The sequence below is a fragment of the Apium graveolens genome, chromosome 9 (genome assembly GCF_009905375.1).
Source record: "Apium graveolens cultivar Ventura chromosome 9, ASM990537v1, whole genome shotgun sequence".
Classification (NCBI taxonomy): Eukaryota; Viridiplantae; Streptophyta; class Magnoliopsida; order Apiales; family Apiaceae; genus Apium; species Apium graveolens.
In genome coordinates, this window is record NC_133655.1 from 139,422,691 (window position 1) to 139,494,779 (window position 72,089).

The following is a 72,089-nucleotide window of genomic DNA, read 5'->3' on the forward strand; positions in this document are numbered from 1 at the left end:
AAATCTGAAATATTTTCATGTATTTGGATGCAAGTGTTTTGTTCTCAAGACTCATCCTGAACAGCTATCAAAGTTTGATCTAAAAGCTGATGAAGGAATCTTTGTTGGATATCCACTTTCCACAAAAGCCTTCAGAGTCTATAATTTGAGAACAAAAGTGGTCATGGAATCTATCAATGTCTCTTTTGATGACAAGAAGATCACTGGTCTTAAAGATTTCGTTGACCATGATCAGCTGAGATTTGAAAATGAAGACTCATATTCTGATACTGAAAAACCTGACAGTCTAAGTCCTGATACTACAAACTCTGACGGATTAAACTCTGATGTTATTGAAACTGTGGTGACTACGTTAAAGGAAGATGCACCTATGCAGGGGGAGCATACTCAAGATCCTACCACATCTCAAGAAACATCAGAACAGGCATCTGGCTCTTCAAGTTCTGATTCGTCAAGTTCTGATAAGCCAAGTTCTGATAGTGCTGAAAATCTAAATACTGAAGAATCCAACTCAGAGAGCATAGTTTCAGGGGGAGCATCAGAAAATGAAAATGAAGATAGCATGGATCATGGGGGAGCATCCAGTTCTAGAGAAAACATTCCATCTGCAAGGAAGTGGACAAAATCACATACACCTGATTTGATAATTGGAAATCCTGATGCAGGTGTCAGAACTAGAACATGTACTTCAAATGAGTGTCTATACAATTCTTTTCTCTCTCAGACTGAGCCAAAGAAAGTAGAAGAAGCTCTTCAAGATGCTGATTGGGTGCAAGCAATGCAGGAAGAGTTGAATGAATTTGAAAGAAACAAAGTCTGGACCCTAGTACCAAGACCAAAGAATAGATCTGTTGTTGGTACAAAGTGGGTATTCAGAAACAAAACTGACAGTGATGGCATAATTACAAGGAATAAGGCAAGGCTGGTTGCAAAAGGATATTCTCAACAGGAGGGAATTGATTATGATGAAACATTTGCACCAGTTGCTAGGTTAGAAGCCATAAGGATATTTTTGGCTTATGCTGCTCACAAAAAGTTTACTGTCTTTCAAATGGATGTGAAAAGTGCTTTTCTCAATGAAGAATTGGAGGAAGAGGTATATGTTGAACAACCTCCAGGTTTTGTAGATACCAAACATTCAGATTATGTCTACAGGCTTGATAAAGCACTTTATGGACTTAAGCAAGCTCCTAGAGCATGGTATGAGACTTTAGCTCAGTTTCTTCTAGAAAGTGGATTCAACAGAGGGATAATAGACAAAACACTGTTCTACCTCAACCATGGAAAAGACTTACTTCTGGTCCAGATTTATGTTGATGATATCATTTTTGGATCTACAAATAACAAACTTTGCAAGAAGTTTGCCAAACTAATGCAGTCAAGATATCAGATGAGTATGATGGGGGAACTTAGCTATTTTCTGGGCCTTCAAGTCAAGCAGAATGAGGAAGGCACTTTTATTTGTCAAACCAAGTACACCAGAAACTTGCTAAAGAAATTTGGAATGCAAGATTGTTCAAGTGCATCCACTCCAATGGCCACTGCAACAAAACTGGATAAGGATACCGATAAATCAGTAGATATTACTGACTACAGAGGTATGATTGGCTCTCTACTCTATCTAACTGCTAGTAGACCTGATATCATGTATGCTACCTGTCTTTGTGCAAGATTTCAAGCAGATCCAAGAGAACCTCACTTAACAGCTGTAAAAAGAATCTTTAAGTATCTTAAAGGAACAGCTGCTCTGGGATTATGGTATCCTAGAGAATCAGATTTTAAACTAATAGGTTACTCAGATGCAGATTTTGCAGGTTGCAAAATTGACAGGAAAAACACAAGTGGAAGCTGCCAATTTCTTAGAGGCAGATTGGTTTCTTGGTACAGCAAGAAACAAAAGTCAATTTCCACATCAACTGCAGAAGCAGAGTATATTGCTGCAGGAAGCTATTGTGCACAGATTCTTTGGATGAAGAATCAGTTACTGGATTATGGGTTAACATATTTCAAAATCCCTATTTACTGTGATAATCAAAGTGCTATTGCTATGACAGGTAATCCAGTTCAACACTCAATGACAAAGCACATCAGCATCAGGTACCACTTCATCAGGGAACATGTGGATGAAGGTACAGTGGAATTGCATTTTGTTCCCACAGATCAACAGTTGGCAGATATCTTCACAAAACCATTATGTGAAGCTACTTTTACAAGATTGGTAAATGAACTTGGAATGGTTTCAGGTTCTTTCTTTAATCTGCTTAGACTTGTTCTGTGTTATCAGACTTTATGCTCAGTATTTACAGAATTAATCTCATTGTGTATTCTGTGCTTAATTGATAAATGTCTTTAAGTACTGACTGTTGTCTGATATATGTTTCTAAACTCTGATAAGTGATATGTTTGTTCTAGTACCTATTCAATCCTATGAGGATAAATGTGCTAGATACTGACCTAGTAATCTTCAATAAACAAATGATTCCATGGAAGAAGTAATTATTTCAGTGGAAATCTTATGACACTAGCAAATTCTGATAACTGAGCTTAGTTAAGTTTACTTTGTATATCTTATTACTAAGTCACAAATTAGAATAATGCTACTCATCTGTTAAGTTCTGATACTAGTAAAACTGCTGAATGTACTAAGTGCTGATAGACCTCTCTTATTAAAAAAAAAGGATCAAAGAATAAAATCAGGTACTCCTTTGAGATCTAGAGTAAAAATGTGAAAGGGACGACCCAAGTGCATTGCTGGTATTAAGTAAATATGCATTAGAAAAGCAAAATATTTTCTTGGTGACTTTTCACACTCTATGATTACTGGAGAAATACTCTGATAATAGCATAAATTCTGATAAACAGTCGTGACTCACTTACACTGAGAAGCCACTGTAAAATAGAATTTCAAAAGATGCATAAAATTAGCACAAAACAGTTGAGGTGGACTCAAGCATGAACTCATTCATCAGTAGGTTTCAGGGTAATGACAGCTCTTTAGCAAAATTTTAATTATGCCTTATTTCTAAGATGTACTGAAGTGAATCAGACTTTACTCTTTGTCAGTTATTTAGCTTAATGCACACACTAATCACTCCATCTGAATGATGAAAATTTCTGTGATGGTCTATGTTATTTTAGATAAACAGTCATTGTGTCATTTTTGCACATATTCTGAGGACAAGTTCTAGTTACACGTTCTGATGATTAAGTTCTGACGTTCTTAACTAAGAACTTGTATGAGGATTTACTAAGATAAGCATTCCTTTTTCGAGTTAAGAAATTATGTTCTGATGACTGTTAAGTTCTGGTATAGGTCTAAGTTCTGATTTCTCAGTCTAATCCTTTACTTGGCTTATCTTTGAATGAAATTTAATAACAGTCTCAGTTTGTACTCGCATATGTTGAAGTGGAAGATTAATAGTCACTATGATTAGGATTAATGGTTTTGTACTTGAACAGTCCACTGTTTCTTGTGTCTTGTGCGGTCTAGACCATGATTCCTCTTTCCAATGACTGTTATTCTTTTTCAAAGTCTAGGGAGACGAGGTAGAATTAATTCTACCTGTCAGTATTAAATATCTTTGCGTCTCTTGGCATTCTTTTGCTTATATAAACAACCACTTCACATCAGTCTTTCCATCACATTCTTCTTACACACTTATCCTCCTTCTTCTGTCAAAAACACAATGGTTCGATACAACATGTTTTTGAACACACAAACCTTCACAATGGAGCTCAGTTGTGCCGACTGGCAGCAGGAGTGGCATGTAACAGCCATTCCTGAGGAGATCTGGGATTATGTCCCACAGGAGGTGCTAACTCACCTCCTATTCTTCTATATGGACTACCATCGCCATCTGGAGCGATTGGAGGAGGAAAGGCGGAAAGCTATCCGTCAGCAAGAGTGAATCATACGACTCGCCATCTTGTTCGTCAAAGATAGGAAGAGGAAGATGACTTAATCTCGTCTTCTTCCTGTTCTTCTTCATCCTCAGCTTTGTCAGGCTTCTTAGCTAGGACTAAAGCTGTTGACGTTAGGATTAGAAGCTTAGGGAAAATCTTGTATTGATGTAATTTCTATTACATATATGTATTGACTTGATATATTAATGAAAACTGTTTTAACTTCAAGATTTTGTCTCTGAGTTATTTTATCTTGTGTTGTTAAATCCTGCTTGATATTCTGATGACCATTTAAATTTTGTCTTTATTTAAGTTATGATTCTTTGTCAGCACTTATTCATCGAAATTATCTCGGTCATTTTTAACATGATTCATTTTCAGAATATTAATGTTGCAGTGAAAAATATTTTAATCAGTGCTAACGGTTTAAATTTTGAATTAAAACTGTGTCTCTTGATAAATGGAACGGTTTTTCCTTGAAACAAGGCAACTGGGTAAGTAATCATTCCTGTTTTCTCGAGCCCAGTAACTATCCGTTATTACTGCATGTCTGACAGGTGTCCAATGGTAACATTTTTTTTAGAGTATAAGAACAACAGAGAGAAAATTTCTTTAATCTTTTATTTTCTTTATACTTTATCTCTCTTCTTACTTTTACTCTCTTTCTCATTCTTTCTCACGTTGGTTTTTCATACAGACATTATCTCAAACATCTAACAGACATACTTGAATCTCAATATTTTTTCACATGGCACCAAAGGATTTAATCATTGATGGAGCAAAGTTTGTTCCAAACAACTATGCTGCAATTCTTGATCATGCTGAAGCTCCATCTAAATTGCACTTTGTGCAAGATCTTCTTGCACATAGTGAGGTTGGGTACGCCTTAACTCAGCCTGAATTATTTTTAAGTCAACAAGTTCTGCGGTTCTGGAGGACTGGAGTTTTTGATGATGGTGGTAAACGAGGAACTCCCAGTATTATCTTCCAAGTGGGTGATTCATCCTATGTAGTCACTCCTGGTACAGTACGAAGAGCATTACATCTTCCAGAAGATTGTACCTTCTCTATACCAGAGGAATCAGAACTTCGGGGGTTAATGACTGATTTGGGATATGAAAAGAGTCTGACGAAACTTGGACAGTTGAAACGGGCTAATATCAGAAGAGAATGGAGTTTCTTCTTCGATTGCATCACCAAGGCTTTTGGCAACAAGTGTTCAAATTTTGATGCCATCCCAATTCTAAGTCAGCACATCGGGTATGCTATTATCCATCAAACTCATTTTGATTTTGCAACTGGAATAATTGGTTTTATTGGGGATAGGATGACAGAGGATCGAGATGTTGTTTATTTTGCTAGATTCTGTCAACTTATTTATACGTATTGTACTGCTGAACCCCAGTTAGTCAGCACTCAAACCCCACCTTTTAAGGTTGCAAAAAGGTACTTTAACTACCTGATAAATGCTGACACAAAGAAATCAATGGTGAGACAATTACAGATTCCTCAGTCTGTGAAACAGATTCTGGTAAATGCTGATCCCGCTACTTACAAATCTGTTTACTCAAATGTTCAACCAACTCACCATAACCAAAATCCATCAACCTCAGTACCTACCTCTCATTCTACTCAACCTACCCTCAGAACTTATCTCAAATCCTATCTCTCCACTTCACAGACTGCTCAACCTTCTTCTTCAGCACCTACTGTGAAACCTACATCCTCTAAGCCAAAGAGAACAAAGACTGTTCCTCAAACACCTCAAAAGAGGAGGAGCATTACTTTGAGAGATGAATCAGATTCTGAGGATCAGATTCCCTCTTCAGAACCTGTGGTAAATGAAGCTGAGAAGGCAACTTCTCAGAAGGATTCTGCAATTGGGGGTTCTAGGCTTCTCAAGAGGCTTAGACGTATGACGGTTCCTGAAACTCCCAAGGAATCCAAATCAACAAGGAAGTACAAGAAACAGATGGCACAAAGGCCAGTTTCAGATGATGAGGAGGAAGTAGCTAAGGAAGGGGATCAGGAATCTCTGATCTCACAAGACAAGGAATTTGCTCCAGTTACTTCTTCTCCATCAACTCCATCTCAGGAATCTGTATCTGACAAGGCTACTTCACCTTCTGTGTCTCTTGTTGATCCAGGCACAAGTGCTGAAATTGATATTCAGAACCTGGTTGTGCCTGAAATACTTTTCTTAGAAGCTCCAACAGCAAATAATCCTTCCACAACACCTGTTACTGATGCTGTTCAAACTCCTGAGTTATCACTAACACCTTCTCTGCATCAAGATGCTGATGATCAGATTTTAGGTGAGCATCAGGATATGGCTGTTGATCAGAACTTAGTATCAGATCAGCAATTAGAGGATGCTGAAGCCTCCATTGCTACTCACACTGTTGTCTTATCAGAAGATACTGATTCTCTAAGTTCTGATGCTGCAAATGTTGGAGATACTGGTGAGGCTGCTACAACTGTAGATGCTGATGAAGCAGGTCCTTCAGGACATACTCCTCCACTGACTCTTCCTAAGTCTGAACTGGTAAAGGAGTTTGTTATCAGGGATGCACCAGTACCTTGGAGTGAAACTCCTGCAGGTCAGGAGTGGACTAAGGAATGGAACTCAGTTTCATGTGTTCCAAATGCTTTACATCTTGCTGAGCACTTGACTAAAGCTGATGAAATGTTACATTCTGATGATTTTAAAACCCAGCTTAGAGACACTGCATTGAGTACTAAACATCTACAAGGTCTTCATTCCAACACTCATGCAGAGCTACACAAGATTCAGGAGAACTTTATTAAACAGGAACAAGTTTGGAAAATTGATAAGAAAAAGTTCTTCCAACCTACCATTGACAGGGTTGCTTATATTGAGAAAACTCAAGAGAAGCAACAAGCTCAGATTGATCAAATTCTGACAAATCAAGCTTCTCAGCAATCGCAACTTACTGAAATCCAGACCTCAGTGGAACTACTTATCTCTCTTTTATTACCTGCTGATGCCAAAAAGGGGGAGAAGGTAATTAAGTCCAAATGCAAAACCAACAAGACACTGCAAGGAAAGGATGATGGAAAAGATGACCAAGGAAACTCTGGAATGGGTTGTGGTCATAGTCAAGGTAGAAGGTTTACATCAAGACAAGCTAGTCACAGAACAAGTTCTGATACTGGGAAAAGAATAAGTTCTGCTGCTGGTAAAAGGATAAGTTCTGATGAACTTCTAGATCTTGATGAGGAAATGTCAAGACAGTTATTTCTTCAAGAAAATCCAGGGATGGACTTGGAAAGTTTAAAGGAAGAAGAAGCCAGACTTAAATCAGAGAAAGTCACATCTAAATCTGAAGCTTCTGGTAAAAAGTTACTTCCAAAACCTAAAGGCATTGTGATCAAAGAAAGGATACATACTGAAGAAACTTTGGCTAGATCACAACCACAGATAGATCCAAGATCCAAGGGTAAAGAAAAGGTTGGTGAACCTATCAAGCCTTATGTACCTCCTGAGGAAGAAGAAATTACTGATGGAAAAGATGATCTTGCTCTGACTTCAAGAAAAGTTCTTAAAACAACCTCTGACATGGCTCAAGTTGTTCAGAGTCAAGAAATTGTAAGTTCTGATATTCAGAAGAAGCAAGTAACCTCTGACAGTGCTCAAGTTAACTTGATATCAGAAATAGATCTAAAACACTCCTACCAGGATTCACTAAAGCAAAACAGACTCAATCTTTGAAGACTACTCCAAGTGGTTTTGAAGCAAGAGTAGTTACTGGAAAGGAAGCTAGAGATAAAACTGGATTGGGAAGTGCTGATGAAAGAAGAGTACACAACACTACCGATGATCCAACTTCCTTGAGTGAACCAGGTATTGGAGCAACTCCTGAGAGATTGAATCAACTAGAATCTGTACAGATGGTTTACCATACCTACTTGAAAGAATACATCATGTTGTATTTCATGACAGATGGTAGGGTTTATCATATAAGACAAAATGCCATTCCTTTGAAGTATTTTGAAGAATTGGAGCATGTACTTTTCTTACTTCAAGTGGATGACAGAATAACAGAGACTGCTGCAAACTACTTAAAAGAACAGATTCAGAGACAGAAAAGGCTTTATTCTGTTAAGTCTGACAGCAGATATGTTCCAAAGTACAGAGATCACAATGGGGATATTGTTGATATGAAGCCTAATACTGCACAGATCAGAACGTATCTTGGTATTAAGGGACTTGAATTCAATCTTGAATCTGACAAAGCTTATGTCATAAGACTAGACCAGGAATTAAGGAAAGCAAAGATTAATGATCTCAGAGCTGCAATCTTTCAAACTGGTGAAGATACTGCAGAGCTTAAAGGTGTTAAAAGGAGAATGATTGATGAACTAAGATATGCTGAGAAATGTTTGTTGAAGAACTATCTCAGAACAACTCCTGACATCAGAGAGATCAGAAGTTGATGAAGCCAAGTCGAAGATCTACAACTGCTTAAATTCTGATATTTATGCAGATTGAAGTTGTTATCAGAAGTTGAAATTGGTAAAACTTTAAGGACTGTAAGTTGTAGTTATCTAGTCTATTTCTCATGCATTTGTACTTAATGTTTTTGACATCATCAAATATCTGTTTAACTTGTATATTTTGTTAATTTACAAGTTGGGGGAGATTGTTAGATATATTTGATAATGTCATGGCTAATATGTTTTATGTTTAGCTTTCAGATCTTGTGTGAACAGGATAGATCAGTACTTAACTGTTGATCAGTACTTATACTGGAAGTCAGGACTTAAGGATATCAGTACTTATATTATCAGGAGATAATCATCAGAAGATAGATATCAGAACTTAAGTGCTGAAGGACAATCAGATAAGGACAGTAGCTGATTAAAGGAAAGAAGATAGAGATAAAACATAAGAAGAGATATGCATGAAGAAGGAATTCCGTGAAGAATGGAATACTTGGAATAAAAGATATCTGATTGATATATTTTAGGAAGCAGAATTATATTCCATATCAATTAGCGATTATCTTGTAACTGTGTAGTATATAAACACAGGCATAGGGTTTACACTATAAGTGTTATCATTATCGAAGTTATTATTCTTTATAACCCTAGCAGCTCTCGTGATATTTGTTCATCACTGAGAGGTAACAGTTCCATATTGTAACAGAGTTTATTGTTTCAATAAAGTTTGTTTTCTGTTACTCAAGTTCTTTAAGTTCGATTTGAGTGTACTATACACTGTATTCACCCCCTCTACAGTGTGTGTGTGACCTAACAGATTGCTTAACACAAATTCATGCATGTTAACAAGAGTAACTCAAAGTTATAATGGAAAATAAGATTAATACATAAAATTGACACAATTACAACTTTTATACATTAGGAGATTTACAGAGTTTAAATAGTTACAAGCATCAGGCAAAGACTGTTTTTGCTTCTACTTCTTCTCTAATGAGATCCTTTAAGTAAACAAGAATTTCATGTTCTTCTATGATAGGTGTCCCACTTAGAGCTTCTACAAGTATGAGTATGTTAGTCTTTGGATAATTATCTGGTAAATCAATCATAAATCTTGTGAATTGGCCAGTTTTAATGTTTAGAAACTTTACATCCTTAGAGATTCTCTCATTTCTTTTGCCTTGAGTTCTTCTGATTTTTTCATGTACATTTCAATCTCCTCATCATATTTCCTTATCCTCTCCTCATATTCAGCTTCATTCCTTGCTCTTCTTTCCTCTCTTACAATTAACCATTCAGCCAAAACAGATCTCCATGATCTTGTAGCAGTATCCTTATCCTACAATAAACTTATCACTCTCTTGATTTCTGTGGGAGAGAGAGAGTCTATTAAGCTGTAGCCTAGAAATGTGAAGGACCCGTCTTCATAGTAAATTCTCACTTTCCTTAGAGTTACAATCCCGATTCTTACTATTTCTTCAGCTAGTTGTTGAAAATAATCTTCATCTGAGATGCACCAATTTAAAGGTAGAAAATCATTTTGCTTGAAACAATTCCAGATGGCCCTTTCAGTGACTTCTAATTTTTCTGTAGGCTAGGCTTTCTTAGGTTTCCTCCCAACAGACTTGTAATTGATTTTAAGTGATGGCTTGACAGAAGGTAGGTTTGTGATTTTCTTGAGAGATATTTGGCTTGAGGTGATTGGTAATTATAGAAAGGTGTTTGCAGTTTTATTGCATAGGAATTTGGGCTTAGAGGTTTGAGGTGGTTTGATGTTTGAGATTGTTGACTTTGAAGGTTGAGCCTGAGTTGTTTGGATTTTTAAGGTTTGTTGTTGTGGTTCTGAGCCATCTTCTTTCTTCTTGCTTCTCCTCTCACTCCCTTTCTTCTTATCCTCATCATTCTTCTCTTCTTGCTTCTTATCCTTTCTTCCAGTTGCTTTAGAAGATTAGCTTGGATTTGATCCAGAAGGTTTTTGTTTGTCATCCTTCTACTCATCATCATCCTTGTCATTTCTTAGATTGTATTGAGTGTTTGGCAACACGGTGTCAACATTTACAAGATATTTATCTAAGAACTTTATCATCTCAACATCCTCATGCTTCTTGTTCCTTTTGTACTTTAGATCAGACTGCAAAGTCATGATCAACCTCATATTTGATCTGACACGGTGTTTAGGAACAAGGAGATGTCTGGCTTGATTGGTTGTAGGACATACATAGACTACTCCTTTTTTTGGATATAGATAAACTTCTAGAAAAGCTGCTATATGTGCCTTCTTGAGCTCATAGAGAAGTTGAGTGTCTTCTGGAATAACTGGATTCACTGTGTTAATCATTACATCCAGTTCAGATGCTCTTAAAGTTTGAAGATTTGTAAGAGTCACCTGAAGACACCTGTCCACACCACCATCATTAATGTTCAGAACAATCCTTTTCTCCAAGAAGTCATCAATTTTCACAACCGCTGTCCTGATGAAGTTAATGTTCTTGGTCAAAGCTTTCTTGTAGGTCACATAATTGTTTTGAATAGACATTATTAGAAGTTCACTGAACTCCTGATCTTGATTGGGTCCTTCTGCAGCCTTTTGAAGTCTTTCTTTTCCAACATCAGTTTGAGCACTTCAGCTTTGACCAACCTGAATAGGCGCTTTAGATTTAGATTTAACATCCCTGGATTGTTGAATCCTAGCCTCAATCGCCCCTTAGTCTTGGTGACAGGCATGAGTAGGGGAGTTGGTAATTCTGGCCTTATTTGTTCAGGTAGAGAGGGAAATGGTATGTTGAGCTTCCCCATGATGGCCCCCAAAGCAATAGAATTCTGTATTTGGAGATGCTTGTGAGAGTCCACCAGGGTCTGAATATCTAACTGTTGACTTTTGACTAGAGAAGTCAAGGCTTGAACTTGAGCATTGATAGAGACATTGGAGGTCTATAAGGCAGAAACTTGTTGTTGAAGAGATTGGATCTGAAGATTTGTAGAGGTTGAAATAGGTTGATGTGAACTTGCAGAAGTTGAGGAGCCAAAAGTTGCTTCCACATCTTATTTAATGTTATCTATAAGCAATGCAGAAAGCTCATACCTTGATTGGTGAAGCAGGTCCAGCTTGATCTTGACATTATTTGAATTAGTGATTTGTTGTTGGACCGCTTTATGAAGAGCAATGAAGGATTATTTGAGATTTTTTACCTCCTTTTCAATAGTAGTCAGATTCATCCTTGCCATTTGATCAGCAAAATGTTTGAATTTAGAAGTGATCTTGACTTGTGATGGTATGATCTCATCCATCTTCTCTTTCACCAGTTTCCTGATTTTGTCTTCATGGCCAACCATCTTGAGTTCTAGTGCTTTTCCAAAGAGATAGAAAGCTTTGAGTTGAGCCTTGGAAACCTCATTAATGGCATCATAAACTTCACCAGGAGTTAGTGCTTTAGCATTGCTGTCCAAAATTGTCAAATAATCTTCCCTGAACTTAGCTAAAACACCCTCCATCTCCAGATTGTAGTCCTTGTTCAACCAAGCATCATAGTTGTCATCCTGTTTAGCTTCATTAAAAAAAATTCTTGTTGTTCTTGGACATCTGTTTGATAGGAGATCATAATAGATTGATAGTCCTGGTTAGACATATCAGAAGTCAGCAACTGTTGAGAAATTTGGGCAAGTCCTGCAAGCTGATCCACCCTGAACTCTTCATGATTTGATTGAGGTGCAGCTTCTTGGAGCCAGTTGGAGACAAGATGTGGTTGTTGAGGTTATAAGGTGGAGGGTTGTGGTGTTGGATCAGAACCACCTGTGACTGAAGTCACAGTTTGACTCACAGATTGCTCTATGGTTATGACAAGTTATTATTTCATACTAGATGTGGGAACCTCCAATTGAATTGGAGGGGATTTGACTAGGATACTGTCATGTGCACCAGTCTCAAACCCTTGTGCTTCTTGCAAAGCACTGTCACATGAATGTGATAAACTTGCCTCTCCCATAGCAGGGTCATTGGCAATTGTACTCCCAGCTTCAATTGTCAAGGCAATCTCAGTCAGGGTTTTGAGGGGAGTTGTTCCTGGAATAGGAACCTCCAATTGAATTGAAAAGGATTTAGATAGCTCCCCCTCAGGAGTACTAACCTCAAACCTAACAGCCTGTGAAGGCTGATTTACACATGAAGGTGCATTTGTAACATTCATGGGGTCTTCAGTAAAAACTAATGAATCCCCCATGGTTTTAATGGTGTCATTAAGATCTACCCCAGCTAGTAGTCTCTCACAATCTGATTGTGGTGTCTGGGTGGTGAGCAAGGTTTCTTGAGCCAAGTTACTTGATTTAGCTTGCACTTGAGGAATGGATTCAAGTGTTGTATGTAAAGAAGAAATTTGTGAGATTGAGAGTTGTTGTTCAGAAGTGAGTGTTGGCAGCTCCCCCTGAATGGATGATGGAGCTTCAATAGATGTGCTCTCACTGTGTGCGCCATCCTTATTTCTCCTACCATATACTTGAATTTGTTCAAGTGTTGGATGTGCAAACTCTGTACAGGGTGCATTGGGGAGAATGCTCTTTTCAATAGAAACACCCTGTTGAGAGGTTGTTTCTAGAGTCTGTTTAGGCTCCATTTTTACAACTGCATCCTTTTGGGAGGATACAGAGGTGGTTTGAGTGGTCAGCTCAGATTATTTACTCTTTTTTGTTCTCTTGACCAATGGTGACTCAGCTTCTGTTTGTTCCTCACCACTCTCATTCATAATAGTTAAAGTTATCTCATTTCTCTTCTTTTTACTCACCTCATCCTTTTGAGAAGATGAGGTGGTTGGTTTCCTAGCTGCTAATGGTTGAGAAGTAATGGTTTCAGCTTGGGAAGGTCCCTGTTGATTTTCTTGTATTTGTGCTTCCACAGGTGCAGGAACCATAGTTGTACTAGCTTGTACATTTGATCTCATGTCAGGCAACGGGTAAGGGTAAGTCCTAAACCTCGCCATCATAAATGGAGTGATTTTCAGACTTACATTTACCTTGTTATTTGTAGTAAGTGAACCAAATATTATTTTGTGCACTTGCTTACAATTGCTTATTTTAGTGCTATCTATACCATTCAACAAATGTATATCTGTTACTTTATGATTTAAAGTAGACATTCTAAATCTCGAAAAGAATATTTCCTTACCTCTAGCAGACTGGGGCATTGTTAGCCTGGTTGCAAGTTCTTCCAGGATCAATAGACCAACATTCAAGTGTCTGTTGTGGGCTATTGAGTACACCAGCTGCTGCACCATACTTGAAATGTTATCATACCCTGTCTTCCTGCATGTGAAGGTCCTCACTACATAATCAAATATAAAGGACCATTTCTTCCTTAAGTTTGTTATGTTCAACCTTGACAGGTTGATTCTTCCACCATAGTTGATGAAATCCATGAACTCAGTCAGTTCATCCTGGGTTGGCACCTCCACTAAGTTTGCAGTTGGTAGACCCAAAGCTATATTCACATCTTGTTCATTGAACTCTATCTGTTGGCCTCCAATTGTGCAAGTTACCACCAAAGATACAGAGTTGTCATTCATAACAGTCCTTACCACAATTGTTGTCCAAAACTCATACAGAACATCCAAGTACATGACTGGGTTAGCAGTTAAAACTCCTGCAATGTAAGATTCATACTAGAATTCCACAAACCCATTGAAACTGTCAGGGGCTTGGTTAGCATCAATTAAAGCTAGGTAATTTTTGTTTAGCTAGGTAATTGCATCTGCAGCTTTTGTTTCTTTGACAGGTGTCTTGGAACCTTAGTTGCCCATGAGCTTCTCTTCAGCTTTGGAAGATTGAGTTGCTTCTGCATTTTTCTTCTCATTGTCTTCATCAGCAATTTCTTGCTTTATAATCAACTCTTCTTCACTGAAGTTAACTTCACATGCCTTGAACATAGGTGAAACAACCTTTTTCAGCATAGCTGGAACATTTTCATTTTCTGTTGTTTTTCCTTTGTAACCTATATCTTTCTTCTTGTTGTTCAAGGCATCATAGTCAAGACCAACAACAATATTTGCACATGGCTTGTTCTTCTCATGGTATTGTCCAACCAACTTAGATGCATTCTTGAAGGACTTTAACTTGACTTCATTTTTTTCCAGCTTCTCCCTTAGCACTGCTTCAATTTCACTTGCACACTTGAGCTTGTTCTTTAGATATGCATTTTCTTGTTTCACAGCTTCAAGCTCTACCAATAACAACTCAGTTTCTTGTTTCTCATTTTCAAGTTTCTCATTTATTTATTTTAGTCTTCTAACCTCTTCATTAGCAGCAACCATACTTGTATGAATGTGAAAATGCTCATCTTTTCTACAGTTTCCTTATATTGACTCACATTTAAATCAATGGTGGTAAGAGTTGGTACATGTGATTTTGATGAGGATGACTCTCCTTGCTCCAAGGCCATTAGTGCATAATTTCCAACTTCCTCATCTTCATCATTATCAGAATCATCCCAGTTATTTCCCTCTACAATATAAGCTCTGCTTTGTTGTTTCTTCAGAAGAGCTTCATACTTTGCTTCCAGTTCAAGATAAGCTTTGTATTTCTTTGCTTTCTTGGGTTTCATGCATTCTTTAGCAAAATGGCCTAGCTCATCACAGTTATAGCACCTTATCTTTGATCTGTCAACAGATCCATCTTTGTAACCATTTTTGCTATCGGATGTGTACTTCCCCTTTCCTTTCCAGCTGCTGTCTTTGTTGAATGATTGTCCTTTACCCTTGAAGAATCTTGGCTTCTTTACTTTAATGTTAGAGAACTTTCTTGCCAGATAGGCCATTTACTGATCAAGCTCATCAAGTTCATCCAGGGTGTATAACTCATCTTCTTCCAATTCCAATATGACTTGTTCCTGTGAATCATTGTTTCTTTGCTCACTTGCTGAGGCAACTGGAGTCTAGGATCTTGGCTCATCATTAGAGGTCTGGCTTTCATTGACAATTAGAGCACTTGAACCATCTACAACATGCCTTTGACCAACTCTTAATGATTTCCTTTGAATCATCTCTAATTCACATGTGTTTAAGATTCCATATAGAACTTCCAGAGTTATTCTGCTTAAGTCTCTCCCTTCTCTGATTGCTGAAATTTTCTGTTCCAAATGGTCAGGGAGTTTAAGCAAAAACTCCAAGTTCACTTCTTCAGCTTCATAGTATTTGTCATGCAGCTGCAAGTCATTTATCAGCTTGTTGAACCTTTCAAACACATCAGTGATACTTTCTTTTGGCTTAGCCATGAAACCCTCATACTATGAAATCAGTATCCTCTTTTGATTAGATCTAACTTCCTTAGTTCCTTCATAGAGTATTTCAATCTTTTCCCAGATCTGTTTAGCAGTGTCACAGTTGATAATGTTATTGTACATTACATTATCAAGTGACTCTATCAATATTAACTGCAAGCCACTATCCAGGGAAACTTTTTCTTTCTCAGGCTCAGTGTACTTAGAAGGATCTTTGGGAGCATAATGAGCTGGGATGACCATGTCTCCATCTGTAGATTCCTCAACTCTAACCACAGGAGTGAAAGGCCCATTTTTAAGAATCTGAATATTTAATGGATTGGCCATCCTGATAAATAGCAACATTTTCTTTTTTCATAGAGTGTAGTTAGTTTTATCAAAAGTAGGAATTTTGATGCTACTGATTTTCTGTGTATTCATTCTTCCAAGATCTTGAATCTGTTTGATTTCAGATTTTGCTCTGATACCACTTATTAGATAATGAATTACACACAGGGGGGGTGAATGTGTTTTTGTGTTTTTATGCTTTTATTGAAGTTTTATAGTTGTGAACAAAGTAAATTAAATCTTGCAGTGAGATATGTTAATAGTGACATTAAACAAGCAATAACAGTGAACACATATCTTTCAAAACTCACTAAATTTTATATTAAAATTAAGAATGTTTTGCTACAAAATTTCTAGGCTCTTTGTTGTTAAAGAGCTTAGCTTCTTCCTTGAGAGAATACAAGATTTTTCTTATCTGAATTGTTACTTCTAACAAAGAACCAGTGTTAACTTTATATGATAGTTAACTACCGGTTTACACAGTGTATAATAAGAGATGTTATTCACTTTAGTAAACTGTCACTAATCATTCCATTTTAGGAAAAGCATATCTTCCATGGCTTAGCATATCTTTGCATATTGTGTTAAATTTAATCTTCCTTTGTCAGTTAATCTTCACCCTTGATCTTGCACGCCTCAAGCTGCCTTTTGTAGACTTGTCAATCCAACTGAGTGGATTATTTGTTGATTGTTAATTTTGGATATTGAACTGGTCTGCATTTTGTACTTTGAGTTTTACCTCGATATCTCTAGTTTGATATATAGAGAACTTGACATCTCGATAAGTATATTGGCTTATCGTGATCTCTCATTACTCTATAGTTGCTTTAACTTATAGAGGTCTCCGAGTTCTCTATAATAGAATTTAGCTTGTCGAGATCTCTTCACTTCATGTCTTCACTTTGGCTTATAGATATCTCTGAGTTCTCTAATGACTAATTGACTTGTCGATAACTCAGAGTTCTCTAGTGATATTTGACTTGTCAATATCTCAGAGTTCTCTAGTGATATTTGGCTTGTCGATATCTTAGAGTTCTCTAGTGATATTTGACTTGTCGATAACTCAGAGTTCTCTAGTGAAATTTGACTTGTCGATAACTCTGAGTTCTCTAGTGAAGAAATGACTTGTCGATATCTTCAACCTTCATGTATTCAATTTGGCTTGTCGATATCTCTGAGTTCTCTAGTAGCTTTCCTAACTTCTCTATAAGTCATTATGGAGTTCTCGAATGACTTCTCTATAACACTAAATCTGTGACTTGTAGAAATCTTGACTTTGAACATTTTTCTCAAAACAGATTTATTCAACTCCAAACTTCTTCATAATTCTTCTGAGGCATGATCTTCTTCCAGATAGAAATCTTAGGCTTGATATTGTTTGAAGAAAAAGACTCTGGTCTGCTCTTTGACACTTTTACAGACTTTAAATATTACAATACAAAATGCAAACTAAGATTATAATACAACTTACTAAGGATTGTCAATTTGACTTAGTCTTGTTATTGTACATGCATGTCTTGCACAACATCTATTTAATATATCTGATGTTTGTGTTTAATATAAAACTAGCATAATAACCCGTGCGAGGCACAGGTCATTTTCTAGATTTTTTTTGTACATCATACAATTATATAAGTAAAATTCTTGATCGTTTTCTTATTGATAAATATTGTATGACGTCTAAAATATATCAAATACAAGTTCAGTATCTATCAATGTGTATGATTTTAATTTAAAACAATAATAACGTTTATAACATTTTTAATATATCTCATTAATCATAATACGTATTTTCTTGGTTGTGTCGTGTAAATGAATACAAGAAGGGTAGTCAATGTACGTGTAAAAAAAAGATTGAAGTTAATCCATCAAATATTGTCAAAATGTTTATAAAAAGAAACTAAAATTAACATATATTTATATTGCAGAGTCGGGTAAATTTTTTGAGTTTTGGTCAAATAAACCTGGAGTAATGAGATATTTTATTACTAAAACCATTACTAATTTACAATTACCTTACTTAATTTAAAAGGATTAGTAATGCATAATTAAGTGGTCAGCAATCGTAATATTCAACAAAGTAGAATTTACACTACAATTAATATAAGTTTATTTTTAAAGAAAAATGTTATTTTTTTAGTTCAACGTTTGTTGATTTAATATCATTTCTAATGTCTTAATTCATTAACTAAAGTTGATCTCGGCTGTATACTTAACTTTTAATCTTCTATATTATACAAAGTTAATTTTATAAGATGTCAGATAATTATCAATTCATAAATTAAAATTGACATAATCTATTTAGTTTTTAACACATTGAAAAAAACTTAGATTTAATTGATCATTCTTATATTCAGAATATAAAAGAATTTTGTTATTTTCTTCTATTATAAATATCAATAACTCTGAAATACGTCTTTAAAATTGAATCTTTTAATATTGGTAAAGATAAAGTCACATGTGTGTGTATGTATGTAAATTATTATTTATTATATTTTCGAGTAAATTATGTTAGTCTCATTTATTTGTATGTTAGATATCTTGGTCATGTATATATATAATTGTTATTCAGTAAATTACTCAAATAACATGTATTTATGATTATTTAAATTTTTTAATTATATAATAAATAAATTACAATTATTTATACATTATAGTCGAAATAACACTAACAATCAAACAATATCTATTTTTACTCAACAGAGCATTAGTCATGGATGTGACATAAAAATAATTCATATATCGTAAAGACTAACTACTGAGAAGTTTTTTTCAAGAATCCTCGGATAAATTTGTACTAATATCATCATTCAAATCATTTTGAAGTTTCTTTCATTTATGATTATAATATTTCTTTTTATAGTAACTTGATAACATTGTATATTATTTTTCTAAAATTAAATATTTTCAATTTGATGATTTTTTTTAAATAGTAGTTGAACTTGTTAATCTTTTCAAAATATCGACTAATATTAATTTTTTATTTAGATATCATAACATGGATTAAATCATATAGTACAATACATTATAGTTTTAACCTTTTTTCAAATAATTCAAAAATAGTTGTACAATATTTTCCAACACTAAATATTTTTTTTGTAAATTTATTATTGTTAATTTTAAATATATTTTTTCCCAAATTATTGAATTTAATAATATTTCAAGTTTCATATATATATATATGAGTTAAGTTTTATTGAGTTCTTGTTTGTAGTTGAGTACGGGAGTCCGTATATATTCTGTAAGTAAAATATTATATATTTTTTTGTAAAACGTATTAAATGTGAATCATGTTCTGAAAAATATTACTATTTTAATAAATATCTTGCAAATATTATATATTTGACAAGTTGAACATTGCAGAACATATGATTTATATAACATGATCAGTTTGAAGAACATTCGTATTCACGTTGTAGAACACGTAAATATTCAACTTGCTGAACATTAAAGATATAACATCATAACATACGTTTATATCATGTAGTTTATTGTTTTAGTTTTTAAATTATTAGAAACATAAAACCTGAACCATTAGATTGAATTGTAATACAAAGTTAGGATTTTGAACTCCAGAACTCCACAAAAAATAGGGACTTTATGTATATGATTACTTATAATAACCATATCAAATTGAATACTATATAATTTAGGATTTATCTTACAAATATTTGAATATAAATATATCTTTAATTAAATAATGCAATAAATAAACTTATTTTTATGAAGAATCATCAAATGTCTTACCATATTTCAAATAACATGTTAATAAAAAAATATTAATTTTACTTTATAGTTCTAATTTAATTTTTCCAAAGAGAATGAAAAAAATAGGATTTTAGGAGCACCTCTTTATAAATTCACCATCATTGAATAATATTTTAAACCTATTTTTTTAAGTGAACCATTAATAAAAAAATCGATTTAATATATTTTCGTAGTTTTAACGGAGCTTGTGACATCTCATGTCAAATTATGAATATATTTAAATATTGGGTCAAATTCCAGATGTAATAATGTAAAACCAGTCAGTTAGTAATTTTGATACATAATATCAATTGACTTGATCGTATAAAAATCTCAAAAATATTAATTTTTATTAATATAAGATATTATAAAATTTATCCTTATTGGTAAGATATTCTCGTCGAGATTGTAATTTAAATCTATTAAACCCTAGATAGTTATGATGTATTTTAGGTTGGGTCATGTAGTCAAATTTCTAGTATTTTTTTTAAAATGGGTAAAATTCTGATTTTAAAGCTAGTAATTTTAATACATATTATCAATTGACTTGATTTTATAAAGACTTCAAATATATTAATTTTTACCAACATAAGATATCACAAAATTTTTCTTTGTTGATAAGATTTTCTAGTCGAACTCGTAATTTAAATTAAACCTAGGTAATGCGTGGTATTTACGGGCGGGTCATTTAGTCAAATTTTGAGTATTTTTTAAAAATGGGGCAAGTTCTAATTTTGAATTCGAAATAAATCGAATTATATATATTATTTATATAAGTGTATATCTTTTCAACATATAAAAAAATTAATTATATGTACAATTTATTTTTTTATTAAAAAATATATATTAAAAATGTATGAGACATACTTTTCAAATTAAAAATTGTTTAATAAATAAGGGAATGATCCATTTATGTACTATGCTTAACTTTAAATCTCAAATTCAATTGTTCAAAACTAATTCTACAAATATTTTAGTAATCATATTTAAAGTTAAATAAATTGTCGCTATTTACAAGAGTCACATATTACTTATGATAAAAAACTTAAATAATAATGTGGTGTAGTGGTAAGTTGATGTACTTGTGAATGTAAAGACTTGGGTTCAATTCTTAAAAATCTTTTTTATTTAAATTTAAAGTACAAGGATAAATTAGTCATTTCATTTAAATTTAAAGTACAGGGATAAATTAGTTATTTCAATGAGACTTTTTAATCTCATGTATAGGGATAAATTAGTCAATTCAGTGATATTTTTTAATCTCATGTATATTATTACCATGTTCTCTCTATATTATATATAGAAGAGATAAATGAATGAACTCAATATATATAAAATAAAATGTTAATTAAAAACATATTTTAAATCTAAGTTACATAACCTCAACTCTATTATACCCTTGGAAATAAGTTATCACTTACTTTAGTATTACTAGGCTACTACCTCGTACTACAAAATAAGATTTACAGAAATTGCCAAAGCCTAGGTCGTTCTCTACTAATGCTAATCTAGTAGTAAAATTTAGTACTTTTTTTCTCTTGATTTTTACAAATAACATTTTGTGTCGAACACAATCCTAGTACAAGTTTTGACAACTATCAACTTTAAGCACTTCTGCCTTCTAATCAAAACTGATATAGTAAAAGCATAATTCCCAAGATCTCAATTCTGCTATTGGCATATATATCAAATTTCTTTTATATCTCTGTTTGCCGTTACCTTCTTGCAATTTTGCATACTAGGATACAAAATGTACACTTTAAGGCACTTATCCAATGCTTCCATTTAAGGGTAATCTGGTATAATTAACCTTGCATTTCAAGAATTATTGAAATTAGAGAATGAGAAGACTAGGAGATTATGAGAGATTTTGCTAAATTAAGAGAAATGGAGTGCCTTAATTTAGGTAGTCCATTACTAGTAAATACAAAAACAAGGGATTTACTTCATAATTTGGCCTATTAGTGTCCTTAGTTGACCCTTCATTAGAACATAAAGATTATATGACAGACACAAGACTTTGTAAAGAACACCATTGTCTGTACTAAATTGTGTTGTTCTAATAGGCTACCTTTTTTAATGGCATTAGTACCTGTTGATACGCAACAAAATGTTGAAACTCCAGTAGCTAAGGTGGTTGAAGGGCAACAAACTAAAGTTGATGTAGTTGAGGAGAAGAATAAAACAGCTAGACATCCTCGATGGACTAGGCAAGAGACTCTGATTCTGATAGAAGGGAAGAAGGCTGCAGAAAACCGAGATAGGAAGGGGCGTCGATCGAGTTCAGTTTTTGGTTCCGACCAACTTGAACCAAAGTGGGACTCGGTCTCATCGTACTGCAAGAAGCATGGAGTGAATAGAGGACCTGTTCAGTGTAGGAAAAGATGGAGCAATCTTGTTGGTGACTTTAAGAAAATAAAAGCATGGGAGTCACAGGAATTGGATTCTTATTGGGTGATGAGGAATGATATAAGAAAAGACAAGAAATTGCCTGGTTACTTTGATAACGAGGTCTACGATGTTTTGGATGGGAAGGCATATACGGCAGCAGCATACCAATTGGCACTGGTGACTATAACTGCAGACGCAAAGAACAATGATGAGGCAGAAGCAGTGGTAGCAGAGGAAGCGGAAGAGGTGGAGGAAAACGCTGAGCCGGTGTTTGATAGTGCTCGGCATGCAACAGCAGAGGATGGCCTATTTTCAGAGTCTGAAGAGTTGGGACAGATGGAGACTGATGGGAGCCCTGGAAAGGAAAGACTTTCTGCGGATGATCAAGCAAAGAGAATTCCTTCTCCCAAACCTATATCAGGTACCCCTTTTCACCTTCATTTATATATTTTTAGGTAAATGACATTAAGAGGGAAAACAACAACATGCATTGAATAAGTTTAAACATGGTAAAAGTTAGCGCAAGAACAGAACACTTGATGTACATCACACTGATCACTAAAGTAACATTAAAGTTTTAGCAGAAGCAAGTTTTCTTTGAGCATACCGTAAATCTAATATGACAAGAATAAGGACATGAAATTAATTAAGAAACATTGGTGCACAGTATAAAATGAGCTCATACTTAGCATTTATCACCCAAAGAGCTGCAACTTGCAACTAGCACTATGTGAAATGTAGACTGTATCTTATAACAAAACATTGCTACAGTATAAGTGTATAACGGTCAGCCAACAACTGGCCTAAATGCTACATTGTAACTATATGGGGCTTGTCTTATGTTGATTATCATCATACAAATCTTGAGTGTGTGTGTTTGTGGGACTTGAACCGAAGGTTGCATAACATTTTCTGGATCATAAAATGGAAATTCATGTAACTATATGGCATGTGAAATAGATGCTTTCCTAACTACGTTTTGTTGTTCAAAATCCTTCAATCTTATAATGCTATTATTTTTGCACTGATAAGCAGAGAGAAAATATGGACCAGTCAGTCAGCCCTACTACATTCAAGGTAACAGTAACTTGCTTCCATATATTACTATTGATTTTTGGTCTTGCCCTTCAGCAAGAAATTTTGAAAAATTATGGATTTCCCTCCTTGTACAACTTAGAGATTAACCTACATGCTGTACTACAATAACCAAATTACTAAACAATGTCAGTAAATCGAACAAGAACCATAATGATCATTCATATTCTGATATTCGATGGAGGCTTAAAGCCTATGCACTGGTTATGTTTCAAATGAAAAGATCCGAATTTTTCCACCAGAGGGATCGTATTAAATAATTGTAATACTCAGGCACTACAAAAGAACAGCAGCCAGGCTCATGTCATTGGAAGGAATTCCATTCTCCAGAGGGGTGCAAGCGGAGAAGAATGTCAGGGGTTGAGGCTTGTGATAGCAATCTGGAAGATCGACTGGTTAAAGTTTTAGAAAGAAATGCTAGCACTTTTAATGCACACCTAGAGGCCCAAAATGTGAATAATCAGTTGGACAGGGAGCAGCAGAGGTGCCACAACGAAAACCTGGTTGCAGCTCTTGATAAGATTGCAGGTGCTTTGACGAAAATTGCAGATAAGTTATGAATTTAGGCAAGATGCAACTGGATGATATGGCCTAAAAGTCTTTCAATGTCTGGCCTGGTCTAGAGAATATTCAGAATATATGCTTCCGCTAGTCATTATTCTCTATGATTCCAGAGGGCTCTCTTCTACTTGTGATCTTTGTTATTTCTTTTAGCACCAAGTGTTTAGCACACAACAGAGTTTTTTCCTCCTTGTGATGCATTCTCAAATTGTGGGATAAGTCTGCATGGAATTGAGTCAAGAATTTCGTAGCCGCACAACATCAAATAACTATGTCATGGTTTTATTTCTAAGAAATGCAACCTTTTAAATATTTTTCTTGGATTTTTAGAACCTTGTTCTTGAAAATTTCAAACAACTTGTATAAATTTATCAATATTTTTATTACTAATAAATATGAAGACTAACGTAATAATTAGATAAATATCGTAATACCTCCTAATTGTGGGTAATATGCACCTCTTAACTTTGGTCAAAATTCAAAATTGTATACTTGTTTTGATAGATTGCAGATCACATCACTTATCTTTAAAATTCATTTCACGTTGCATCCAACTTATATTTTTCCGTAAAATATGACTGTTAACATTTATCAACAGTGATATTTTAATACTTACATAATTAAAAAACAGTTATACATCTTAATCGATTTACCCAACATCAATCACCCTAATTACCTATAGATTAAGAGCAAAATTATAGATAAATAGGTATATTTATCTATGTATTTGAACCATGACTTTTATTTAATGTTTGTCAATGTATGATTATATAAAGCTCTATTTTATTTACGGTGAACATGTTCTTAGTTTTTGCATTTTGTGGTCGATCATTTAATAACACATAGACTAGACTATCATCGTTCTTTGCAAAATCAAGACATTTATTCCAATAATCACTGATAATACAAAAATTTAATACTTGCACAATTCGAAAATTCAATATTACATTTCTGCAATTTCATTACTCTAACATAATACATATAATTCAAGTAGAACCAAGTCACAATGAGTAAGATCAAAGCTCGACCACAATGAAAGTATCTAGATCTTCGATTATTTACCTCCATTTCCGAATACACCTCATTTTGTTGTGACATCTCCACTTACTGCGATAACTCCATGTTCATAACTTCTAAAACATTAATTTGTTTAAGTAATCCCGGAATAATGGCTTAAACACGATTACGTAGTAGGGGTTCCACCCACTTCAAAAAAATTACAGACATAACATATTCGACGACCATGATTTGCATTCGTCCAAGCTATTCTTTCAATCGCCCATTTCCATGGACGACAATTACACCTCTCCATCATGATTATTCAAGAAAAAAGTTAAAATTTGGTGAAAAAGACAACTATCGGGGCTAAAAACTGATTAAACATGCCCACAATATGTATATACACATTTTTTACCGTTCAAACTCTAATATACCAACTTTAAATAATGGTCATATTTCACGAAAAATTATAAAATGGGTGAAATATGAAACGAGTTTCAAATATAAGAGATGCAATATATAATTTATCAAAATAAGTATACAATTTTAAATTTTGGCCAAAATTAAGGAGCGCAAACTGCAATTTTCTCAAATTTATATTACCTAAATTTCAACAAAACAATATTAATATTTTATAATTTATAGTAGAGAAAAAACCCTATGCACGTATTTACGAGAGTACCTAGTGTAATTTTTATGGCACAATTATTTTTTTTAAAATAAATTATATATTTATGACAATACTTCTCGTGTATTTATATTAAAAAAAATTGTACTCACCTAAATTAGGCAACATACTTAGAAGTATCGAGCCTTTTATAGTATAGTTAAGTATTACATAAGAAGTTTTGGTAGGGTTTCAAGAAACCAGTTTTTTGGGTTAATAAATTCATAATTTTACGTGAGAGGGATTTATTACAATTTGAACTATATGTAATTTAGTATTTAATAAATTCTTTTTTATTTTTAAAACATATATTATATATTATATATATTCTTTTATTTTACTAAACTCCATAAAATAGTGCTAGGTAATTCTAATCTATTTTTAAAATTTTTACCGAATGACGTGATGTGACCTTTTTCACATTTTAATTTGTGAACATAGGTACGCATGTTTAAATTTGTGAATGCATATATTTTTTAAATATATATTTGTTTTAGTTAATTAATAATAGGTTTGGAGTTGCCAAAGGGCATAATAGAAAACTTTTAGTCATGCCTAAAATGATATGTATCGAAGGTTTTTATACTTTTTAATCGTAATGATGTGAAAATTAAGTCAAAATATTATTGTTAAAAAAGTTTCGTACTAATTGATTTTTATAATAATTCTATTTTTTTATATAATGTTAATGGTAGAGATTAAAATGATTATTTTTTATTATAAAATAATAGATTCAAATAACAAAATTATTTAAAAATTAGTATACTTACTTATTTCTACATGATATTTACATCCGTAAAATTGAATTTTAATTTAATATTTAAATATTGTGAATTTGAGGTGCATTAATAGAAAAATATTATAGTGTGCTCTTTATATTTTCTTTTCCCTTAATTTAATATTTAATAATAATTGTGTTGCGAGTTTCTTTAAAGAAATAATTATGATGTTGCGATTTATTCAATTCTGTGCTTAATGGAATAGACAGACACCTCAAAACCCCCCCAAATACAATCAAAACCTGCAGGGCGAATCTAATAAATCGATCAAGGTATGAGATTATTTTAATTTCATCTACTGCAACTATCTATATATACATACATGTTTGTGTTTGTTGTCGTATGCTTATATTCTTCGCAAAACTTCATTTTCTTTACTTTTGTTTGATTACTCTTGTATTTTATTATGTGGTTGATTAAGTCTTTTTTTTCTGAATAATTGATCAAGTCGTTTCTAATTATTAAATACTTGAAGTTGTGATAGGTATACTGAATTAAAAATGCCTTTGAAAAAATGTGTGTTGCTTTTTTTGGCCAATGACCAAAAATACCTTTTTTTTAAAAGTGTAACAATAATACCACTTTTTTAAGTATATGGCCAAAAATACCCATCTAATACGCATTTGTAAAATGGGTAACTCTAATACGCATTTGAGAACTGGGTATTAGGTAAAAAAATTAAAAAAAAATGAAAAAAACAAAAACAAAACAAAAGACGCATTTCTGAAATGTGTATCACCAAAAGTCAAAGGGAGTTATATATTTTTTTTTCTTTTTTTTAAACATTTTTTATACAAATTACTCGTTTGTTAAATGCGTATTAGTGATACCCAACTTAGAAATGCTTATTAGAGTGGTATTTTTGGCCATATACTTGAAAAAGTGGTATTCTTGTCACAGACTTTAAAAAAAGTGTTATTTTTGTTATTTTTTCCTTTTTTTCCAATTTAATAAAGTAATAGGAATCATGTATTGAACATATTGCTTCAAACCTGAAAGCAATGTACTTGGGAATGATCTGATACGTGTTTGCAAGTTATAAAATGCTTGCTGTGAACCAAAATAAACCAGTTTAAACATATCGAGTGTTCCCGCAAGTAGAGTAGGGTCTTGGAGTTTCCTTTGCTCTCAAAGTCTTTGACACTTTACAGTATTTTCTGTTGAATTTTGATATATTTTAGGGTCTCGATAGTGCTGCCAGAATGGAACAAGTTAATCAGTTTAATCCTAGTAGTACCCTCAATGACAACAAGCAAGTGTCTACTTCTCGGAACAATGATGGATATAAGCAATTGGGATTTGAAGAGAAGAAGGCTGCAGTTAATGAAGAAATGAGGCGACTTAACCAACTACCTTCGACTAGCACATATGTTGTACATCGTTCACGTGTACTTGGAAAAATTATGCAGCTTCTGTCCGTTCAGGTACTCTATTTGCTAGTAAATACTAAGTTTATAATAGCTAGTTCTAGTATTTATTATGCTCATTCTGACTGGCTAATACTTGCTTTTATTCTTCAAATGTTTCGGATATATGTCAAAAACCCGAAATCATGTTTCGAGTATTGTAATATAAATAAATTTGCAAAATTTAGAATGTTTCGAGTACTGAATGTTCACTACTTTGCTGTCCGGTTTGCCTGAGTAAGATCATTACTTGTAATTCAGTGATAATTCCAAAAAATAAACACACAAGTACATGACATGGGTACAAATCCCTTACTTTACTACCACTTGATGTCTTGATCTATCACCAGGGACAGGACTAGGGTGTCCAGAGGTCCCCCTCAGATTTGGATTTAGGTTATATGGTACTTTTTGTCAAAGATGTGTCTAGGTCGGATGGATAGTCGGAATCTGGGATAAAAGTTTGACAAAGGTTTAGATGTTCCTGCTTTAATGTTTTTAGTAAAAGCTTAAAGCGTGGTTACTAGGATTTATACTTGGGCAGGTCAAAGGATGAGTTTTGCTAATGGTCAGTAAGCACTTTGGTATTGCAACTTGTTTACTTCTTTTTTAAAATCCTTGTTCCCAAGTTATGTTTTTAGCTTCTTTTTTTCAAATTATTAGATTATTGTGATATAATTTTTTATATACTACTTATCATTAGTATTTTTATTAGCTAAATTATTGAGTTAATCTGTTTTGATCTGTGATTAAATCTTTAACGTATCCTTTACTCACGACCACCTGACTAGTGGGTAACCCCCCATCCATTAGGCCATGAGCATTTTTAAGCTATAATCGGAGGTTAGTAGTGCTGTCGCGGACATATTTTTATTATTTTGTATGCGCAAAATGAAATTGCACAGTGATGAGATTTGGACCCTGATTCACCTAATTAGGATGCGGACATTTTATTCATTAGAAACAAGTGCTTTTTAGGCATCTTCTGAAGGCTACACATACATATTCTACTATTATGAGTACACCTATAAAAAAGCTTCCCAGCGGTGGGTCAAGCTTAAGACATGACTTGTCTATGGGGAGGAGGATCAGAATCTGTAGATGAAACATTTTGGATGTATACATAATTGAAGAGTTCACGAGGGTGATTTAAGTGCAACGAAGTTCACTCTCAAGTGTGTGTAAGGGTCAGCGTTTGCAAGTGTCCCCGTCCCCCACCCCGAGCAAAGCCATCCCTTATACTTTCAATACTTGTAATTTTTAGCAGCAGAAGTATCAATTACTTGTGGTATTTGAGGAAACTGATTCCTGAACACCTTGCCAGATTTTTAATGAATTGAAAATTATATGCAAGTTGTCTGTGCTTATATTTTAATACCTGAGAAATCATGTTTAAAATGTTTAATGGTTTGCATATTAAATCCTCGTTAATTATTATTTACTTTCGCCAGAGAACAACATCTCAAGATGAGGAACTGGAGCTACTTTTTGCTGGGCTTTCACTTTGAGCCACAATTCGAACTGTCAAGTCTGCCGTTGTGGAGCTTCCCTCTTGGATCAGTACATGTTCTTTAAGTCAGTGTTGTAAAAGGCTGCAGTTACTTTTGATATTGTAATGTTCACTTGGATATGTTCTATGATGTTTATATATTTTGTTGTTTAATGAAATGTAGATAAAAGTTTTTTTTGGATGCTTTGACATGTTTTATGTTTTGCTTAACCACCTTTGATTTAACGTGATTAGCTTATAATTAGTTCTGTAATCAGGAAAAACGGAAACTACACAATTCTATGTAGTAATCAATTTATATAAACTATCATCTAATTCATGTAATACTTACTGTGCAAGCGTGGGGAAACCTATTTATATATGTAAAGAAAATGAATATATTGATAAAGAGTATGGTACATTTCTTGAGGACAAATTAGTCTATCCTGGAGAACAAGCACTTGATTCACCCAGTTTAAGGATAACTTCAAATTTTTATGAGGTATAAATTATAATTGGTGCAATATGTATTAATTAAAAGATGATATTGTCCATGATTTACTTTTCACATTTCTTTTGATTATTTAAATGTAATTCAAAAGTAAATAGAAAAAATGTAAAAGCTTGATATGTATTTGAGAAAAATTAGAACTCTAGATTAGTTTCCCACCAAACACATTTCTAAACACTTGTTTTACTCGCTTAAATTATTGCAATACTGTATGAGGAAAATATATTATAGTTCTTATAATCTTTTTGGGGAGGATAATTATTAGAGAATATTATAGAAACAAATATATTGTTCAAAACTGTTGGAACAATGTTTAAAACTGTTGCTGCTTGGTCTTACAGAAAAACAGAAATGTTTGTCTACGCTGCTCATTCATACATCAAAAGGGAAGTACTGTACTAATGTTTGTTCATACAAAAAGTTGAAATATTGAGTTAATATTGTTTTCACAAATTTATAAATTATAACAACATTTATAAAGTATAAACCATTTCCATCCTAGCTAATGGTGGCCAATGGCGGGCGTGGGAAACCAACTTTAAATTGGGGCATTATTTTTACATATTGGATTTAGATTTTGTCCTGTAAGTTGTACATTTTACTTTCTACACATGACTTAGGAGAAAAAAAAGCTCCTCATATTTTAAATTTTGTGACCAACGCAAAATGTTGTGCAAAACGTGCAGTAGAAGTCACGAAACAATTATCTAAAACAATCATATAGCCCAGAAGTGTTTCGTGATTTGTGTGTTCAAAACCAAACTGATTGTAAGCTCAAATTAGTAGTCTGGAAATTTGAAAAGTAATCCAATACACAACATTCTTCAATTGTGGACACATTGTATCCAGACACCCTCCACTACACGTCTACACTATGTCTAAGATAGCTCAGTTCATGTCAGATTTATTTCTAGTGTCCTTTACATTAGCTGTCAAAGGAAGCTAATGCAAAGTAACACAAATTAAACAAAGAAAGAAAACAAAGGCCGCTGAATCGGCAAAATTCCGATGTACTTTTAAAACTAAGGCTACTGAGTACAGAGTACAATGTCAAGGACCGGATTCATTTACGGAAAGGAGGCGGTAACACATTTGGCTCCAAATGCCAAGAATTTTCAGGTATGCCGTATCGTCCGATTCCCGGAACTCTGAAAGCAGGAATTTGGTGAGAGAAGCTAAGTATATCGGTCTTTAAAACTACACGAGACATGTCAAACCCATCACGTTGAGTCCTCTGGAAGAAAGTAAGACAACCCTTTACCTCGCCCAATTTAACTACCACCATTCTTTCATCTGTAGAAAAATCTGACAGAACCTCTACAATCCAACACTTGTAATTTTCATAATCACCAGGGCCCCACTTGCAACTCCAATTTTGATACATAGCCCAAACCTCACCCTTCATCGGGTAAATCTTGTATAAAGGCCTCATTGTGCTCATTTGACACCTAACTTGATGGGACAATTGTGATATATTCAAATTTACATTGGTTTCTTTGGCTTGAAATGTCCCACAGACAACGGGCACCATCACCTTCTTCAAATTAAAATCGTAACTACAGTCAAGCTGAGGTTCTAAGAATGTAACACTTACTTCATCCTCTGAGACCACACTATTTAATCGAGCATATCTACGCGGCATCAGATCTTCCCCATAATATGCAGCCCAGACTTGACCTGTAGAAAAGTCATTTACGGACCATTTGGGTCCGAGTGTGGTGCATTGTGAGCTTCGCATCACAGGAGGAAGCGGTTGCATAGGCTTTTTAAAATCAGAGTTTTCAATATTTCCTTCCCTTATCATCAACTGACAAGCATTATCTTGTATCTTATTGTACGACAGGGCCAACTCGTCAAGCTCAATCATGCCACTAACAACTCCATCGATCTCTCCACCAGTAAATTTAAATGCCGGCACCTTGTGAGATAACATGTATAGATTTCTTGGGGATATGTCAAATATCAATGGATTCCCATCTTCGCTTTCTCTGTGAAAGATGTTCTTAAAGCCATCCACTTTCGACAAACAAGCAGCTTCACCTCCTAAAATTTTTGAAAAATCTGAAAGGATCTCAATAAACTTAAATTTGCATCCCCTGAACTTTTCAGGATTATACGACCAGTCATCAAGGTCCCAGTCTTCATAAAGTGCCCATACTTCACCCATTTTCGGGTAAATTTCAAATTGTTCTTCTGTCACTCCCGGAACCCACGAACACATACAGGAAAATACAAGTGGATTGCTTATTATCTGTTCACTCGAATCCAGATCCAGGCAGAAAGATCCACAAGCAACAGGCAAACCTGCATCGCACCATCTTCTTTCATGTAAGGTAATAGGAACTGGTTTTAACCAAGTAAAACGAACCTCAGATTTTGAAATGGCATTAATTTGTGCATATAGATAGTTTTGATCGTTTTCCAAGTGATAATAAACAGCCCATATTTGCCCTATTTTAAAGCTCTCCACAGTTTTATTGACCTCAAAGTTGAAGAAGTCTTGATCCGGTTTTTTATATACAACATCCTTCTTAGACCAAGAAGAATTGCTTGTCCTAGGTGGTGGCCCAAGTGAGGAGTTCAGATCATCAATTGACAAGTCCATGTCTTCCCTTGTATTCCCTTCAGAGTTCAAATCAGAGGAAACTACACTGGAGTCTTGAGAACTAACCACAGCATATTGTTTATTACTATAACCAGTAGCTTCAAGCATATGTCCCAAATCGTCAGCCCTCTCTTCCTGCGCATGCATTGATACACCTGCTGCATTTTGCACAGTGCAACCTTGAGCAGAAGAATGTACTAAAGGAATTTGAGCATTAACGCCTGCCTCGTCATGCAAACATGGTTCTGATGGTGAGGGGTTAACAAATGATTCAAGCTCATCCCAACTACATGCTCGCTTTGAGTCAAATATTAAACGCTTTACCCTGTCAGAAAGCACGGAGTACGCCTCATCCACGAACTTAAGAGCCAGCGCAGCACCAGAGAACTTGCCCTTGATAGGTTGCAGCAGATTTAGGAGTTTATCATACTGCTGTTTCAAATCAATGGACGAGGCTGCGGGCATAATATTAAGAACCCAATAATAATCAGTTTCATATCCCGGAACTCTATTTTTAGAAGCCGAGAGTATATCGCAAACAGTCAGCATAGCATTGATATGATCCAGTGGTGGAAAAAGTTGTTTTGCCTTCAATAATTTTTCCCTTGCACCCACATAATCATTGCCTGCTATCAACTTTTCCGCCTCAGCTTTTTCTCGCAGAGCCTCCACTTTGTTATACATCTCTTAGTCAGTTTACTGTTGTTACCTAGAAACTTCTGCAATTAGCATAGCTGATAAAGTTCAGTAGAGAGAAAAACTACTAGGCCTAGGTGTTCTCTATGACAGTTGTATAGGACCCACACAAGATACGACTAATTCAGTAAAACTTCATGGTAAAGAAAGTAAAGGATGGATATTACAAAAGTAGGTTTAAATAATATTTTCATAACGTATCTATTATGATCAGTATATTCAGCTACAGCTTTTTCATACTTATTAGTTGCATTTTAAAAAGGAAATGAATAGTTTCTAGTGGATACAAAATTAACGAACCCCAGAACCCTACAAAGTTTTCTTATCTCATTTAATGCATGTCGCTGAAGAAGAAACGCCAAATTTTGAAATCTTTAGTTGTATAGTTTTTTTTCAGTCAAAAAGCCTACAGAATAAACTAAGACATCTATATGGTAAGAACTGGTTACTATCAATTTTACCATCAATTTTCATAAAGAGTGGATGCTTTATGCAAGAACATTCAGAAAATTAATTTTCGTCAGAATTACTGACATTGTAGATCCATAAAAAGAGTCTAGATGTAAAATATGCAGTGCATTAAATTGTTTTGATAAGCACTTGCGGATTTGAAACACTGGCCTTTTCATACACAAAAAGAAATAACAACACAACCATTGATTGACCACGTACAACACTATTTATTGACTTACGTATGAGGTTACATGTTACTAGTTAGGTCAGATATCTTAACTTGAAATCACTACAGACAGAAAACTCACACTACCACACACAGACACAGAACTGAAATAGATAAACCTCGTAAAGGCCCGTCTGTCTACAATCCGCCCACACTCCATAATCATCCCTCATCATTTGCACCTTAACCAAATTTAACCTTTCTAGGTCAAACAAAATAAATTTCTCAATGCATGCATCAAACCAAACAAAATGAGCCCACAATAAAACTATACATCAATAGAAATTACAAGCTAAGATAAACAGATCACATTCTCGAATGCATGTCCTTCAATTCAAGGGCAAAAAAAGGCAAATCTTGATAAACATATAATAACATTTTGTCTTCATTCTCAATTACCACATACAATTTATGCTCATCAAACTCAAAATCAAAATGGGCATAGACCAAATAAATTAAACAAGCAGTAATTAACAAAATTGCACAAGACAATTGAGTATAAAATTACACAAACAAACAATCAGTAGCAAAAAAGTATAAAAATCAAAACTTTAAACAACAAAAAATCAAGAATTGAGCTGAAAGGTAAAATCAACAGTGAAAAAAACTCACATTCTGCAATTAATGGTTGCTTATACATTAAAATGGAAGATAGGGTTGATCCGAGAAGAACCCAATTGGGGAAAATGATAGATACAACATATATGTATGTAAGTATAATTGAGGAGAACAAACTGTGTCGGAAGTTTTTTTCTTGTGGGTTTTTGTGCGTGAGGCAACGGAGATTGCTCTTTGTACTTGGACACAATAGTAGACTATATTTTACTACTTCTAAGTTTTAACTGCCGTTATCATTTTTCTTACTGTCCCCTTTTTCACCACTTCAAATGTCTAATATGCCCTTTGGAGGAGAAGGCGAGATATCTTTCTTTTTTTACCGGTATTGTTCCCTTTTCACCCCTTAACTAGCATAATAACCCGTGCGAGGCACGGGTTATTTTCTAGAGTTTTTTTATACATCATGCAATCATAATATTTGTAAAGCAATTCCAACAATATCCTTATATAGGCTCTTTCAAATTTTTGAAAAAATGGAGATAAAATTTCTCTCCAACAAGCTCCATGTCCCCCTCTATAACATTAAGAGCTTCGAATGCTTCCTCACTTTTAGAGTGAATATCCCCTCAACTATTATTATATTATATTTTTCTTACCCGTTATTTTATATTTAATGAATGAATATAAACATGGTAGTAAGTGTACGTTTAAAACGAAACAATTAAACTTAATATGTAGAATGTCGTTAGTATGTTTACAAATAAAAAACTACAAATTAACATATATGTTGAATATAGAGTTGACCAAAATCTTGAATTTTATTTAAATAAACTATATGTACTGCTCTATATTATTACCGAGTTCACTACTAACTTACAATTAATTTACTCAGTTTAAAAAGATAAAAAATGCATAACTGAAGTCAGAATGACCTACAATCATAATATACAATAATGTAAAATTTACATTATTGTTAATATTAAAGTCGATTTTAATGAAAAATATTAGTTTTTGAAATTCAACGCATGTATGTATGGCAAACTGTTAGTTTTTATTTACACCGCTGTTAACAAAGTAAAATTAAGTTATATGTATGTGTGTGTTAGCATGAAAATTATTGTATGTTACATCTCTTAATAAATTATGATGATTTCAATTATTTATATGCTAAATATCTGATTTATATACATGTATAATCATTATTACTCCCTCTGTCCCAACCATTTTTTTACACTTTCCTTTTTTAGGATGTCTCATCCAATTCTTTACATTTCAAAACTTACCACAAATAGTCAATGGGTCCCACCACTTTCCCACTTTTTCTTCCTTTTCACACTATTTTTACTCCACTGTCTCTCTTTTATACATTAAAAATCAATGGATCCTACCACTTCACCCACTTTTCTTTCTCTTTTTTACTACTTTATACATATTTCTTGACCTCCGTGCCCAAACCAAACGTAAATAATTGGTTGGGACGGAGGGAGTAACATCTAGTGAGGTAATTGATTACTTAAATAACATGCATTTATAATTATTCAAAAATTAAAATTATGTAATAAATAAATTGCTATAATTTATATATGACATTCACATTATCACTGACAAACAATCCATATCTATTTTTTACGCAACCGGGTATCAATCATGGTTGTAACATAAAAATGAATTATATATTTTTAAGACTTATTATTTATATTCATGATTTTTTTTCAAGAATTCGAAAGAAAAATTGTATTTATATCGTTATTTAAACCGTTTTTAAGTTTCTTTCATTACGACTCTAATATTTTTTCATATATAACATTTTATACTATTCTTCTAAAATTAAAAAATTTCAGTTCGATAAAGTTTTACAAATATCAGTTGAACTGGTTAATTCCTTCAAATTATTGAACAATATATGTTTTTTCCTTAAATAATATAAAATGCATTAAATCAAATGCTACAATATAGTATATATATATAACTTTTATTTGAATAATTCAAAATATTAAAACAATCCAAAATATTTGTACAATATTATCTTGATCAATGAATATTGATGATCAAAAAAAATTCTTTTTAAAAAGTTAGTTTTTTTAAAGTGAAAAATGAAAAATAAATCGATTTAATATATCATCGTAGTTTTAACAAATCTAGTAAGATCTCATTTCAAATTTCAAATATTCTTAAAATTGGGACGAATCCCAAAAATAATTATGCGTTACCAGTGAAGTTAGTAATTTTATTATAAATAATCAATTGACTTATCCTATAAAGACCTCAAACACATTAATTTATATTAACATAAGATATTAAAAAATTTCACATTATTGGTAAGATATTCTCGTCGAGCTTGTAATTTAAATTTACTAAACTTAGAATGTGACGATGTTTTTCGGCCGGGTCATGTAATCAAATTCCGAGTATTTTTTGAACAATAGGCCAAGTTTTAAAATGCATTGACTCATTATAATTAAAACATATCTAAATATGTAATACCAATATAGATTATTTATATATAAGCGATTCTATTTTTAATATTTAAAAAAAATTATATATGTACATTTTAATTACTTTTTATAATAAAAAAATATGTTAAAAATATATGAGATATATTTTCAAACTAAAAAATGGTTAATAAATAAGATAATAATCCATTTATGTACTATGCCTAATTTTATATTTGGAATTCAATTCTGTAAAATTAACTGTACAAATATTCAACTAACTATCCTTTTTTTGTGGAATTCAAGTAAGTATCTTTAAAGTTAAATAAAATATTCATTTAGCACACTTACATATTATGTGTATGATAAAAAGCAAATGTGACAATATGGTGTAGCAGTAAGAAGTTGTATAGTTGAATGAAATAACTTGGGTTCGTTTCCCACCAACCATATTTTTTATATAAATATTAAAAATAGGGATATTTTAGTCTTTTCAACGAGACTTTTTAATCTCATCAAATTATCCCCTTATTCTCCTATTATATAATACTAGCATAATAACCCGTGCGAGGCACGGGTCTTTTTCTTTAGTTTTTTTATACATTATGCAATTATAATGTTTGTAGAGCAACTCCAACAATATCCTTATTTCAAATTTTGAAAAAATGGAGATAAAATTTCTCTCCAACAAGCTTCATGTCCCCCTCTATAACATTAGGAGTTTCGAATACTTCCTCACTTTTAGAGTGAATATCCCCTCAACTATTATTATATTATATTTTTCTTACCCGTTATTTTATATTTAATGAATGAATATAAACAAGGTAGTAAGTGTACATTTAAAACGAAATGATTAAACTTAATCTGTAGAATGCCGTTAGTATGTTTACAAATAAAAAACTACAAATTAACATATATGTTGAATACAGAGTTCACCAAAATCTTGAATTTTATTTAAATAAACTATATGTACTGCTCTATATTATTACCGAGTTCACAACTAACTTACAATTAACTTACTCAGTTTAAAAAGATAAAAAATGCATAACTGAAGTCAGAATGACCTGCAATCATAATATACAATAATGTAAAATTTATATTATTGTTAATATTAAAATTGATTTTAATGAAAAATATTATTTTTTGAAATTCAACGCATGTATGTATAGCAAACTGTTAGTTTTTTATTTATAATGTTGTTAACAAAGTAAAATTAAGTTATATGTATGTGTGTGTTACCATGTAAATTATTGTATGTTACATCTTTTAGTAAATTATGATAATTTCAATTATTTATATGCTAAATATCTGATTTATGTACATGTATAATCATTATTTAACATCTAGTGAGGTAATTGATTACTTAAATAACATGCATTTATAATTATTCAAAAATTAAAATTATGTAATAAATAAATGGCTCACATTATCACTCACAAACAATCCATATCTATTTTTTACGCAACCGGTTATCAATCATGGTTGTAACATAAAAATAAATTATATATTTTTAAGACTTATTATTGATATTCATGATTTTTTTCAAGAATTCGAAAGAAAAATTGTATTTATATCATTATCTAAACCGTTTTTAAGTTTTTTTCATTATGACTCTAATATTTCTTCATATATAACATTTTATACTATTCTTCTAAAATTAAAAATTTCCAGTTCGATAAAGTTTTATAAATATCAGTTGAACCGTTTAATTTCTTCAAATTATTGAACAATATATGTTTTTTCCTTAAATAATATAAAATGCATTAAATCAAATGCTACAATATAGTATAGATATAACTTTTATTTAAATAATTCAAAATATTAAAATAATTCAAAATATTTGTACAATATTATCTTGATCAATGAATATTGCTTATCCAAAAGAATCATTTTTAAAAAGTTAGTTTTTTTTAAGTGAAAAATGAAAAATAAATCGATTCAATATATCGTCGTAGTTTTAACAAATCTAGTAAGATTTCATTTCAAATTTCAAATATTCTTAAAATTGGGACAAATCTCAAAAATAATTATGCGTTACCAGTTAAGTTAGTAATTTTATTATAAATTATCAATTGACTTATCCTATAAAGACCTCAAACACATTAATTTATATTAATATAAGATATTAAAAAAATTCACATTATTGGTAAGATATTTTTGCCGAGCTTGTAATTTAAATTTACTAAACGTAGAATGTGACGATGTTTTTCGGTTGAGTCATGTAATTAAATTTCGAGTATTTTTTGAACAATAGGCCAAGTTCTAAAATGCATTGACTCATTATAATTCGAACATATCTAAATATGTAATACCAATATAGATTATTTATATATAAGTGAGTCTATTTTCAATATTTTTAAAAAAATTATATATGTACATTTTAATTACTTTTTATAATAAAAAAATATGTTAAAAATATATGAGATATTTTTCAAACTAAAAAATGATTAATAAATAAGATAATAATCCATTTATGTACTATGCCTAATTTTATATTTGAAATTCAATTCTTTAAAATTAACTGTACAAATATTCAATTAACTATCTTTTTTTTTGGAATTCAAGTAAATATCTTTAAAGTTAAATAAAATATTCATTTAACACACTTACATATTATGTGTATGATAAAAAGCACATGTGACAATATGGTGTAGCGGTAAGAGGTTGTATAGTTGAATGAAATAACTTGAGTTCAATTCCCATAAACCACATCTTTTATATAAATATTAAAAACATGGGTAATTTAGTCTTTTCGATGAGACTTTTTAATCGCATGAAATATAACCTTGTTCTCCTATTATATATAGAAGAGATATATTTACTGACTTAAATCCCGTACGATGCACAGGTTTCGTTAATATTTAAATAAATTTTATTTATTCAATAATATATTAATTTTAATATATTTATACAATTATATAATAGTTAGATTTATTATAAGAATAATAAAAGAATTAGAAAGCAGTTGTGATCGTAGATTCATAGGATATGTTTTGGTCGTATTTTAGCGGGATAAAAAGATTATATCTAATAATTTAACAACTTAGTAGTTAGCATGTGTATAACATTATTTATTTTTATGTTTAATAAATAAAATAAGGGGATAACCATTAAATCAAAATATACTGTTATTATATTATAATATAGATTTATTACTCTCATCATCCCCTTAAATTGTATACGTATAGTTTTGGGTACAGAGATTAAGAAAATAAGTTTGTGAGAAAAAAATAAGAAAAATGGGTAAGATGTTGGGATCAATCAATATTTAAATGTATAAAGTGAGTGCAGTGGAAAAAAGTAGTGGATATAATTAATTTTATATTATAAAATTTTTATGTTTTTGATCATTTTTTTTAATTGTATAAAATTGAGTGGTAGGGTATAGAAATGAATGAGATAAAAACAATATGATTTAATTTAAGTTCTATGATGTCCATTATTTTTTTGGAGTCCTTAGAGTTTTTTTTTACTAATTTGGCTTATATTCTTTACAATTGAGTATTTGTTCTAACAAATTTCGGGGGTGAGTTAAAATCGAACCCAGCACCTGAAACGATAAAAAATAAGCCCTTAATTAATTGAGTTATCTCATCGCGCTCGAGTCCTGGAGTTTATATATGTTTAGCCAATAAAATATTGCCTAAATTATTGTAAGATGAATTATTTTTTATTGTCAATGACACGAGCTCTGTGGAAGGAATTCCTTCGAGAAACCATTATTTTCGGGGGATGAGGCTAAGCATCAGACAAAATCAGTTAATAATTCAATTAAGATTAATGTAAATATAACTTTGTTCGATGAAGGGAGAAGTTATAGTTATGCAATGATCGCTCATGATTTTAACAAAAAATAAGCCTTTAATTAATTAATTGAGTTATCTCATCGCGCTCGAGTCCTGGAGTTTATATATGTTTAGCCAATAAAATATTGCCTAAATTATTGTAAGATGAATTTTTTTTTATTGTCAATGACACGAAGCTCCGTGGAAGGAATTCCTTCGATAAGTCATTATTTTCCGGGGATGAGGCTAAGCATCATATAAAATCAGTTAATAATTTAATTAAGATTAATGTAAATATAACTTTGTTCGATGAAGGGAGAAGTTATAGTTATGCAATGATCGTTCATGATTTCAGAGGGGGGAAATCAATTTTTTTACCAACTCTTGATTATATTAGAAAGTTATCACTAAACACTCGGATATTTAATAATAACCACTAACATTAACTAGGCATTAGTTTTTGACCATTTCGTATATTTTTAATAGCTAGCGCGCTGTGGCTGTTATCGATGAATAAACTGATGACATGGTATTACTAGAAAACATACATTAGAAAATAGACACCCTGACTAAAAAAGAAAAAAAGAAGAAAATAATCACTGAACAAACATAATATCATAAAGATAACATTGATATAAAACATCTCATAATAATTTTAACAAATTAAAATATAACCAGACATGAGGGCTACAACCAAATTAGTTCATACTTAAGTTGTCAAAACATTCAGACTCATAAGATAAAGACTTAATAATTGTGTATAAAAGTTTATTTAATTTTAATTGGAAATTTGAGAAGCCAAGACACGTACACGTGTAGTTCACATTACATATCAGCATAAAAAGTTTAATAAAAATTTAACGGAGTAATTATAACCTAATACACTATTAACGTTCGTGGTTATTATTAAATATTCGAGTGTTCACCGGTAACTTTTTAACAGACCCAGGAGTTGAGTGGTAAAAAAATTGATTTTCCTATTTCAAAGGTGATTGAAAAGTGACTTTTGGGACTGAGAATAAGGACAATATGTTGTCTGAGAGGCTGGAATCTTAGGAATTTAAAAAGCTTTGAGGTAGGACTGGCAATCAAGTAGGATTGGGACGGGTATGGCGGAATACATATCCAAACCCGAATTTTTTATCCATACCCGAACTCGACCCGTAGCCGAAAAATACCCAAAAGTTAATACCCGATCTCGATCCAATGGATTTTAGATCGGATTCAGTTATATCCAATTTTTTTTTAAATATCTGAAATTCAAAATCCAAAATATGTATAATTATATATTATTAATATTGCAAGCATCGGGGATTGAACACACGACCTAGAGCATTAGAGGACATGAATTTAATTGTGGAACATTCAACAAATATACCACAACGTTAGCTAGACCTGACAATTTTGGATACGATACGACTTACATGACACGAAACGACACGAAAATTTATTGTTTGTATTCGTCTTTTTAGTACACGATACAAAAGTACACAGACGAGATTTCTTGTCGGTTTTGGATTTGGCGTTTGGATACACGACACGACACGATGTATACGACATATAGAAATATTATAATTAAATATTAATATTAATATTGAATATATGTATTTATGATAAATATATTCATATTTATTTTTAAAATAATACTTGATTTTATAATATTGTATGTAAATGTGATCTAATTGTATATTTTTCATATAGATTATAAAATCTTCTCCAAAAAAAAATTATATATTTATTTATATATTTATTAATATTTATATTCAATTTTACACGAAAATATGACACGAAACGAAAGTACACGAACCCTAAACGTGTCGGTTTTGAGTTTGACATTCAAGTACACGAAACACAAAAATACACGACAAGAAAGTACACGACACGAATGATTTGCCAGGTCTAAATAGCTGAGTTTATATATGTGCAACTAATATTTTAATAATCAATTCAATTAATACCAACTTAATTATATTTGTCACCATAAAGTACTTTGTTTACCTTATCACCTATTTAAACTATATAATAATTTATTTTTATTGAACTGTATTACTACTTAATTTTTAACAGAAATTTAATTATATGTTCTAAAATTTTATTATATTATATATTGTATAATGTATAATATATAAAATAATATATAAGTGTATTATATATAATGGGTAATATAGAATTATATATATATATACAAGTGATCAATTGAGACCCTGACTTAAAATTTTAACTTAGATTCAATCTCAGCCACTCATTTATGTAGTTACTGTTAGGAATATGTTGTAGTCTTGATGATAATTCACCAAAACACCTTAAGTAGATTTATTTAGTGTCTTTTATAGCTTTCAACGGATAACCATCGTTATCTATCCGTTGAATGAGTAGCTTATGTCAATAAGTATGTAGCACATTATGTACACTATAATATCTAAGGGGTTTGGGAGTTTTAGTTATTTCTAAGTCATGTTGACTACTAGCAAGATATACAAAATAGGTGGGCTAAGTGTAAATATAAAATGTCTTGTAGTTTTGTATAAGTGAAAAAGTATCAACTGCTAAGGAAACATCTTCAACTACTAAACAATAAGCTTCAACCAATGACTCTACAAGCTTCAACGGATAACTCAATTTGTCTTCTACGGATAAGCCAGACAAGCCTTCAACGGATATCATATAAAGTTGTCAACGGATGCTATCAAGAAAGTTTCAACCGATGACACCAATATAGTGTCAACGAATAATATTTATGAAGCTTCAACAGATAATCAACAAGATAGCAGTTGATAGTGACTTGACAGAAGCTGACAGAGTCACATGAGTTGATAATGCACAAAAGGAATGTGGCAGCCTGATTACAGATTTTAGAAGAAAATGAAGCATTTTCATTTCCATGCAAAACAAGCTCGTTCAAAGATGTTGTATCTTACTTGGATTATATTGGACAGAGAAATGAATAAATATGTGATTTGACCTAGCTGATAGGAATATTATTCTTGTCTTATTACACATGTAAACTTGGTGAATATATAAACCAAGTGTAGCAAGTATCTTAGAACTTAACTAACTAGAACAATAAGTAAAACAAGCAAGCTGTATCTTTAGTACTCTCAAGTTCTAAGTTATAGCATATACTTGTAAGCAGCTGTGTACATTTTGCATCACATAGATTTCTTCAATATATACATCTCTGGTGAAAAGACAAATCCACCCGAAAGTTTTTAAACTTGTATTTATTTGCTTTGTGTTAGTTGGATACTTTTAAAGTCTCATTTGCATTCTTACATATTCACAAATACAGTTGTATATTTCAGAAAGAGTTTTTCAGAAAAGTAAAAAATAACCATAATTTCATTCAACCCCCATTCTATAATTATGTTGTTGTAGTGTTAAGGAATAACAGCTGCCTTTTAATCATAATCATACATTTTTTATTATTTCAGTAACAGACAAATGTCTCTGTATACACTTTAGTACTCTCTCTCTCCACTCTTTGTCTCTCGTCATCATCGATTATATTCTCTCTAAATGATTGGTCTCATTTCTGTTTCGAATTGGAGAAGGTCGACGAGCTGTTGTTTCTACAAGATGTTGCTTTGCTGTATAGCGAAATACTTTTAGAGAATTACCGGGTATATAACATATACATACATATATTAGATCTTTAATTTTTTGACTTTTGTATTGATTTGTCGAAACTGTTGTAAAAGGTGAATTGAAGATGCACGAGCCTACATGAAATAGAGAACTGAAGAAAGATCGAGGGAGAGATCGAGCAATATTAACAAGAGAGAGGGACGGAGAAAGAGAGAGAGCGAGAGGCGAGATTGCAGAATATGAGTGTGGTCACGTGAAGATTTCAGTAATTTGTATTGTCAAATTTAAGGCATCTGTGTTAAATTAGTAGTAATTTGTTTTTGAAAATTTAGGTGCTTTCTATCAAAAATTTGGTGCTTTGCGTTAAATTTGTATTGATTTGTTTTTAAAAAAATAAGGGCTTTGTGCCAAAATTTGGTGCTTTGTGTGGTATTTTTAGTGATTTGTGTCGAAATTCGGTGCTTTGTATCAGTTTCAGTAATTTATATTTAGAAATTTAAGTTTTATGAAGTATATTTGTTGATTCGTGTACATATTTTGATAATTTGAATTGAATCATTAGTAAAGACATATTGTCAGCAATTAGTATAAATTAGTTACGATATGTTATGTTTTGGTGAGAAAATTAAATATAAATACAGAGTTTGGGGTGTGATAGTTGTAGAGGCTGTGATAGTGGCTATATATGGTGGTGTGATGGAATATTGGTTTTTGCTGCAATGATGACGACAGTGAAATGTGTATGATTATGATTTTTGTATGTATAGTACGGATCTGTTACTTGAAAATTTAAAAATCTAATAATACTGGATATTGGATTTGTTTTTAAGCCCATACTAAGTTCTATTTATAAGAAGGGTCTCATTTGAGTAGCCCCCTAGGCAAGTGCTCAAATGAGAACCCACCTTATAATGAGAACTAAGACCTAATCTCAGTCCCACATATTTTACATACATATTAAATCTTAATCATACAAAATAAAATATAAATTTTATTTTCTCTTTTCTCATCTCTCTCACCCACCCATTTCCACGTCTATCCCCCTCACTGACTTCATCTTCGACATCAATCTCTTTTAACACCGTCACAAGCATACCACCATAACCAAGTCTTCATCAAAAAAATGTCATCAATCAATCCTGATTTTAATTATTTTCGATCTGCTACTTCTCCTACCTATTTTTTTTATCGTTTGAATTTTAATTTATGTAGTTTAAACGAAAGAACATACCATGAAAGCTTTAGATTCACAAAATTTTAGTGGTAAAGATATGCATTAGGATGTGGTTTTTTATATTCATAAATTCTTAAATTTGATTTCTCTCATTAAATGATCGTTATGGCGGTAATGGTGAATACGGTAAAAGGTGGAAGATATACGGGGATGATAGTCATGGTGAATATGGTAGTGTTTTTTACTCTAGATTTATCTTTTCCCTGATGACTTTCTAAAAATATTGAGTAATTTTGTAAAAATTTAGTGATTTGTATAGAAACTTAGTGATCTGGGAATAAATTAGTTGATTTGTCATGTAAATACAGTGATATCGTAGAGGCAATATGGTGATTTTTGTAGGTGACAGAGATGTTCATGATTTTTGTGTTTGGCGGTAGTGTTAGTTGGTGTAGTTATGATTGTTAGTGATAGTAGCAGTGATCTGGTTATGGTGGTTATGGGCAGTAGAAGTGGGAGTGATGCAGGAAAGGAAGGTTGGAGTTGATATGTATTTAATTGTCTTTTTGTGTGTTCATGTATACGATAATGTTGATTTTTGGTTATTTGGTGACTGGGACTCAGTTCTCAGTATAAGGAGATTCTCACTGGAATCTATACGGTGTGTTAATTGAATTGGAGGTTTTCTTTTCTTCAGTAACAAAGCGAGTCTTCAATTACCTTTATGGTGCAATGTAGAATATGTGGGGTTTTCGGATGGAGCTTAGAAAAGATGTCAAAATGGTGATATTATTTGTAGTATTGGTGGTATGTGAATTGACAAAAACATGAGGGTGTTATCCTCATTTTATGGTAAATCAGATGCTAATTCACCCCTTGAAGATGAAAGAAATATATTATATTTTTATACAATCAGTTCAAATCAAGTCCTTATAGGAATAGCTATATTCAGCCTTACTCAAATTCTGCACCTTTAGTTCAAGCAATCTTTAATGCAAGAATAGGTATAATGGACAATTCTTCATGGATCTTGGGAGAGGAATATTCTGAATTGATAAAAGATGATAAAGTTGAGATTACTTATATCAATAAAGATGAGCTTGTGGGTGCTGATAAGGTTGCAAAAAAAGGTAAATGCATGAAAAAAATGGTCTCTATGTGGTGCTGAGAATTTGTGTTCTTGCTGGGTTTTTAGTGGCACGTAGAAATGGATCCTTGAGTGTAAAGCATAATGTAACGTAATATGTAATCGAGGAATTATAACTCAACATGAAATATAAACAGATAAACAATATTAAATTGTGAAACACAGGAACCCTAAAGGTGAAAACAGGATATATACAAAGGATTAAAAGATGCAAATGACTCTCTAAGTCCACAATCAAGTCATGGGAAGAAGTTCATTAACATGTTCAAGCATCCATGAAGAATAAGACATCAAAGAACTTTCAGTATCACTTACAAGATTTGATTTGAAGTATTAAAGATCAGGGGTTTAGTGTATGAAGCTAGAAATAACCATCCAGGATGTATTAGCTCAGTAGTGCAAAAGGAATTGAATTAAATCAGTACATGTTAGTTGTTTGTGAACCAGACCAGTGCATATTCCAGAAAATATTTAATTCAGTAAAACAGAAGAAATGGTTCATTGATACAACTATTGGAGATAGAGGGAAAATAACCTAAGGCAACTACATTACCTAGTGGTCGTAGGTTGAGAGGTGTGGAATATATTCTAAGGCAATAAATTGCCCTGTGGTCGCAGGTTGGTAAACAAGGAAAATATTCTAAGGCAATAGATTGCCCTGTGATCGCAAGTTGATAAACAAGGAAATTATTCTAAGGCAATAGATTGCCTTGTGGTCGCAGGTTGGTAAATAAGGAAAACATTCTAAGGCAAAGGACTGCCTTGTGGTCGCAGGTTGACAGAGCTACACATAAATAATCTAAGGCAATCTCTCCTTACTCTCTAGTCGCAGGTTGAAGGGTCGCAGCTTAGACAAGTGAAGAAATGCTCTAAGTCAATGAGTATAACCCTTTGGTCGCATGTTGGATGTCGCAACTTAGAATATGATAAAAATATTCTAAGTCAATAAAACCTTACCCTGTGGTCGCTGTTTACAAAGCAAAGAATTATTCTAAGTCAGAATACTCACCTCTGGTCACCAGTTAACACTTGGAATTATTTTTGAAGATCAATGCAGCAAATGAATGTAATTTTCATTTGGTTATCTTCTTCAGCCAACATAAAGCGTTTTTACGGGAGCTCCATTAAAAACTTCATTTATTAAGCTTGTAAACACAAAGTTGTGCTGCTGAATTTATTGTAGTTAATCAATTCATTGATTAGATTGTAGCAACCTCGAGGTTTATATTAATAAAACAATATATTCCTCGAATTATTTTATATCTATTTTGATTCCGTAATTATAACGAAGAACTTGTAACGAATCGAAAAAGATTGTAGGTATCGTATTCAACCCACCCTTCTACGATACTTTGGGGCTAACAATTGGTATCAGAGCTTGTTGATTGATATACAAATCAAGATCCGGAGAAAGAAACAAGTTCTTAAAAAAAATTCTTGAAATTTTTTAATTTTCAAAAATTCTCATTTCTTGAAATTTTTGAACTTTAAATAATTTTAATTCCTCCAAGATGATGAATATCCAAAGAATTAGAAGTATCAAGGTTCCCCCATTCGACAGAGATAATTACAACCTATGGAAAAAAAAGATGATATTATTTATGAAAGCTTAGAATCCACTTTATATTGGGATATTACTAAACGACCCTTATGTCCCGATGAAAGTATTTACTGAATCCACTACTGCAAGTGGTGTAAGAATTCCTTCCTCATCCACTCCCAGGGATCCGTCTAAATATATGGAGACTGACAAGGAGTTGATAAATCTGGACACAAGCCTTCAACTCATAATTGTGGAATCGACCGATAATGATACGAATCATCAACTTCTGGGAAGTAATAGTGCAAAGGATATGTTGGATACCATTAAGCTGTTGATGGAAGGTACGGAAGAAGTCAAAGAGAACATGATGGATATTCTGACTACGCAGTATGAGGCAGTCAAACTTCAACCCGGACAAACACTGTCTTCACTCTTTGAGAAATATACAAGATTGTTAAGCGAACTAAAGCTACAAGGGAAAGTTTATCCTATACGAGAGTCTAATAGAAAGTTTATGCTAACTCTACCAGTTTATTTGGAACAAAAGAACACATCCATCAGGGAAAGAGCTGATTTTATAACCATGTCCCTGGATGTGATTTATGGAAAGCTAAGAACTCATGAACTGGAGCAAGAGCAGAGTGTTATCATCTATGGACCTGGTTCTATTGACAATAAGAGTACGGCACTTGCAAAAACATCTACACGTGTAGTTCATGAACCTAAAACCCAAGAAGTCAAGGTTGCACCCTCCTCAAGAATCAAGGAAATTTTTGTAGCTGTAATTGCTCATGGTGAGCCAGAGGAGGAAAGTGAGTTTTACACTCAAGAAGAACTTGAACAGTTGGAGGATAAATCTATGGCATACATGGCTGTAAAGTTTAGTCATGTTATATTTAGAAGGAAACCCAACTACAAACCAAGGGGTTCATCAGGAAGATTTCAGAAGGGGAGCTACTCATCAGGGTCAAGCTCCAGAGGAGGCTACAAGTCAAGTTAGGTAGACAAGAGCAAAATAATATGTTACAACTGCAATGAGTTGGGGCACTTACATCTGATTGCAGAAAGCTCAAGGCAGCAAAGAGAAAAGATTCCTATAAAAAGAAGGAAACTTATAAAGATCTGAAGTGGCAGAATGAGAAGATGAAACAGAAGATGAATGCTTATGTGGTTAAGGAAAAGGGAAGAGCGTACATTGCTGAAGGAAAAAGCTGGGATGATACTGATTCAGATGAAGAGGAAGAGTATGTGAATCTAGCTCTTATGGCAGACTCTGTAGAGGAATCACCACAATCATCTCATGTTCCTGAACTTACCACTATTAATATGTGTCTGAATACAAATCTACTATGCATGAACTTACTTTAGAATTGTATAATATACATACAAGCATGCTTGCATATAAACTGAAAAATGATAAGTTAGTTTTTAAAGCTGAGAGTTTAACCTCTAGAAATGAAGAACTAGAATTGCTTGTAGTTGGCTTAGAAGACTTTAAACAAAATAATGAATATTTAGAGAATAAGGTTAAGTGCAATGCAGACATATAGGCCACTTTTAGAACCTAAATTGCTGATTTAGAAAAGAAGTTACAGGCGTTTAAGAATGCAGCTTTGACTCAGAAGGAGATAATAGATAGTCAAAGATTTAAATCTAAGAGTTCAATAGGACTTGACTATTTTAAGCTGAACAATAAGAAGCATAGTGGTGCATCTGAGATAAACATGTTTGTCTCGGAAAATGTATTATATGTCATTAAGGATGATATATCTCGTTATTCACTGAGTCTATTTCAGAACCTTTGGATGAAGTAAGTTCGCTAATTAATGAGGAATTGATTGCTGAGAATAGAGAGAAAGAGAATGGAGAGGAATCCCCTAAGACTCCTAAGGCTCCAGCTAGTAAAGCTAAACCCGAAGCTGACCTAGGTAATGAGGTGGATAGGAAATAACCTGACACACTTAAAAAATCAGACCCAATAGATAACTCTAAGACTGGTGAGAGTGTTAAGGTTAAGGCTAAGAAGAACAGAAATGGTAAGGTAGGTGTAAGTAAGAAATCTGATTTTGCAACTTCCTCATCGGCATCTAGAAAGTTATGTAATAATTGCAATTCTGCTGCACACCTTACACATGCATGCACAAAAGCTAAAGTAGGATATGTTAAAACTTCTAGTATGCCTTCCATACCTAACATGCCTAGTTTTTATGAGTCTTGTGGCGTAGTTGGTTGTATGTCATGTGCATTTGTTACCATGTCTGAGTATTTTAAATCTTTTCATGCATCTGCTAGCACTTGCACTGACACTAAGATAAGCATGAGTAATGAGTACACACATGCCAAGATTGTAGTACCTCATATCTCTAAGTCTGATAACTCTGTTGAGGCTAGTACTGAGAAGGATTCAGTAAAATTGAAAGCTAAGCCTGTTAAAGTTTCATTTGTTGATTCTGTTTCTACCTCTAAAACTTCAGGACCCAAGAAAACTTGGGTACCAAAGTCTTATTAATCAATCTGTGTTTGCAAGGTAAGGTTCAAAAGGAAAAGATCATGTGGATTATGGATAGTGGTTCTTCTAGACACAAGATATGAGAAAAGTCCATGCTCACATGTGTGGTTGAGAAAGCTGGCTCTATAGTTACCTTTGGAGATGACAGCAAATGATTTACTAAGGGATATGGCAATTTGGAAATTGGGAATGTCATTATTGAAAACATCTCTCTTGTGGAAGGATTGAAGTATAATCTTTTGAGCGTCAGTCAGTTTTGTGACAAAGGATGCAATGTTGACTTTATACCAGAATGATGTTTGATCACTCACAGGAAAGATGAGAAACTTGCTTTACAGGGAGTAAGAAAAGGTAATCTATTCATAGCTGACTTGAAGTCTACCTGTGATGGAGTAATGAGATAAAGCTTCATCTGAACAAAGTTGGCTATGGCACAAGAAGCTCTCGCACTTGAACTTCAAGACAATGAACTCTCTGATTAAAAGGGAATTGGTGAGAGGACTACCACAGATGGAATTCTGTCAAGAAGGACTCTGTGAAGTATGTGAAAAAGGGAAATCAAAGAAAGCATCACACCGAAGAAAGGAAATGACAAGCATAACTGAACCTCTTCAGTTAATTTACATGGATTTATTTGGTCAGTGAGTATGTTGTCACTATCAAGGAAAAGATATGCTTTAGTGATAGTTGATGATTATTCCAAATACACATGGGTGTTGTTCTTGAAATCAAAGGATGAAGCACCACAAATGATAGTTGATCATATAAAGAAGATTGAGATGGAAGCAAAATTACATGTCAGAAAGACCAGATCAGATAATGGGACAGAGTTCAAGAATGCATTTCTAAATGAATTCTATACATAGAGAGGTATTTCAAGATAGTACTCAACCCCAAGAACTCCTCAACAAAATGGAGTAGTAGAAAGGAAGAATTACACCGTGATTGAAGCAGCAAGAACTATGCTAAGTGAATCAAGGCTTCCTACTTAGTTCTGGGATAAAGCTGTCAACACAACGTGTTACACTCAAAATCGTACCCTGATTACCAAAGATCATGACAACTCCTTATGAGATTATGGTTGACAAGAAACCAACACTGAAATACTTTCATGTGTTTGGAGCTAAATGTTTTGTGCTGAAAAAAGGAATTGAGCATCTGGGAAAGTTTGATGCTAAAGTGGAAGAAGGCATATTTCTTGGCTTTTCTCTGGAATCTAAAGCTTACAGGGTTTATATGATTACTGATTAGAAGATGACTGAAAGCCTTAATATAACGTTCGATGACACCAAGTTGGCAAGCCTGCAAAGAGAAAAAGGATTCTGAATCTCTGGAATTTGAAAATCTTTCAGATGATCCTTTGGATGTATAAGAACCTGAGTTTGCTAGTGTTATACCTATAGAACATGGCAATGGTGATCCTGTATCAAGTGGTGGTAATGGTGGAAATAATGATTATGACAATCATATATGAACCTCTTCAAGAACTACTACTCAAAGATCAGAATCATCAAGTCATGGTGGCAGCAACTCAAGAGGAGCAGGAAGAGGATCTACAGTTCACACTCAGCATCATGCTGAACAAGGGGAATCATCAAGATCTTATCTACCTCGACAAAGAGTCTAGAACAGAGATCATCCCTTTGAACTGATCTTTGGTGATCCTGACATAGTAATGAGAACTAGACACGCGACACATAATGAATGTCACTTTTCAGGGTTTCTCTCAGAAATGGAACCTAAGAAAGTGGATGAGGCACTTGAAGATCCAGATTAGGTTATTTCTATGCAAGAGGAATTCAATCAGTTTGAGAGGCAGAAGTTATGAAAGCTGGTACCCCGACCAAAGGACAAGTCAGTGATAGGTACTAAGTGTGTATTCAGAAATAAGTTAGATGAATATGGCATTGTAACGAGAAACAAGCCCAGACTGGTAGCTAAAGGTTACTCTCAAGAAGAGGGTATAGATTATGATGAAACCTATGCACCAGTAGCTAGACTTGAGATAATCAAGATGTTTCTGGCATTCATAGCACATTCATATTTCAAAGTTAATCAAATGGATGTGAAGAGTGCATTCCTAAATGGGGAGCTGGAAGAAGAAGTGTATGTGGAACAACCTCCAGGTTTTGAAGATCCAAATTTGGCTGACTTTGTATACTTTTTATTCAAAGCTCTCTATGGTCTTAAGCAAGCTCCAAGGACATGGTATGACACTCTCTCTGAATTTTTACTTGAAAATAGTTTTACATGAGGTGTTATAGATAAAACTCTGTTTCATAAAATGCATAAATCTGATATGATATTAGTTCAAGTATATGTTGACGACATTATATTTGGCTCTACTAATGATGATCTGTGCAAGAGATTTTCTAAGCTAATACCGAGTAAGTATGAAATGAGCATGATGGGAGAGTTGAACTACTTTCTTGGATTACAAGTGAGTCAAAGGAAATATGGTATATTCATCTGTCAATCCAAGTACATCAAAGAACTTCTCAAGAAGTACAATCTGGAAGATTCAACTCCGGCAAAGACTCCAATGCCAACAGCCACTAAGCTTGATCAGGACAAAACTGGTAAGAAAGTTGACATCACAAGCTACAGAGGTACGATAGGCTCATTACTTTATCTTACATCAAGTAGGCCAGATATTATATTTTCAACTTGCTTATGTGCTAGATTTCAAGCTGACCCTAAAGAGTCTCATCTTATAGCTTTTAAGAGGATATTTAGGTATCTTAAGGGGACTCCAAATCTTGGAATTTGGTACCCTAAAGGTACAGGTTTTAACCTAGTTGGCTATACAGATTCAGATTTTGCAGATTGTAAGATTGACCAAAAAAGTACTTCAGAAAGCTGTCAGTTTCTTGGAAGAAGACTGGTTTCCTGGCATAGCAAGAAGCAGCACTCAGTATTCACATCAACTGCTGAAGCTGAATATATAGCTGCTGGAAGCTGTTGTGCTCAAATATTGTGGATGAGGAACCAATCCCGGGTTTATGGTCTGCTGATGTCAAAGATTCCAATATTCTGTGACAAACAAGTGCCATAGCAATCTCAAACAACCCATTTCAGCACTCAAGAACAAAGCATATTGATATCGGGTATAACTTTATCAGAGAGCATGTCACCAATGGCACTGTGAAATTACATTTTATACCCACAGAGGTTCAAATTGCAAACATTTTCACAAAACCACTTGATGGAAACACTTTCTCTAAGTTGGTTAGTAAACTTGGGATGTTAAATCTTTCTAATTAATAAATTAGAAGTCAATAACTGCAATTTGCCTTAAATATATTCACTTGTTATTTAATGTCAATATTTTAAGGACATGTGAATTTATGTGTTATTATTTATTTCTCATACTTCAAATATTTATGTTCTTGTATCTAGCTGATAAATATTTTAGCACACTTATATTGATACAATTGTATGAAAATAATTTAATCATAATTGGTTAAGTTATGAGTAAAATGTAGTAGCATAATTTTGATTTGAATAAATTGAGACTTTATCAATTCAATGATAAAAGCTTCAATTTTAATAATCAAAGTTGTGATTTATTAATTTTAGTGGACTTTAAATAATTGAATATTTAAAGGGTTTCATTAAAGCTAATTTGAAACAAGCAATATAATTTATTTCATAAAGATATAATTATTATCAAAGTAATGATAATAATTATTTAATTATGAAAAAGATTGTGAATTATCAATGTTATGGATAAAAAACTAAGGTTATTATTTGCTGTATTTATTATCAAGGTTCGGGAGCTCAAGGCCTTTAATGGATGCTCTCATGTTTCGTAGCTTAACTCTGCCTTTACGAGATGCCTACGTATCTCTGTGAATTAGAGAATCAAGCTAAAAAATGTAGTTCTGATTGAGGGGTATATCCCTTTATATAGATGTTGAGAGTCCTTGAATTGGACTAGGGATAGGAGACTTGTTGATCAAGTTCTCAGACTTTGGATAGACTTTGAAGTCCTAGAATAGAGAAATCAGATTCCTAGTTGGTGTAGGTGCCCTTGAGGCTATCTTTTATGGAATTACATCATCGTTAGGACTTATTTAATGAGCTGGTAATCCTCCCTATTTATTAATTATGAAATTAATAAATAATCAGGGCTTTGGGCCTCACTAAATGGGCTTCGTTATTGGACCATATCTGGTCTAATTAATTCAACATTTATTATATTTCTAGGCTAACATTAGGCCCATATCAATCAATATAATGAATTTTCAATAAATCCATATTTAAAGAATTCATTTAGTTGATATTTTAAATTGTAGCGCAATATTTGTTTTAAATTTATTAATCTTTTTCTTTTTTGAAAAGAAGAATTTTAATAATTTACTAAACATCATTATTTGTGTTAATAAAAACTTCTGTTGTTTGAGTTAGTTGGTGGTGTATTTCTGTTCCAACTTGTAACCTGCAACCTTTTCAATTCCTTTAAGTCGCAAGTTATAAATTGGAACTCAAAATATCACTTACTCCAAACCTGCGACCTTGTGTTTCCTTGTAGTCGCAGGTTATACTATCTGATGGATCTATCTCCTAACCTGTGACCTACATGGACACTGTGGTCGCAAGTTAGCACTTAGATCTATTCCAAGTTCCTAACCTGTGACCTATAACCACTGTAGTCGTAGGTTGACACTTAAACAAACGTTTTTTTTTCTCTTCAGCTGCTGTGTGTATATATACATATTCAAGTCGCAAGTTCATTATATACATATAGTCATTCGAGTAGCAAGAGAGAGACCAAGAATTTTAAATTGATTAAAAACCTACCCAAACTCTGTCAAAATTTTATTTGATTACAGATTATTGTTGCCCAGACCTAGACCTCTCTACAGACTATAAAAATGTGAGTTTTCCCCGGTTAAAAGGATAGATCTGACATTGTGGTTGCATAGACTTAAGGATTTATTTGGCTGTAATCTTTAATTGATTAATTATGTTATTTGGTTCTCTAGGGTTTATTAAGTAACATTTTATTCTTCAATATTTTGTGTGTTCGATATTAGTTAATTGCTTTAATTTTCGTGCACAATTAATTTGTTTTGCAATCGAAATTTTATTCTATTTTTTAATAGTGAAGGTTAATATTAAGATTTTGAAAATAAATTTTGTCTCAATTATAAAACGTAATCCAACTCAATTAGGTGATTTTGAAAAATGGATTCGTTTTTTAAACGAGCATTCAATTGTGCACTATGCATTGGTTACTAATGTCCAATTGAATGTTGAGCTCCTCAGATACATTCACAGTACAGCTAAAGACATATCAGATGACAACAGGCTAGGATTCTCATTTTTTATTGGTGATAAAATAATACAAATCACTGAGGATGATCTCAATGAACATCTACAACTTCCTCGAGATAATTTTGATCCATTCCCAGAGAAAGATGAACTGATTAATTCTTCAGAGACATCTAAAGCACCATGCAAAATGACACTCTTCCCAAACACTTCAACTACAGTCATCTTACAAAACTTGGAACTTGTTCTTTAATATTTTATCCTTCTGTCTGTCTCCCAAGACTGGTAGATTTTATGGAATAACACAATTCATGAGAGAAGTTGGAGTGGCTGTTGCCAGTAATCTTCGAATTATATTTAAACGTCTGTTCAAAAAAGAAATTCTGGAGGACCAAGCTCTAAAACAAGATCATATCCTATATGTCAGGTATCTCCAGATTGTTCTAAATGGTAAGCTCACAGAAGCTCATAAAGACATGGTTCAAAGTGACAACATGGAACCATCTCCAGAATTGTCCTCCAAAGTGGTGGTTACCCTGATAAGAAAGACTCCTTATGCTAACAACAATCCCATTTATGTGACGGACTTCATGCAAGAATACTTTGACTCCATTACTCAAGAACCTGTCTCTGAGTCTGAAGATGTTCAAGAACTTGATAATCAAGACCCTGATGTTGTAAATGAGGAGGATGCGGAAGCAGAAGCTGGATATGAAGCAGATCCTTAGCCTAGCCCTGACGCTCAACCTATGGATGTTGACCAAGAACCTGATAGTGATAAACGGTCAGAAGAGGTTCTTCAACCTGAAGCTGCTGAACATCAAGAAGAAACTGAGCCCACTCAATCAGAGACAAATGTTTACAGGCCAGACTTCACAGTTATGAATGAATCTTTTATGAGTACTACTTTTGATGATTTACTTGACATAGATTCATTTCACCTTGGTAACTTTCACACACAACTTGCCCAAGAGCAAATAATTACAGGAGGTAGTGAATTTGTTTTTCGACAAATTCATAACCACCCTCTAGAGCTAATAAACACATCTCAAACTCTCTTAGCCCAATCCCTGAATTATAAGGATTCTATGAGTATAGAGGGAGAAACTGCACAAAATGCAGCAAATAAGGAAGGTACTTTTAGTGAACCCACAACTCTGTCTCCAACGAAGCAAAGCAGTATCCCCACTAAGACAACTGTAACCTCCCATGTATCTTCCCAAAAGGATACAATGGCTGAAAAGGCACATAAACAATTACTGAATCCATCTTCTCAACAAGGTGGGTCTATTGAAATTTTCCCGTCGGCCACGACATCCTGTACTGAGTCAAACACTCTATCCAATATTCAAGCTCTTGAAGCTTTTTATGAGTCGATTTAAAAAGGGTTATTTGGTGAGGATTTATTGACAACAATAGGGCATTCAACCATATTACGATTAAAATATCCTGTTCAAGGTCCTTCAATGGATCAACTGCCTTCACAAGGTCCTTCAATGGATCAACTGCCTTCACAGGTGTTTAGAGAGAGTGTTGTAATTGCTGCCACATCTAGCACATCACTTACCTTCCCAGGACTAATAAACCTGGATGTATCTGCGGATAGGGGATCCGACGTAGGTGCAGATCGGTAACCCATTGGCGATGAACCAGATTCAATTGGTGAGCCCACGGGGAAAATGTCTTCACCGACACTAGAGGAAGCTGAGGAACAGATGCCAAATATGAAGGTCTCAGTGATCCTCCCATAGATTCCAACTCTGGACCAGTCATCTCATGATGACATGCAACTTGTCTTGAACAAGGATCGGGAATCGCGAACTCCCATTGCACCACTGCTGACCTCCTTAAAGATGGGTCCAGTGTTTCCAGTAGGTACATCTATTGGATCTCGGAGCTATGAGCGGAGTGAATCCGTGAGGCTGAGTGAAACACAAAAACCTAAACATAGTGAAAGAGTGTTGAGTGATACACTTCGAGAAGCCCATGAGACACCTACCTCCCAAACTACACCTATAGACATGTCACAATATGTAACAAAATATTACCTTGAAGAGCAGTTACCATTTAAAGATAGCTATCTCAAGGAACAAATGGCTCTCAAGGATCAATATCTCAAAGATAAACTGTCTATTAGGGATCACCAGATTGCACGTCTTTCCGAACAACTTGAACTTCAACAAGCATTATTTTCTAGTTTACGGGAATTCATGGAGCAATCACTCTCTCACTTAGGAAAGGGAAAGGCAGTTGTCAATATTGAGCCAAAGATCTCAGTTAGAAAGCAAGCGCCAATCCAGGTGTTCACTGAAATAGCTCTTTCCAGTACTGGGCCTAAGACCTCGGTCAACAAGTGTCTGTTTCAGAACCATCTACTCAAGAGATCCCTGTCTTGGTCTTGCCTGCTCAATCAACCCCAGCTCTGAAGGATAACACAACTGGGGGGGAGAAATGAGTGGAGCAAGAAAAGGTAGTTGCTGCTGTGAACTTAATTCAAGATGGTTTTCAAGCAGCTGATTCTGGATATAATGAGTTTGGAGATGAGCTTCAAAAAGAAAAGGAAGAAGAAGAAGAGAGTATTGATAAAAGGGTGCTATTAAAGTCAAGACATACTGTTGAGAAGAGTTCTATAACTCAGGGGGAGCAATCAACATCAAAAAAAGATCATCTGAGCAAAGTCATTACGACTCAAAGGGATCTTCTGTCGGAGATATATGCTCCAAAGCCCCTATTCTCAGAGTATGAGCTGGAGGAAGGAGAGATAGATGAGAGCGATGTTCCTAAGGGGTATGAACCCAGAGTTGAAGAAGCGATGACGGAAGAGAAAAAGGTTATATCCGAGGACGAAGAATTTGAAGATGAAGATGCCTTCTCGGATGACTATTTGTTCTATGGATTGCTGGAAAAGCTCAACCGATCTTATCATGAAATTCAAGGAGATATTGAAAGATCAAGAGCTAGAGTGCAAATACTATACAGAGAAGGGAAGGCAGAGAAGCAAAAAAATCATATCTTCGGGATAACAGGAGAGGAAGGGAATGGGATGAGATAAAAAGACAAATGAAAAAACCAGAAAACTATCATAAGTTAGACCCTGGAAACATGAATCTTCTAAACACCATGGAGAAGTACAGAGAGGATTATCCCAACATTCATGAGTTCTATGATTAGTTCAATAGGATAATCACGAGTACCACTGTGAATATTCTAAAGAATGGATGGAAATTACTGTCAATCATAGAGATGGACTCCAAATGAAGATCTCTATAGTGTATTGAAGAAGCTAAATATTGTGGAACTGTTTGTCTTAGCATTGAAAATCCCTTGGTTAAAAATGAATGAGAATGAATACTTTAGAGACAAGTTTCGGAAGATGATGACGGATGTGTCTCCTCAAGCATTCTCTTATCCATTCATGATCAAAGTATTTACAGATGGCAGAATGCAGCACAACACCATGTCTGATCAACATATAAGATTCATTCTTTATTTACAACTCACTTTCCTGGAAACTCAACTCAGAAGCAAAAGAGCAAAACTGGAGGCACCACAAGTCAAAAGATCTGAGGCAGACTTTAGAGCTGCTGAAGTTCTATGTGCTTACATGCTCAATGATAAAATGATCAGGAATTCAGAGAAGGACATGAAGGAACTTAACAGAGCTTATCATCAGATGGTGTTCATAAATGGAGAGCCATACATTAATCTTCTAAAATATAGTGAACATATCATCAGCACTAATAGTGAAGATGATCTAGTCTTTGAGATTAATAAAGCGAAGATTAAGATCAATGATTTCAAAACAAGCGGATCAGAATGAATACATCAAGCTTTGATGGATGTCAAACTATCCAAACAAGATTGCTTTGATTCAATCATAAAGATACTTGATGAGATAGTAGAAGAAGAATCAATCAACGACACCAAAAGAGTACGAGGACATCCTAAAAGGATGACAGTCTTCGTAATGACAAAAAGATCTACATTGTTGTTTGAACTTGTTCCTAAGTGCTCCAAAATCAAATATCTTCAGATGATGCTTAATGAACTGAATAATACACCTCCCATTAATGCACTTGAAATAGAAGCTCGTGATTTGGTCCAAGCTAGACTGAATGACCTTCTGAATAGAAACAAAGGATCATCTCTCCCAGATTCAACAAAATCAACAGAACTTAAAAAGAAAGCTCTCAAGAGAAAGTTTGTTCAGACTAAATCCACTCAAGAAGGAGAAAGTAGTCAAGGCAAGAAGCTCAAGAAGACAAAAAAAGACATAGATTATCTATTCAGGCTAGAGGAACACTTTTTTGTAATTTGTAATTTAAGAAATCTGGAATTGAATATGTAATCCAGAATGTATTTAATATCATTATCTGTGAGGTTGTACTTTTTCTTATTGTCAGTTAAGTTATCCTTAGGGATTTTCTTGTTGAACTCTAACAATCAAATAGGGGGAGATTGTAAAGCATAATGTAACGTAATATGTAATCCATGAATTATAACTCAACATGAAACAAAAATAGATAAACAATATTAAATTGTGAAGCACAGGAACCCTAAAGGTGAAAACAGGATATATACAAAGAATCAAAAGATGCAAATGACTCTCTAAGTCCAAAATCAAGTCATGGGAAGAAGTTCATTAACATGTTCAAGCATCTATATAAAATAAGACATCAAAGGACTTCTAGTATCAGTTACATGGTTTAATTTAAAGTATTAAAGATCAGGAGTTCAGTGTATTAAGCTAGAAATAACCATCCTAGATGTATAAGCTCAGTAGTGCAAAAGGAATTGAATTAAATCAGTTCATGTTAGTTGTTTATGAACCAGACCAATGCACCAAACATCAACATTTCAGAAAATATTTAATTCGGTAACACAGAAGAAATGGTTCATTGATACAGTTATCGGAGACCGAGGGAAAATAACATAAGGCAACTACATTACCTAGTGGTCGTAGGTTGAGAGGTGTAAAATATATTCTAAGGCAATAAATTGCCTTGTGGTCACAGGTTGGTAAAAAAGGAAAATATTCTAAGGCAATAGATTGCCCTGTGGTCGCAGGTTGATAAACAAGGAAAATATTATAAGGCAATAGATTGCCCTGTGGTTGCAGGTTGATAAATAAGGAAAACATTTTAAGGCAAAGGACCGCCCTGTGGTTGCAGGTTGACAGAGCTACACATAAATAATCTTAGGCAATCTCTCCATACCCTCTAGTCACAGGTTAGAGGCTCGCAGCTTAGACTAGTGAAGAAATGCTTTAAGGCAATGAGTATAACCCTTTGGTCGCAGGTTGGAGGTTGCAACTTAGAATATGATAATACATATTCTAAGTCAATAAAACCTTACCCTGTGGTCGCAGGTTATAAAGCAAATAATTATTCTAAGTCAGAATACTCACCTCTGGTCACCATTTAACATTTGGAATTATTTTTGAAGATCAATGCAGCAAATTCAAAAGGAAATGTGTGGATACAAAGATGCCACCTGTCCTAGTCAATTTGAAGACTACAAAGCAGCAAATGAATTTAATTTTTATTTGGTTATCTTCTTCAGCCAACAAAAAATGTTTTTTTACGGGAGCTCCATTAAAGACTTCATTTATTAAGCTTGTAAACACAAAGTTGTGCTGCTGAATTTATTGCAGGGAATCAATTCATTGATTAGATTGTAGCAACCTCAATGTTTATATTAATAAAACAATATATTCCTAGAATTGTTTTGTGTCTATTTTGATTCCATAATTATAACGAAGATCTTGTAACAAACCGAAAAAGATTATAGGTTTTGTATTCAACCCCCTTCTCCGATACTTTGGGACTAACATTAAGCCTTTGTTTGATGCTTCTTGGGTTCAATTTTCAAGTCTATTAAATCTCAATTAGATGAGGCCCATCCCATTAGGGAAGAGTAATCATTTTTGAGAATGATCTGAAAAGATAATTAGTATTTCCTTCTCAATATTAACTTTAATTAGCTTTATCATTGAAGGATTCAAAATACAGTTGCATACAATGCTTCTTCGACAAATAAAAATGATGTCATGTGTTATTCCCAAACAATACAACAAGAATTACAGAAGGGGGGTTGAATGTAATTCTGTCTACTTTTTCAAGACTTGAAGCTATTCTAACTGAATATATATAAGTGTTTGATTTGCACATTACGGAATGAAAGAATTATATAAATCAACACACAAAGTAATAAAAACACAAGCTTTTAAAACTTTCTGGTGGATTTGAATGAATCCACCATATATATATACATATATATCAGTTTGAGAACTCTGTGTAGATTATAAATGGCTCACAGATGCTTTACAAGAAGAACAAAAAAACTACATACAGATTCTTGACAAGTACAGCTTTTTCTATCTCTTTTTGAAAATGTGTTTGCTTAGTTGAATGTTCTACTAGCTACACTTGGTTTATATATCACCAAGTTTACATGACAATAAGACAAGATAATAAACAAAACATATCTAGTCTAACTCCATGCTGCTTCACTACTCTATTCCAGCATCTTTGAATATCTTCACAATTGCATTGAAATGGTAATGCTTCTTTGTTCTCAAATTCCTGCTTAACAAGATGCCACATTCATTTTACAAACACCCAACGCATGTGACTGTGTTTTCACTTTCAACAGATATTTGAATTTGATCATCCGTCGGGTACATGTTTGTCATCCGTCGGGTAGCTTTGTTGATCATCCGTCGGGTAGCTTTGTTGATCATCCGTCGGGTAGCTATTTATCATTTGACTCCATTTCAGTTATACAAAATTACAAGACACCTCATATTTACAATTAATCAACCTATTCTGCATATCTACTAGTAGTCAACATGACTCAAACACTCCTACAGAATCTAAACAAAGTTGCTTGCAGAAATGTGCTACAATACTTATTATTACATAAGATACTCATCCGGTAAATGTCAAATTGTCATCCGTCGGGACTTTAGTGAATTATCCGTCAGGACTACATTTGATTATCCATCGAGTGCTACAAATTCACTAAGTTAAATCTACTAAGGTGTTTTATTTAATTTATCATCAAGTTCACAACATATTCCTAACAATCTCCCCCAATTTATGTCTACTGGAATTATAGCCATAAATTAAGAGAAACTTGATGACAGCAAAACACAAAAACATACAGATTTAAAATTAGTAGATAAAACTGATAAGTGCTTCAATATTTACTGAAAATTGAACAAAGCAAAGTATACAAAGAGTTCTCACAATCAATTTTTAAGGTGTTCTTCTAGTCTGAGCAAATAAATCTATCTCCTTGATTGTTTGGATTTCTTCCCAAGCCTCCTGTTGTTCTCCTCTATTTGATTCTGGAGTTGTCTGTGGAATTCAAGTTCATCAGCTTCTGAGAGATCTAGCATTTCTTGCATTTCCAATAGAGTCTCATTGCTAGAGATACTCAACTGGTCTTCCAATCTGAAGAATCTTCTAACTCCCTTTTCATCCCTGAATTCCATCAGCCAATAAGGCCTCAAATGCACTCTCTTTCCTGTAAAGGGAATTGTTAGAGTTTTTGGAAGTGCATCATTGGCTTTATTACTCCTTAGTTCTTCTATCCTCTTTAAAACCAGTTTCCTTGCAGTTACATTGAACCCAAAGTTCTTCTTGAAGGATGAAAGACTTTGATCAAAACAAATTGGCTTTCTTAATAATCTTGTGAAGTGGCCATATGATCTCTTTCCCTCCCTTGTATTTGAATACCAACCTTTCAGGGAGATGTTTATGAGCATAAATCCCTCTTACTTCTTCCAATTCATCTAAGTAGAGGTTTATATCAGAGAACTCCTTGATGTCATAAATGTATAACATATCTCCTTTGTTTACAGTAGATTGAGATTTAGTTAGGGTCTTGGATCTAAGAGTCACAGGCTTCACTTTCTTGATTGCTCTAGTCTTTGTTTTCTTTGGCTTGTTGAAGATAGGAAAATTCAGCTCAGGAGTTGGCAAACTATCCCAGTCTACTGGCTCATCCTTTGGAATTATGGGCTCACCATGAATATTCCTAGTTGGATCCACCACCTTGAATTCTTTAAATACCACTGAGGGTTTTGATGTCTGAGTTGAAGTTGTAGACTTTTTGGGAATGTAGTCTTCCATTTCCTCATCACTGAAGTCCAATTTTCTTTTGGAGGGGAGCTTGTATCTGAATCTTCTTTTCTGTTGTGGTTCCTATTGCATTTTCTGATCTTGAGGTTCAGCAATCTCAGATGGTTGTACAAAAATCTCAGTTGTAGTCTTCACAGCTTGAAGTTTGGCTAAGATAGCAGCTTGCTCCTTTTTTCGTTTGAGCTTCTTAGCATCTAAGGCAACTTGCTTCTTTTCTTGCCTAATTCTTTCCTTCTCTTCCTTTTTGGCTTCTACAAACTGAGGGTGTCCAGCCACCACACAGATTTCCTTACCATTTTTGTAGATTTTAGCAATTCTTCTTTTAAGTACTGAATCAGTTGGATCCTTGAAAAATGTAATTGACCTAGCCAACGGCTTCTTCTCATCTGGCCTAGGTATTTCATACACAGTATCCATATGATTCTTGTCTGAAAACTTAGAGTAGTTTCTTTTAGGCTTCGTGATAAGATTTTCCTTTGGAGATTTTACACAAGAAGTTTGGCCCTTTTCCAGATAATTCATACTCATATCATTCACAAAAATCTTCTTGGCTTGAGAGTAATGAATAAAGATTTTGTCTGGTTTCTGAATTGGCCCAAACTTTTGTTGAATTTCTGCATCTATCTTTCTCCATTTATCATCTAGTTCCTTCTCCACAGCTGCAACATCAAGCATCTTAGGATTTGACTTTGACTCAAGCTTAGCAGCTGCTATTTGGATCAGATCAATGATGTCCAATACTGGTGGCTTTGGCAGAGTAATTTCTGGAACAATTACTTGGTTGATTTGTACATTTACCACTTTCTCCCCCTCACTAGATGGCTTTGCTTGACTGACTTGAGATAATGATTTCTCCCCCTTTTTGTTATCAGCAAGTAGAGTGGAGGAAGAAGATTGTGCAGCCACCAGCTGTTGCAGCAGTTGAGTTTGTTGTGCTTGATGTAGATGTATAGTTGTGAGAGAAGCTTCATAGCAGTCATCCTTTTTTCCAAGGAGTCCACTTTTATGGCAAGATCAGAGTTCTTCCTTAGTTGTCTCTTAATATCAAGCATTGTTGCTTCTGGAAGTTTAGCATCTAATCTTTCAGAAATATCCTTCTTCACTTGATCAATCTCAGTCTTGATAGAAGTGACACCCTGATTGTGTTGAAAGCCTTGGATTTGATGTATTTGTAAAGAATTGAGATGTGCCTGTAAGAGCATCATGGTGCCAGCATCTGTTGTAGATTGAAGAGCATTGCGTGTCTCCTGGATTTGATGGATGAGAGTGATCTTGAAATGTTAAAGATCACATTTCTTGGAGAATGCCCAAGATGGCAGGCTAGATCTAGAGCTGGTGCCTGCTGCGCCCCCTAAGCCCATGGGCTCTTCACTATTATCACCATCAGCTCCAAAAAGATCTTTAGATTCACTAGTGTTGTAGTCTATATCATCATCAGCTTTAGGTGGCATGACTTTGATGGCATCCTTAGCTCTTTGCATGGATTGAGTGGTGTGCACCAAATTAAGCATTCTTTCAGCCTCCTCATTGCCCTGTACAGCTAGAGTTTGATAAGCTGTAACAGGATGAGCAAATATCTCAGCATCTAGGGAAATAGATTCTATGACAGCTTGATATTCTTGCTGAAATAGTCTTTTCCTTTCTGCATCACTGACATTCATTGACTCACTAGCAATGATGTTCATCCTTATCTCTCCAGTACCTGCATTTCTCTCATAATCTCTCTGTTTTTATATCAAGGGCTCCCTTTGGCTTCCCACCCTCACACCCTCACCTTCACCATCTAAGGTGGGACTCCTCTCACTCACTTTTTCCAGACCTAAAGAAATGGTGTGTATTTGTTCACTCATATTCTCTCCTTTTTCCTGGGAGCAACCCAGCCTCTCACTCAGTTCACTCCCTTTCCTCAGCCCTAAGAGTGATTGTACTACTACTAAGTCCTCTGCACTTGTGATAATTGAAGAAATTTAAAGTTGTGCAGAGACTCCCGACGGATGAGGAATATCTATCATGGTAGTAGTTTGACTATCCGACGGATGACTGCTGTTAGGCACATCCGTCGGAATACAATCACTACTCGACAGATGAATGATATCCACCAGGATTGAATGAGTTTGAAGTGGAGACTATTGTAGACTCTGTGCAGATTGATGAAAATTTGGGCACAGATGTCTCAATAGACTCAGAAAGAATTGGCAAGTGAGCCAACAAATCATCTAAAAGATGATGCTCACTTGCTTGGATTTTTGGCTTCTCCAATAGAGTTAAAGAAGGAGAATTTGGAAGTGATGTATTGATCATGTCAACATCCAGTGAGTGTGTGGGTGAATTTGGTGTTTCAGGTGCTTCAATTATTAAATATTTTGGCTACGACTCCACATTTATTGGAGCCACATCAATTTGACTTTGAGAAGGTGCAGTGACTGGGTCTTTAGCACCAGTTTGCACTGTGTGTGTTCCCTGTGCATCCCCAAGGGTTTTTGATCTTTTATTTCTAGCATAAGTTTGTGGTGAACTTGTGTCCCTAACCCTCTTGGCCTGCTCCTGGTTGGGAGCTTGTTTCAATAGTAACATCCTTTTGGGAGGATGAAACTAGAAATGAGCTTATTTCCTTATTAACAACCACAGTTTATTGGGAAACTGTGGTGTGGCTAGGCTTATGTACACTCTTCTCACCAGCCTTATCCTTAGGGTTTCTTTGATTTTCATCCTGTCCCTCACCTTGCTCACTGTCCTGCACACTCCCCTCTTTGTGTTTAGTAGATTTTGCAACTGATTTCTTTTGAGAGAAACCAGAGGGGGCTTTCTTAGCTTTGGATTTAGGAATTGTTGTTTTGGTAGCTTGGGTAGGCATCTGTTGGGTCATTGACACATATGCCATTGCTACACTTGAAGGCAAAGAAATGTGTGAGGTTGGAAGAGTGGAGACAGTGGTGCTTACCTCACTTACCTGAGGTCCCTCCATGATTGGAAAGTAAAGGAGGGGCACATCTTTGTGGTGACTTTCCCTGTTGAGATCAACAATGACTCTCCTTACTTGAACCCAGCAATTTAGCTTGTTGGTTGGGTTCTCAACAACAATATTCTCAATAAGATGGTTAGCAAGCATCATATAGAATCTAGCATAATAGACACTTTTACCTCTCTTATTAAGTTATCCTAACTTATAACCTAACTCAAACAAGACCAAGTCACTGAAATTAAAGTACTTATCAGTAACTAGCATGTTAAGCATGGAGATGTTAACAGAGTCAAAATTGCTAATTTTACTAGAAAATACTTTAGTTACCACATCACACAGATAGCTCCATTCCTTTCTAAGACCTAACCTCCTAATTTTACTTAAATTAAAAGTAGAAAGTGCATAGCCCATAGAATTTAGCATGTTAACTATATCAGTGTCTGTGTGTGGAACAGTAGCAGTGTTATCTGGAATTCTATAGCATGCTTTGACAATGTCACTATTAATGCAAAACTGTTTACCTTTGAGAGTGAAAGTTATGGTCTTGTCAGTTGAGTTGTACACAACAGCAGTCCATATCTCCTCCACAACTTCACAGTAGATTGTGGGTTCACAAAATCCATCATCTTGTGAAAGTCTCCAAACTGAGGAATCTCCTTATTCACAAGTGCTGAAAAGTTGTTCTTTTCATAGATATATCAAGATTAAGACATGATTTTGACTACTTGTGCCATTGTTAGAGAAAGAGAAATTTGCAGAGAGAATATTTTCTTTGGAGAAGAAAGGAAGTTAAAGCAATTGAATTGAGAATGATAAAAGAGTAGAATAAAAATGAATTCTGTTTTTATACTATCTCAGAAATAAATTGACAAAAATAATAAAGTGAATTAAAGTAACCAATCAAAATAGCCCAAAATAGCCGTTTAAAAATAAATAAACTGTAAAAATTCTATCACTTATCCGTCATGTCATGCTTACAAACTGTAAGTATACTCAATGGATAGCGTTCAGAGTTTTAACGGCTAAGATTGAGACAATTCGACGGATGAAGATAAATCAATTATCCGTCGGGTTATTAAATGATCCAGAAAAGTAATTAATTTTTATTAAAAAATAATATTTTGATAGATGATCAAACTCGATGGATAATGAGCATCCGTCGGGATGTAAATTTTGACTTAGCCAAAATTTTATCCAAAACAGAAAAATCAATTAAGTTTCTGGTTGCATTAACACTTGCAAAAATATCTGAAATAATTCAAGAATAATTAAGCATACCTAACTCACTTACCAACCTTGAAAAGGTGGATTCATCAAGTGGCTTGGTAAATATATCTGCAAGCTGCTTTTCACTTGGAACAAAATGAAGTTCCACAGTACCATTCATCGCATGTTCCCTAATGAAGTGGTACTTGATGTCTATGTGCTTTGTTCTTGAATGCTGCACTGGATTTTCAGTGATGGCAATTACACTTGTATTATCACAGAAAATGGGAATTCTATCCACTTGTAGACCATAGTCCAACAATTGGTTTTTCATCCACAAAATGTGTGCACAACAACTACCAGCAACAATATATCCAACTTCAGCTGTAGAGGTAGAAACTGAATTTTGCTTTTTACTGAACCAGGACACAAGCTTGTTCCCTAGAAAATGACAGGTTCATATTGTACTTTTTCTGTCTATTTTACAACCTGCATAATCTGCATCTGAATAACCAGTTAGATCAAAACCAGAATCTCCAGGGTACCAAATGCCAAGTTTTGGTGTTCCCTTGAGATATCTGAAAATTCTCTTAATAGCTACTAAGTGAGATTCTCTAGGATCAACTAGAAATCTAGCACAAAGACAAGTAGCAAACATTATATCTGGCCTACTAGCTGTCAAGTACAAAAGTGAGCCAACCGTGCCCCTATAGCTTGAAATATCCACAGACTTTTCAGTAGTGTTTAATTCAAGCTTAGTTGCAGTGGCCATGGGAGTTTTTGCAGATGTGCAATCCATTAGTTCAAACTTCTTTAAAAGATCATGAATATATTTAGTTTGACTAATGAATATTCCATCACTAACTTGCTTAACTTGTAAACCAAGAAAGTAAGTTAGTTCTCCCATCATGCTCATTTCATACTTACTTTGCATCAATTTAGCAAACTTTTTGCAAAGTTTTTCATCTGTAGAGCCAAATATAATATCATCTACATAGATTTGAACAAGTGTACTAGAGTCATTAACATTTCTAAAGAATAAGGTTTTATCAACAGTACCTCTTGTGAAGTGATTTTCCAAAAGAAACTTTGATAAAGTGTCATACCAGGCTTTAGGTGCTTGCTTAAGTCCATAAAGTGTTTTCAAAAGATAGTAGACATATCCTAGAAAATTTGGATCTTCAAAACCAGGAGGTTGAATGACATAGACTTCCTCCTCCAAATCTCCATTCAGAAAGGCACTTTTGACATCCATTTGATAGACCTTGAAATTGGCATGGGCTGCATAGGCTAAGAAAATTCTGATGGCTTCAAGTCTTGCAACAAGAACAAAGGTTTCATCAAAATATATTTTTTCTTGTTGGCAGTAGCCTTTATCAACCAATCTAGCTTTGTTCCTGATCATTATGCCATTTTCATCCATCTTGTTTCTAAATACCCACTTGGTGTAAATTGGATTCTTTCCTTTAGGTTTGGGTACCAGCTTCCATACCTTGTTCCTTTCAAATTGGTTTAGCTCCTCCTGCATAGCTAAAATCCAATCAGGATCCAACAAAGCTTCTTCTACCTTCTTTGGTTCTTCATTAGATAGAAAGCTGCTATATAGACATTCTTCTTGAGTTGCTCTCCTTGTTTGAACTCTAGAAGATGCATCACCAATGATGAGCTCAAAAGGGTGATCTTTGGTCCATTTCCTTTGTTGAGGTAGATTAGCTCTAGATGAAGAGCCCTCATTATTGTCTTGATGTGTGAATGAGTTTTGATTGTGAGAAACTCCCCCTGAGTTTGTGAATCTTCGATTTGAGAAAGGAAAACTTTCTGTAGGTGATCTATTCTGACTTTCAGCTTCTCTTAATGTTCCGACGGATGATGCACTTTATGTCCCGACGGATGAAGCTGATTGTCTCCCGATGGATAAGGCAGATTGTCTCCCGACGGATGAAGCATTTTGTAACTCGATAGATGTTGAATTATGTGCTTCATTAGTTGTAGATTTTTCAGCATTATCCTTATTCACTGTTTCTTGATCACTGTCATCACTAACCATCTCCACATTATCAAACTTGAGGCTTTCATGGAAATCTCCATCTTGCAGTCCTTCAATCTTTTTGTCATCAAACACAACATGTATTGATTCCATGACGATGTTGGTTCTTAGAATGTAGACTCTATATGCCTTTCCCACAACATATCCAACAAAAATTCCTTCATCTGCCTTAGCATCAAACTTCCCATGTTGATCAGTTTGATTCCTTAAAATATAACATTTGCAACCAAAGACATGAAGAAAATTTAGAGTTTGCTTCCTATTTTTGAATAATTGGTAGGGTGTCATGCACTTTGCTTTATTAATCAAAGAGATAATCTGAGTGTAGCAGGCAATATTCACAGCTTCATCCCAAAAATATGTTGGTAACTTTGATTCTTCAAGCATTGTCCTTGCAGCTTCAATAAGAGATCTATTTTTCCTTTACACTACTCCATTTTGTTGAGGAGTTCTTGCTGCAGAGAACTCATGCATAATCTCATTCTCTTCACAAAATGATCTCATCACAAAATTGTTGAACTCAGTTCCATTGTCACTCCTGATTCTTCTTACTTTGAAATCGGGATGATTGTTGACTTGCCTTATGTGATTGATGATGATTTCACTAGCTTCATTCTTAGACTTTAGGAAATATGTCCAAGAGAACTTTGAGAAATCATCCACAATTACTAGGCAAAATCTTTTCCTTGAGATGGACAACACATTGACTGGTCCAAATAAATCCATGTGTAACAATTGCAAAGGTTCTTCAATTGTTGAATCAAGCTTCTTTCTGAATGATGCTTTGATCTGCTTTCCTTTCTGGAAGGCATCACACAATCCATCCTTAGTAAACTCCACTTGAGGAATACCCCTAACCAGTTCTTTCTTGACAAACTCATTCATGGTCTTGAAGTTTAGATAGGACATCTTCTTGTGCCATGGCCAACTTTCATCTTGACTTGCTTTACTGAGAAGACAAGTGATAGATTCTGCATTAGAAGAGTTGAAGTCAGCTAGATACACATTTCCTTTTCTCACTCCATTGAGAACCACTTTGTTGCTCCTTTTGTTTGTCACAACACAGGCTTCTGAATTGAAGGTTACTGAGTTGCCCTTATCACAAAGCTGGCTGATACTCAACAAATTATGCTTGAGACCATCCACTAGGGCAACCTCTTCAATGATGATATTGTCTTTTGAAATTAAGCCATATCCCACAGTATAACCCTTGTTGTCATCTCCAAAAATAATACTTGGGCCAGCTCTTTCCTTGAACTCAATGAGCAGAGTAGAATCTCCAGTCATATGCCTTGAGCAACCACTATCCAGATACCAAAGATTCTTTCTGTTTCTCTGCACACATCAAAATCAAATCAAGTTGATTTTTGTACCCAAGTTTCCTTGGGTCCTTCCTTGTTAGATTTGTTCTTTGGTTTCTTAGGTTTGATCTCATTTGACTTGGGGATTTCTGATTCATCCTTAGTCATCTGGGTTGGACCTTTGAAACCAGTCATTAAAACAGAATTGTCATGCATATTTTGATTCACAGGAAAAGGCATGCTATTTACAAACATGTTATTCCAGTAAGGCTTTCTAAATGGCATTTGAGGCATACTAAATGCAACATAATAAGGATTAGGTGCAAATGACATATTAGCAAATTGTGCATTCGTATTCTGAGCAGACATAGCATTCATAGGCATGGTAGGCATGTCAGTCATGTTGGGAAAAGACATAGCATTCATAGGCATGGTAGGCATGACAGTCATGTTGGGAAAAGACATAGCATTCATAGGCATGGTAGGCATGACAGTCATGTTGGGAAAAGTAGAGGGTGCAGACATAGGAGTAGGCATGGCAAGTTTGCAATTAACAGATAAATGATTAACACTACCACACTTAACACATATTTTTCTTGGAGCATATTTATCAGGCGTGTAGTTGTTATGTTTGTTGATTCCTACTTTCCCATTTCTATTATTTTTCTTTTTAGCTTCTGTTTTAACCTCAATCTTTTCTAATTTGTCATTCAATTGCTTGATAGACAGATGACCAACATTAACTTTCTTTTCCTTCCTGACTTGACTAGATTCTCCTGGAATAAAGTTCTTAGAAATTGAGCCATATTTTTCATTTAACTTGGCTAGCTTAGCTTTAC

At 33.9% G+C, this 72,089-nt stretch overlaps 3 protein-coding genes across 5 annotated transcripts; 2 read left to right on the plus strand and 1 right to left on the minus strand.

Annotated features, from left to right (window-relative positions):
• Positions 1-21,642: 21,642 nt before the first annotated feature.
• Positions 21,643-24,031, plus strand: LOC141687240 (trihelix transcription factor ASR3-like). Its single transcript, XM_074492450.1, has 3 exons — positions 21,643-22,511; positions 23,126-23,167; positions 23,459-24,031. The coding sequence occupies exons 1-3, from the start codon at positions 21,779-21,781 to the stop codon at positions 23,743-23,745; spliced, it is 1,062 nt and encodes a 353-aa protein (XP_074348551.1). The 5' UTR covers positions 21,643-21,778; the 3' UTR covers positions 23,746-24,031.
• Positions 24,032-26,315: 2,284 nt separating this feature from the next.
• LOC141684522 (uncharacterized) lies at positions 26,316-29,288 on the plus strand. Its single transcript, XM_074489540.1, has 3 exons — positions 26,316-26,463; positions 27,373-27,615; positions 29,049-29,288. The coding sequence occupies exons 2-3, from the start codon at positions 27,394-27,396 to the stop codon at positions 29,103-29,105; spliced, it is 279 nt and encodes a 92-aa protein (XP_074345641.1). The 5' UTR covers positions 26,316-26,463; positions 27,373-27,393; the 3' UTR covers positions 29,106-29,288.
• A 1,072-nt stretch (positions 29,289-30,360) lies between these two features.
• On the minus strand, positions 30,361-34,366 carry LOC141687182 (uncharacterized). 3 transcript variants are annotated; one of them, XM_074492372.1, is made up of 2 exons: positions 34,190-34,366; positions 30,361-32,901 (listed from the first exon to the last, which is right to left on the minus strand). In XM_074492372.1, the coding sequence occupies exon 2, from the start codon at positions 32,884-32,886 to the stop codon at positions 30,661-30,663; it is 2,226 nt and encodes a 741-aa protein (XP_074348473.1). In that variant the 5' UTR covers positions 32,887-32,901; positions 34,190-34,366; the 3' UTR covers positions 30,361-30,660. The 3 variants fall into 3 exon arrangements, with proteins under 3 accessions (XP_074348473.1, XP_074348471.1, XP_074348470.1); XM_074492370.1 differs by having other exon boundaries at positions 30,361-32,911; XM_074492369.1 differs by having other exon boundaries at positions 30,361-32,921.
• Between the last annotated feature and the right edge of the window lie 37,723 nt (positions 34,367-72,089).

Bases quoted from the DNA above. Each gene is read 5' to 3' on its own strand.
- LOC141684522 (XM_074489540.1), top strand. From the start codon at position 27,394: ATGGAACAAGTTAATCAGTTTAATCCTAGTAGTACCCTCAATGACAAC. The intron at 27,616-29,048 runs GTACTCTATTTG...TACTTTCGCCAG, and splicing joins TGCAGCTTCTGTCCGTTCAG to AGAACAACATCTCAAGATGA.
- LOC141687240 (XM_074492450.1), top strand. From the start codon at position 21,779: ATGGCATTAGTACCTGTTGATACGCAACAAAATGTTGAAACTCCAGTA. The intron at 22,512-23,125 runs GTACCCCTTTTC...ACTGATAAGCAG, and splicing joins TTCTCCCAAACCTATATCAG to AGAGAAAATATGGACCAGTC. The intron at 23,168-23,458 runs GTAACAGTAACT...TGTAATACTCAG, and splicing joins TCAGCCCTACTACATTCAAG to GCACTACAAAAGAACAGCAG.
- LOC141687182 (XM_074492372.1), bottom strand. From the start codon at position 32,886: ATGTATAACAAAGTGGAGGCTCTGCGAGAAAAAGCTGAGGCGGAAAAG.